Source organism: Juglans microcarpa x Juglans regia, chromosome 4D, assembly GCF_004785595.1.
Source record: "Juglans microcarpa x Juglans regia isolate MS1-56 chromosome 4D, Jm3101_v1.0, whole genome shotgun sequence".
In the NCBI taxonomy this organism is placed as follows: Eukaryota; Viridiplantae; Streptophyta; class Magnoliopsida; order Fagales; family Juglandaceae; genus Juglans; species Juglans microcarpa x Juglans regia.
The window spans coordinates 22,284,497-22,356,585 of record NC_054600.1 but is presented as its reverse complement, the minus strand read 5'-3'; the positions used below and the strand labels follow the sequence as shown (position 1 = coordinate 22,356,585).

At 35.3% G+C, this 72,089-nt stretch overlaps 3 protein-coding genes and 2 long non-coding RNA genes across 8 annotated transcripts in view; 3 read left to right on the top strand and 2 right to left on the bottom strand.

The window, feature by feature from the left end:
• LOC121259293 (OVARIAN TUMOR DOMAIN-containing deubiquitinating enzyme 5) overlaps nt 1-16,103 on the bottom strand; it is a 17,712-nt gene extending 1,609 nt beyond the window's left edge. The window contains exons 1-4 of one of the 3 annotated variants that reach the window (XM_041160829.1): nt 15,943-16,103; nt 15,167-15,344; nt 14,931-15,045; nt 1-74 (exon numbers count right to left, since the gene is read on the bottom strand). The exon at nt 1-74 is cut by the window's left edge and continues 41 nt beyond it. In XM_041160829.1, the coding sequence (XP_041016763.1) occupies nt 1-63 (63 nt within the window). In that variant the 5' untranslated portion in view covers nt 64-74; nt 14,931-15,045; nt 15,167-15,344; nt 15,943-16,103. Of the gene's footprint in view, nt 75-12,676; nt 13,042-14,930; nt 15,046-15,166; nt 15,517-15,942 lie in introns of those variants that run through there. The other 2 variants (XM_041160828.1, XM_041160827.1) reach the window with 2 other exon arrangements.
• A 35,201-nt stretch (nt 16,104-51,304) lies between these two features.
• LOC121259292 (glutaredoxin-C11-like) lies at nt 51,305-51,898 on the top strand. Its single transcript, XM_041160826.1, is given in 2 exon segments — nt 51,305-51,684; nt 51,687-51,898. Coding segments are annotated over 2 exon segments (306 nt in total). The 5' UTR covers nt 51,305-51,476; the 3' UTR covers nt 51,785-51,898.
• Nucleotides 51,899-52,353: 455 nt separating this feature from the next.
• LOC121259291 lies at nt 52,354-57,261 on the bottom strand. 2 transcript variants are annotated; one of them, XR_005939555.1, is made up of 5 exons: nt 57,122-57,261; nt 56,807-56,908; nt 54,269-54,400; nt 53,438-53,889; nt 52,354-53,227 (listed from the first exon to the last, which is right to left on the bottom strand). It is a non-coding gene; the product is annotated as an uncharacterized LOC121259291 (long non-coding RNA). The 2 variants fall into 2 exon arrangements; XR_005939554.1 differs by lacking the exon at nt 54,269-54,400 and having other exon boundaries at nt 52,357-53,227; nt 53,438-53,777; nt 53,854-53,889.
• On the top strand, nt 54,749-55,475 carry LOC121259290 (monothiol glutaredoxin-S9-like). Its single transcript, XM_041160825.1, has one exon. The coding sequence runs from the start codon at nt 55,003-55,005 to the stop codon at nt 55,303-55,305; it is 303 nt and encodes a 100-aa protein (XP_041016759.1). The 5' UTR covers nt 54,749-55,002; the 3' UTR covers nt 55,306-55,475.
• Nucleotides 57,262-58,446: 1,185 nt separating the features above from the next.
• Nucleotides 58,447-65,341, top strand: LOC121259289. The gene is made up of 3 exons (XR_005939553.1): nt 58,447-58,459; nt 64,799-64,804; nt 64,847-65,341. It is a non-coding gene; the product is annotated as an uncharacterized LOC121259289 (long non-coding RNA).
• The last annotated feature ends 6,748 nt before the right edge of the window (nt 65,342-72,089 follow it).

The following is a 72,089-nucleotide window of genomic DNA, read 5'->3' as shown; positions in this document are numbered from 1 at the left end:
TTGTGATGCATTATAAGAAATTGTTTCTGATGTTTTGTCTCCTATTTCTTGATAATCATCCATTTGAGCAAACCCTGCAATCAAGGTAGACAATAATTCAGTCACGGGGAAACCTTTCAAAGTAACCAGTGAAATGTTCAACTTGAACAGATGATTTTCATTTCCGAAATTGTTTTTTTTTTAGAAGTGAAAATAAAATAACATCTTAGCTTGTTCTGGTTATAACAGCTCAAGAAAAACCAAAGCCACAACTGGGTTTATTATTTTATTTTTGATAAGTAGCCACATCTGTGTTTATGCTCCAAAAGAACTAATCAATATTGCATTTGGAGCTTCTTTGTGTCCCTATTCACCACCCTCCCACAGATGTGGGGAATCAAACTGATATCAGAATTGTACAAATAATTTCTAGTATCACTAGATCATCATGCATAGGTGATGCTATATGTACTGTGTACTTTGGGCACTTCTCTATTCTTATTGTCAATAAAATTTTTTCTTTTTTCAAAAAAAAAAAAAAAAAAAAACAATTGTACGAATTTTACAAATGAAAAAATTCACCCAGCAGTTGTTATGCTCAAACATTGTTGCAAACACATGATGATTTTAAGCTACATATCTCTAGTAGCATGGGCAGGAACATCTAGAAGACTACTGCCTATGGTCAAACAGATGTGAGTAACAATTAAAAAAAAAATCAATAATTCAGAAGGTAGATTAGATCATTCCATCATCCATCATCCATGGAACAAAATTTTACAGTAACAGCGAACCTGGTAAATTAGCAAGCTGCTTCATAAGCATATTGCATTATAAACCATTTGTTTTCACTCCGTACTGCTTCCATGAAGGGCTCTCGAAGATCATCATCTCCTTGATTTGCTGTGTCTAGATGGGTCACTCGAAACTGGTCCTAATTGAAACTAAAATTTTTGAGCTTTCTACGGAAGGAAGTCAATCAGTGGGCATTGTAGAGCGAGGTAGAAAGGTGATGAAAGAGTTGGTTTTGGGATCCTAAGCTGTGACATGGCTGGTGCAGACATTGGAGGAGTGTGCTTGTTCAAATGGAAAAAAGGAATTTTATAAAACCTCCCTTGCAAGCAGCAGCGCTTTCATTGCACAAAGAGGTTCAAATGCTTATGGGAGATTCCTGACTCTAGTGGAATATAGAGGAGGTGGAAGAAGAAGCATCATTATAATCCCTGAAGAAGTGGAAGGGAATGGCTGGAGCTTCGTGAGGTGCATGAAAGCGTGGGAAAATCTGGGAAGAATTCCTTAAGAGGGGCTGGAACCCTCCAACAAAAAGACTCGGATAAGGGCCTTGTGAAGTCATACACAGAGGCTGTCTTGACTCCATGTGATGATTCTGCCATTGAGGGAGATGGTTAACAGTTTCATCTAGAGGGTAAACCAACGATACGGGTTTGGCTTAGAGGTAGTTGTGGGCTGTGTAAGGGAAATGGAAGAGTTAGAGGGCTTGCTCCCTGTGGGCCGCAAAAGGGCCCAGCACATATGGCCTCAAGGCCTGTAGCTTAACACTGGCGGGCTAACTCCAGGAAAGGGCCCAACCCTTCAGTCAACACAGCATCCAGACCGTTGGAGCCATTGACCTTTCGGCCAGGGACATCACAAAACGGGCCCCGGACAAGGGCGATCCAGTGGTCGACAACCCCACAGCCGTTGTGGTGGCAACAGTGCCAGTTGCAACGGAGCCGCTGATCTGTCGTTTGGGGACCTCATAGAACAGGTCGCCGGACGTGGGCGATCCTATGGTCGACCAACCCTGCGGCTGTTGTGGCAGCACCGACGACACCCAAGGAAGTCAGATCTATCTCAAAGATACAAAATGTCGCCGAAATTGCAGAGTTGGAGGGCGCAGCCCCACCTTTGTCGTCGAAGAGTGGGCCGAAACTCTCATTGGAGGTGGCCTCTAGCTCCAGTAAGGCACCTGAGTCTGAAGGGGTGTCGATGACATTAGAGGAATTCATACCTACTTTGGAGGTAGAAATCGTTTCCGAAATCGCAGAGTTTGAAGGTGCGGCCTCACTTGAGTCCTTACACGGGTTCAAAACTCCCATTAGAGGGGGCCTCTAGCTTCGGTAAGGCACTTGAGTTTGCAGGGGCTGAATCTTCCAAGGTGGCTATAGCTTTGTATGAGCCTGATGGGAACGAGAGAGAGCACTGGATGGGGTTGTGTTCTGAGCTAGCGAAGGAAGTTCCTTTGGGTAGTAATGGAGAGTTCTGGGAGGCACCTACCCCATTGAACTCTGTACATCCGAGTAATACACAGGCTTTAGAATGGGTCATCCATAAAGTTAAGGAGATCCAACACTGCATGGGGATTGTTTGAAATGGCTTCGAAGACCAATTTATTGCTTTACTTGCAGCTGTTGAGGCTGGACAAAGATAGGCTAGCCCAGAAGGCAACTCAGCTAAGAAGAAAGCTAGGGAGCTCAAACAACTTACCTGGACAGTTAATGATGAGACGAGAGAAAGGAGCTAGAATTGTGGGAGACCGAACGGAAAGGGCAAAGGAGGTCGTACAATGAAGCCAAAAATAATTTTTTGGAATGTGAGGGGGCTGAACAAGAAGAAGAAGCACCTCACAATCAGAAATCAACTACGAATGTGGCGAGGCGACATTATATGTTTACAAGAAACGAAATTAGAGTTTATCTCTTTAAGCATCATCAGGATTTTGTGGGCATGTAATCAGGTGGGTTGGCACTATCTACCCTCCAATGGAGCATCGGGGGGCATTCTAGTGATGTGGAAAAGATGGAGGATCGTATGGAGGATTTTACGATGGCTTGCTCGTTCAAGAACGTTGAGGATGGATTCCAATGGACCTTCACAGGAGTTTATGGTCCTAATCTAGATCAAGGTAGAAGTTTATTATAGGAAGAGTTGGCCGGCTACATAGCATTTGGGATAATGCCTTGGTGCATTGGGGGTGATTTTAATGTCACTAGGTTCCCGAGTAAAAGATCAGGTGGTTCCAAGTTCCAAGTTCCAACTACAACTCATCAATGGTAGACTTTTCTAACTTCATTTTTGACCAAGATCTATTAAATATCCCTCTTGCAAGTGGTTCCTTCACTTGGTCGAGCAACCGTGAATGTCCTTCTTGGTCGAGGATCGATTGATTCTTGGTTTCCTCAGATTAGGAAACCCATTTTCCAAAACTCATCCAAAAGCGTCTTCCTCGACTATGTTCAAACCACTTTCTCATCCTTCTTAACTGCAGCAAAATACATGGAGGTCCAAGGTACTTCAAATTTGAGAACATATGGCTAAAATCTGAGGGCTTTATTGACCGCATTAAACATTAGTGGACTTCCTATCATTTCCATTGAACCCTAAGTTACATTTTGGCAAGTAAATTGAAGGCATTGAAAAAAGACTTGAAAAGCTGGAATGAACAGGTGTTTGTTAATGTGGAAAGCCAGAAGAAGACACGCTTGGAGGAACTTAAAGGTTTGGAGAATATATTGGAGGTAAGGGAAACGTTAGAAGTCGAAAGGGCTCGCAAAACTGAAGTTACTTTCGGAGGGGGATAATTGTGCAAAATTCTTCCATCGGGTGGCTAACTCCCATAGGAGAAACAACACCATTGATACATTGTTGGAGGGGTGACTATTTCTAGACCAACTGAAGTCAGAGATCACATTGTCGACTACTATTGAGAAGTTACTTTCAGAACAATTCTCTTGAAGATCGAGAATAGACAAACTTACCTTTGATACTATCGATGCACAAGTAAAAAGAATGGCGGGTGACAAAGCTCCAGGCCCAGATGGCTTCACTATGCATTCTTTCAATTCTATTGGGAAGTGATAAAGGGTGATATCATGGAGATCTTTCAAGAATTTCACCAAAATGAAAAATCTGAAAAAAACTTTAATGTCACTTTCATTGCTCTTATTCCCAAAAAACCACAGGTGGTTGAGGTGAAAGATTATCGTCCCATAAGTTTGGTGAGTGGGATGTACAAAATCATCTCTAAAGTCTTAGCGAACAGATTAAGCATGCTGATGGAGAAAGTAATATCAAAACCCCAAAATGCCTTTGTGAAGGGGAGGCGAATTCTTGATGCAATGCTTGTTGCCAACGAATGTTTGGATAGTCGACTCAAGTCGAGAAGCCAGAGCTTCTTTGCAAACTAGATATGTAAAAGGCCTACGATCAAGTCAATTGGAGCTTCTTACTCTATTTGCTAGAGCAATGTGGGTTTGGGGTGAAGTGGTGCTCATGTATCAAACATTGCATCTTTACTGCACGCTTCTCTATTTTGATTAATGGCACAAGCAGTTTCTTTCAAAGTTCGTGAGGATTGAGACAAGGGGATCCCTTATCTCCATTGCTTTTTGTCTTCGTAATGGAAGCACTTAGTAAAATGATCGACGGTGTGGTGGAGGGTGGCTTTATATCTGACTTTTTAGTGGAAGAAGCCCATACTGGCTCTCTCAATATTTCTCACCTCTTATTTGCTGATTATACCCTGGTATTTTGCGAGGCCAGCCATGATCATATCCATGCACTGAGGGCTCTTCTATGCTTTGAAGTCGTTTCTAGGTTGAAGGTGAACTTGAACAAATCAGATGTAATTCCAATGGGGCAAGTGCAAAATGTGGATGGCATGGCTTCTAATCTTGGGATGTAAGATATCTCATTTACCAATGAAATATCTTGGCCTCCCGTTGGGTGCTAACTACAAATCGTTATCCATCTAGAATAATGTCCTAGAAAAGATGGAGCGGAAACTCGCTAGTTGGAAGTGGATGTACTTATCCAAAGATGGAAGAGTCACACTCATTAAAAGTACTCTATCCAACCTACCGACTTGCTTCCTCTTTATTTCCACTTCCGTCACAGGTAGCTTACTGCGTGGAGAAAATACAGCAGGATTTCCTATGAGGAGGGATGAATGACGAGTTCAAATTTCATTTGATGAAATGGGCTACCGTTTGTTCCCCAACTAATCAAGGAGGCTTGGGTATCCGAAATTGGCAGCTTTTTAACAAGGCGTTGTTGGGTAAATGGCTATGGCGATATCCCTTAAAACATCAAGCTTTGTGGAGCTCAGTTTTAGACTCAAAGTATGGCAGTGGCTGGTGCTCAAATGAGGTGAATCGACCCTATGGGGTGGGGCTTTGGAAGCACATAAGACTTGGATGGAATATCTCTTCTAGTTTTATCCGTTTTGAGGCAGGTGACAGGTGCCGTATCAAATTCAGGCATGACAGATGGTATGGTGACAGGACACTTAAGGAAGCCTATCTAGACTTCTTTGGTATAGCAAACATGAAAGAAGCCTCGATCGCGGACCTCCTTCACTATTCTAACAGCACCCCCCTAGTAGAGTGTCACATTCCTTAGAGCTGTCCATGATTGGGAATTGACGCAATCTCTAAATTCTACACCCTAGTCTATTCAGTCCCTATGAGGGGAGGAGGAGAAGAAAAACTCTTTTGACGCCCCTCGGTGAAAGGGAAGTTCACAATACGTTCCTTCTATCAATCCATCTCTAAGCATAATGCAAATCTATTTCCGTGGAAGAGCATTTGGAAGACAAAGGCCCTCCTAAAAGCATCATTTTTTGTTTGGACAGTTTCTTTGGGAAAGTCCTCACTATTGACAACCTAAAAAAACGCCGTATCATAGTATTGGATTGGTGTTGTATGTGTAAAAAGAGCAGAGAATCCGTCGATCATCTCCTAATGCATTGCGAAATTGCCACGACTTTGTGGAACGACTTTTTTACTAGGGTGGGTGTAGCGTAGCTTAGGTGATGCCAAGAATGGGTGATTGACCTCTTAGCTTCATGGCGAGGTCTTCAAGGCACTTCTTAGATTGCTGCAACTTGAAAGATTGTTTCTATATGTCTATGGTGGTGTCTTTGGAGGGAGAGGAACCAGTGAAACTTCAAAGATCGTGAGCAGTCATTGGATGAACTTAGAACTTTCTTTTTTAACACCTTGTTCCAATGGTCAAATCTAATCGATTTTAATGGCATGACCAATTCATGAATTTCTTGTATCACTAGAGCATCACTCCTAGGCATTGCTCTTGTATATGACCCGTGTACTTGGGATTTGCCTACTCTTATGATCAATAAAATTTTATTTACCGATCAAAAAAACTAAATCAGCTCAAAGGTTGAACCCAAAGAGCGGACCAGAGAGAAAAATAAAAGAAATATGCATGGCTAGAGGCAGATAGAAACGATTATTTATTTACCCAAATAACCTAAAGTCAACGACACCATATTTAAGAACATTTAGCATGGGACACGACCAATAAAAAAGTGGGTTGCAGTTCATTTCAACCAAAGGTCCATACTTTCAGTAAAAAAACAAACTACATAGAATTAACCAAAACAAAATCACAACACTCAAAGTCACCACAGAAAATAGTCCCACAATTGTTCTAATGGAGTGAGTATGCCGAAAAGCATCCATTGTAGACCAAACAAATTAAGAAGTAAAATAATACAAGCCTCTTGTCGTATGACTCATTCTAAAATCTACATGTAAAGAGAGAGAAAATTGTGTGCATGTGCCCCATGTCACAGGTTCGATTCTCCATAGGATCAAATTGCGATTTAAGTGGGAGGCCATGGCGGTGGATTGTTGTTTTACTTTCCCCGAGGGTTTAGGTTCCATGGGTGAGTCCTAAGGGCTCTACCGTGGGGCAGTTCCCCCCTCATCCAAAAAAAACAAAAAACAAAAAGAAAAGAGAGAGACAATTGAATTAAAATACTCTCACAAAAAGGTAACCGCAAATTAAAACAGCCTAAGACATGCATAAGAGATACAGTACAAGCACTAGATTACTGTTATGTATAGGAAATTACGGGACTCGCACTTAAATGAAGATTACCCTAGTACGCTTATGTGGCTTCAATTTTACACCATGGAGTAAGAGAACAAAAAACTAGTGTTTGCAACTTTGTGAACTTTTCTCCCATTTGCCGTGAGACAATTGAACCTCACGCAATAATGACGAGAGAGATAGAGAGAGCCACATAATATCTCTAGAGGTTAGGGTTTACACATAATGTCACGCCCTGTACCTGGGGGTGAACCCTTTAAACATAAAATCCACAAAATATAAAACTTAGATACAATAATCCTCAAAAATCAAATACCTCAAAAAATCTTCCAAAGAAAGTAAACTCGACGCTACTACATGCTCTCTAAAATCTCACCAATCTGGCAATCCACTTATGTCACATTTCTCTTATTCTATCACGTGCCATCTATTCCAAATGGTGGATAAACGGGAGAGTCCACCAACTCAATAAGCAGTGAACCTATTATAGTATGTAAACATGAGTCAGTTACGGAATCCAAAAACAGATAGTTCTCAAAAAATGGCAATGGTATTTTCATAAGCATTCCATTACAATAATAACATAGACAAGAGACCTTATGCACAAGTGTACTAAAACAACATCCGACAGAAGCCATGTTTACACTCGTGGCAGGGTTGTGCGAATCTACGGCTAGCCAAGCAAAACATAAATCATTTTGTCACCAAAGTGAGTGCACTGAAGACAAAGGTCATGTGTACCCACATGGCAGGGTTGTGCATATCTGCGGATAGCCAAGCAAAATGTAATTCACTTTGTCACCAAAGTGAGTAAATGAACTCAAAACAGAGGTCATCTTTACCACAGCGGCAGGATTGTGCATTCTATGGATAGCCAAGTACAACATAAATCATTATGTCACCAAAGTAATTGCACTCAAAGCGAAAGCCATGTTTACTCCCATGGCAGGGTTGTGCATTCCGGGAATAACCAAGCAAAACATAAATCACCAAAGTGATTGCACTCAAAACAAAGGCAAACCATTTTACACTTGTGGCGTGGTCAAAACAGATGCCGCCATTTTACACTTGTGACAAGGTCAGAACAAAGGCCACATTATATACCCGTGGCAAGGCCAAAACAAAGGCCACCATTTTACACCCATGACAAGGCCTGTAACTAGGATTGTTCCTTTGGACCAGGAAAAAATCTCAGCTTGGTCCAAAACCTGGGTAACCAAATTTTGGATGCGGTTTTCGGCCCGAGTTTTACCCGATCCAATAACTGGATATCTATTCCTAGGTATACCCGATTACGAAGTACTTGGGTTCTAGATTTAAACCTGGTTTTGTTTTAAGATACAAAACAATGCAACCCGGTTTTTCTACTCTCTTTTGAGAAAAGAAAGAATTGGGAGAAACACCTGATTGGACTTTTCACTCTTGGTGTTGTCGTTGCGTCTATTCTAGGGAAAAGCTAGCATCCTCTTCTCCCGATTTCCCTCATCAAAGCTTCTTTCCTTTGAATAGCTTGCAGGTGCTTTCCCTTCTATACTTATTTGCCTTGATTTACCTATCGGTTTTTCTAAATTTTCATCCCAAATCAAGTCATGGTGCATGGGTTTTCTCTTGTTGCTCGGTTCTTCACAAATTTTCTAATTTTCCCTTTGGGGTCTTCATTGTGTTTTGCCCAAATCAGGTCCATTTATGGTTAGCTTGCCTAGCTTCGATTTCGTGCTTGGCTAGGTTGACTTGATTGGTCTCAAAGGCTCCACCCATCCCATATGCAAGCCGATTGATCTTATAGGTTCAGAGTCCCAATCCGGTGCATTTGCACACTAGGCCAGCTCAAAAGAGACTTCCTATTTACTCTTTTTTTTAAAATACCTGACACCTATAATGTTGTTGCCTCAAGATAGTCGAACCCTCATCCTACTTGCTATTTCTTGCGATTCTCTTTTCCAGATACAGTGGGTAACTGGGTGGCCTTTGGAGTCCTATATTTACTGCTTGGTGCGTTAGGCCTCCCATTCGTTCTGCTGAGGGTTTATTCCTGGCCTCAGATGGCTGGTGTTGTGGTCTCTCACGCTCCTCCGTTCTTGCAAGGTATGGCTCTTGGTACCTTGATGTTATGCCCCCTTTTTTGTTCTCCCTTGGGTTTTGGGTGCTGGTTTGCCCTTTTGATTTGTTTGGTTGTGTGTGTTTCGTCCTCCATTTTCTAGCCCATTGCACTGCTTCAGTTTGGGGATTGGTTTCTGTTTAATTTTGACTTATTTGATGAATATTTATAATTTTTTCTTTGATACACACTGGTTTGTTATTTATTAAAGTGGGAATATATGCGGCTGCTGAGGAAATTGGGACATATATGAGGATGTACTAATTTAGTGTCGAACGGAAGTTTTCCAGCCCAGAGTTAGCAGATTTTTAAGCAATTTAAAAATTGGGTTAAAGGAAAGCACGAGATTGTTTTATATTCGCAAAAAAAGACTATTCATGTTTGGAACTCTAAAATTATGAAGTCTTTTGCTTTTGAATTTGATATGCTTATGGCCATCCAAACTTTCACTAGATAGGTGTAGGGCTCATGCTGCGCAGGCATTCTAAGCTCTCTTCGGTTCTAAATGGTTGCTTTATTTTTAATAGTAGTCAAAATAACAACAGTAAGTTCTTTGTTTATTTCTAAGCTATAAAAGTATTATCAAGTTGGTTTCCTGCTGAGACCCTGCTGAGATATGATTTATTGAATGTGAAGATATCTTTTGCTCTGTACTGCAGTGTAGGCTGTACTATATTTATGTTGAAGAGAAATTGATTACTTTTATATTTCAGTTGTACTGCACAGAGTATCCAATGTTGTAGGAGATAAAATTTAATTGGTCATTCAATTGATAGATTGGTGAAAGGGTAGTTAGCATAGATGTTTCAATCAAGGAGGCACCACCCTTTTTTCTTTTTTTTTTTTTTGAACAACTTTATGGTGAAATTATATCAAATATATAAAAAGATTAAATAGGAGCCAAAATCTGCTGTCTACCCCTGCACGAGTCCTTATGAGTTTACTTATATCCCAAGGAGGTTGCTAGCAGGCAAATAAACACAGGGAGGATATCGGGGTCAATAAAGAAGTGGTTTAAGAAGGGAAGAGAGAAAGGGACTCTTCTGTCGCAAACCACAAGAATCATTCCTTTTCCTTTTGGGGTTTTGCTTTGCTTTTTATCTTCAATTATTTTCTCTTATGAGTAGAACAATCTCATGAAACAATAATCTGCTAATATTCTATCATTTTGTGTGATAACCATAAAATCTATACAGCAGCAATGTCGTTGTACTTGGATTTGTCTGTGTTTATTTAATATTCCCCAGCCTATCTTTAATCTCAGCAATCTTCATGAACTGTTGGTTTGAAGTTATCTTGTTGCAGAAACAGCAGAACATAGACTAGAGTTTGAATGGTCTTAATTATTTATGTGCCTCTTCTCCAGTAATTTTAAGAATATCAGAGGGAAAAACAAGCAGTAAATTGGCTTATTTGATTTTCATGATTTATTGACTTTTTTCATACAATTTATGAAAAGGTAATGTTCTTGCTCAACTCATTGGCTTAATGGAAGTAGGAATAGTTTTCAGATCATTACATTTTTCATTAACTACATCACCTTGCTCGTTGATTCAGGTGGAAAATATGCATTGTGACTGAAGCTTGAGTATTTGGTGATTGTAAAGGGAAGTTTCACCAACAAAGGATGTCATTGAAGCTGCCATTTGGTGTCAAATTGCATCTATAATCCTCTAGAACCCAACATCACTTATGTAATCCCTCGTTGTTGGTTTTATAACTTGCATCTTGTAATTTTGTGTTTTATTTTGTAATGTATAAATAGCAAACAATGTAATATGTAGTGGATTGCATTGTGTGTGTTGCATTCATTTTACATATTGGATTTCTTTTTTTTTTTAAATGCATTTAGTCAAAAAGGTAATTAGTTGCTTATAGGTTTATAGCTTTAGTTATTCTTTTGACATAAAATTTAGTTATCCATTTTGATATGTTTTTATTATTATGGACAATGGACAATGTTCAATGTTTTGAGATTTATTTCATTCCCTTTATTGTTTTTTCAACTTTATTTTTTCTTGAAAAGATTTTAATAAAATAGAGGCTTTTAAAAATTAAAAAAAAAATGATTTTGCAAAAAACTTTGGGTAAAACCCGGATTTCCGGGTTTCAAAAACCCGTATTCATCCAAGTACAAGCCTAGGTTGGCAAGGTTTGAAACCCGTTTTCGGGTATATCCAGGTACCCAAACCCGGGTGCACACTCCTACCCATAACCAAAGCAGAACAAAATCTTTTTTTTTATTGGCACCAAGTGTCTGAGAACAACGTCCAAACTAATCTCGGGGGGTGCACAAGCCCTTGGCAAGAAGTTTCCTGCAAATGCACCTCGAGTAATTCAAAAGAAAAATCTGCAAGTCCAATAGCCCCCCTTAGAAATTGTTTGCACCCAAAAGGATTCAAACCTTAAACTTGGAGGGAGCATACCACCACAAGACCAAGGCCTTTACCGCTTGAGCCAAACACTAGGAGTTCAAAACATAACAGAATCTTATGTCTCAGGGTTTTTAGATACAATGCAATAACAAAATAGTATACTGAACAAATAATATCATATAATCAGATAAATATTTCAGACTTCATATTCACATTTTTATGATAAAATATCACATTTAAAATTTCAGATACATAGACTAGTGCAATAAATAACCGAGACTGTCTCTATAACAAAATATGCAAGTTTTCACAAAAGCAACCTTAGTCAACTTTTGGCAAAGCCTAACGTAGGAGCACCATTTACTTAGCTTTTAGAGAGTGTTATCTAAGGCTTGAACCCAAACAATAGCAATATCACAACCTAATCCAAAAAAAATATCACTCCATATTAATAACTCATACCAGTACGAAACTACCTATCTAACAAAATTATATAACGCGAACCATAGCTCAAAAAGAGCCAAAATACTCCTTTAACCAATTACATATAGGCCTCTTTTTTTTTTTTTTTTTCTTTTTTATAAGTAAAAGGTAAATTTCATTGATATGAATGAAATAGGCATAGCCCGTGTACACAGGAGGAATACAAAAGAACACCTAAATACATTCTAAAAACGATAGATTAGACTTCGTTTAAATGTTGAACTGAGTTAAGTTGAGTTGAGTTAAGATAATAAAATATTATTATAATATTATTTTTTAATATTATTATTATTATTTTGAAAAAGTTGAATTGTTTATTATATTTTGTATTAAAATTTAAAAAAGTTGTAAAGATGAATTGAGATAAGTTTAGGAACCAAACGAAGCCTAAAGACAGGAAGTCATGAGCATTGTTCCCATTAAGCACAATGGCTGAAGACCAAAGCAATAATTGTGTGCACAAAAAAATCTAAAGCTTCACCATTGTGCGCTCCCTATCTTCAAAGCACCGCTCATTCCTTTCCGACCAAGTACACTACATAATACACAACAGAATCATCTTTCACACTGCTGCCACTTGAAGACAGCCTTGAATCTCCTTCCAACAAGCCAGTAAATCAACCACCCTCAATGGCATTACCCAAGCAACATCAACTCTTCTAAAGATCTCATTCCACTGCACCCTTGTTACCTCACAATGCAATAATAAGTGATCGACTGATTCTCCATTTTTTTACAGAAATAGCACCAATCCATCACAATGAGCCCCATCTTCCTCAAGTTGTCCATGGTCAAAATATTCCCAAGAGCAGCAGTCCATACGAAGAAAGCTACTTTAAAAGCCACACGAGACCTCCAAATATTCTTCCAAGGGAAGGAACATTACCTTGTGATGCCAATATTTTGTAATATTCCCTGACTGTACACTTCTTGCTGCCATTGGACCTCCACTGCATCCTATCCACCCTGTGCCGTAGTGTTTCCCGTGGAGTATATCAACCTGAAAAATTCTGAAACGGTATGCAATTCTCAATCATGAATATCCCTATTAAATAGGACATTACACTGGTGAGAACCATGAGAAAATACCCGCAGATCCGACACAGAAGTATCCCGTTAGCTGCAATATGATAGAGAGCTAGAAAGACCCTATCATGAGTGCAATCTCCATACCAAATATCATGTCAAAACCTGATTCTAGTACCCTCCAGCCACAAAACGGATATGATTTTTGAAACTCTGTCATTCCCTTCTAATAAATTTCCATAAGCCCACACCATACCCCCCCTCACTTCGTTTGAGCACTAGCCCCCCAAACATTTTCGTGTCTAAAGTCAATAATTTCCTTCTACAGCGAATCTCCCTCCAAGTGGTACCTCCGTAACCATTTCCCCAACAAAGTTTTATTGAAAGTCCTCAAGTTGCACACTTCCAAGCCACCATTCAAAATTGGAGAACAAACTTTCTTCCACTTAACAAGATGAAATTTCGTTTCCTCCCCCATTCCCCCCCCCCCCCTCCCCTCTCCCCACACATAAGCCCAAAATAATTTCTCAATCCTATTCGCCACCCCTGCAGCAAAGGAAATAGAGATAAAAAGAAAAATAGATTGGGAGATTAGTTAAAGTGCTCTTAATTAAACTGAGTCGACTCCCTTTCGATAAATATAACTGCTTTCAACCAGTCGACCTTTTCTCTACTTTCTCCACAACCCCATCCCAAATAGCTCGTCTTAAAAGTCGCCCCCAACGGGAGGCCCAAATATTTCATAGGCAAAGAAGACACTTTACAATCTAAAAGGCTCACCAGGTTATTGATACTAGGCACCACACCTACCATAAGCATCTCGGACTTACCAAGGTTCACCTTGAGCCCCGACACGGCTTCAAAACATAACAAAAGTACTCATAAAGTTTAAATCTGACCATGATCCGCTTCACAAAAAAAGAGAGTATCATCTACAAATAAGAGATGTGAGATTATGATAGAGCCACTAGTACCATTATCCACCAAAGCCACACCTCCCGAGCAAGTATAAAAGAAATTCTCAATTCACATGATCACATGTCTTTTCCATGTCAAGCTTGCATAGAATACCTGGAATTCCCTCCCGCAACCTATGATCCAAGCACTCATTATTAATAAGGACCAAATCAATGATTTTTCTCCCTCGAACAAATGCAACTTGGGGCTTAGAAATAATTTGTTCCAATACCAGGCTTAACCGATTAGCAAGAACCATCGAAATAATCTTGTATACTCTACTTACAAGACTTATGGGGCGGAAATCCTCAACTGTCGTAGCCCTATGCTTCTTCGGTATGAGAGCAATGAACATCGCATTGAGACATTTCTCAAACTTCTTGAAAGAGTGGAATTCAAGGAAAACCTGCATAACCTCACATTTCACAATATCGCAACAAGCTTGAAAGAACCCCATCGAAAAGCCATCTAGCCCTTGCACTTTGTCCTTGGCCATACCACAAATGACCTTATAAATCTCATCTCTGTCAAAACTACAATGATGAAAAGTGAGAATCTCATCTCGTTTGTTTTCACTACCATTCACATATCATCTCATCTAATTATTACAATTTTCTCAAATTCTCATACAAAATAAAATAAATAATTCAACTTTTTCAAATCTCAAAATAAAAATAATATTAAAAAAATATATTCTAACAATATTTTATTCAACTTTTAACTTTTATCTCAACTCATCTGTGAAAACAAACAAGGCTATAATCTTGGCACTGCAAACATCAACCCTAAATTTCCGTCTACCAAAGACAACGTCCAAAATTCCCTTTTCAATACCAGCACACCCAAAGTGAATAACTCGACAAAACTGTCTCATTTGTTTTTACAATTCATCTCATCTCATCTCATCTCATCTAATCATTAACTTTCCCAAATTTCTACACAAACAAGGCCTTATTCTACCTCTTTCTCCTAATACGCTCAACACATACTTCACTCAAACCAAAACTGATCTCCAATACGTCAATTCACCCTTGCCCAAACACCACCATGAACCCAACAGCAGCACAATAAACTCCACAAAATCTCAAAACCGTCCAATTTAACAATTCGTATTAGCCGTTTAAACAACATGAACACTGGTAAAAAGAGTATCTTACCGCTGGTGACGATGGGGCTAGGTGGTGGTGCTGCGTGCAGCAGGCGATACAAGCAAGCAGCTTGGTGGCGTGAGGCGGCACGGCTGGCCCCTTTTTCCTCTACTGCTCACGGCCGCTGTGAACAACAGGGAGATGAGAGAGTAAACAGAGAGAGATAGAGAGAGAGAGACGGATGAAGAGAGAGAAGAGTGAAGCAGACAGAGAGAGAGAATGGAGGAAGGGAGATAAAAGCTTACAACTTCATGAAGCAGGGCGGAGTGGCGAGCGGCAGTACGGCGGCACGGACGGGGAGCCGAGAGAGAGAGAGAGGGAAAGACCGAGAGGCCGAGGGAGAGCGAGAGAAAAAACTTACCAACGACAAACTGAGGCACGGACGGCGAGGTGGAACGACGGGACTCCGTGCGACGGAAGAGCCTGCCCGACGGCACAACAAGAGAGAGTGAATCGAAGGGAGAGAACGACGAACAGAGAGAGGCAGAGATAGACGGTCAGAGCCCGAGTGCTTACCGGCGTGCAACAGACCGATGGAAACAGGGGCAGATGGCGTGGATGGCAACGGAAAGAAAATTTACAAAGAAGAGAGACGGAAGAGCCTGCCCGACGGCACAACAAGAGAGAGTGAATCGAAGGGAGAGAACGACGAACAGAGAGAGGCAGAGATAGACGGTCAGAGCCCGAGTGCTTACCGGCGTGCAACAGACCGATGGAAACAGGGGCAGATGGCGTGGATGGCAACGGAAAGAAAATTTACAAAGAAGAGAGACGGAAGAGCCTGCCCGACGGCACAACAAGAGAGAGTGAATCGAAGGGAGAGAACGACGAACAGAGAGAGGCAGAGATAGACGGTCAGAGCCCGAGTGCTTACCGGCGTGCAACAGACCGATGGAAACAGGGGCAGATGGCGTGGATGGCAACGGAAAGAAAATTTACAAAGAAGAGAGAGAGAGAGAGAGAGAGGGTGTCGGTGGCTGGGAGAGAGAACGACTGAGATAGAGGGACGGAAGATGCTTACCGGCAGCGAACACGTTGACGGATGACGAGGACGTAGCGGAGGTAGACGGTGCGTAGGGGCGGCCGAGAGACGGATAGAGGAAGTGAAACAGAGAGTGACGAAAGTGAGATGAGCGAGAGACGTCGGGCTGTGGGAAGAAGGAGAAGAAAAATAAACCCTCGGGTCAAAACGTTTTTTTTGTTCGGTGGACTGGGTTTTGGTTTTAGAAAAGGATCTTGGGCCTGAGCCCTACGGGCTAATTCATATACAATTAAATATGTGAATTATGATTGAGAAATGCTACTCTCACCGTCCTCCCTCCCGCCTAATGTAAAATGCCCACGTGGCTTATTTTTAAATAATAAAAATACAAAATTAGTATTCTTTTATCCTCTCATCAATGTTTCTTCTTCTCACCCAAACTCATTGTCCGCAAGCCAAACTCATTGATTTTTCTTCGAATCCCATCATCCGCAAGCCAAACTACATGTATTTATTTGAAACTTGTTATTTTCCTGAAAAACTATTATTGGAACTGTTTGTTTGTTAACATGAAGCTAACTTAAAAAATTCAATATTTTTTTATTCTGTCTCTTGGCCGCTAAAGAGATTTCTTTTTTCTTTATTAATTGAAGTGTTTGGGATTGAGTGAGTCTTACTGTTCATACATTCTCGTCAATACGCGTTGTGCCTCCGTGTTAACTTTCTTGTAAATATATAAAGTTCTTGAATTTGCTTCTTCCTCTGGTTGTTGCTTCGTGTTGATGTCGAATCTGTGTTTGCCTTTGGTAGTAAACTCATTTTGACATTTTCGCTAGTAATTCTTTCACATTCTCTTATCTGCTAAAATCCATATTTTCTGTTTGGCTGCGAGAAAACTGATATGAGCGTAACAAAAGAAAAAGAAGAGAATGTTTGTATTGTTTTCTCAGAAAATCCAGGATTCTTACTTAGTCTTGGAATTTAAGAGTGGAAGTTTCCTTTCTTCAAAGACATTTTATTGGATAGAGTTTTTTGTGATTTTTTTTTTTTCCTTGAATTGGGAACTTCATTTACGATGATACTGGAGGCCGATGTCGCTAAGGAACTCACGTGAGAAAAATACAATTAAAAGTGACTTTTTGTTGAGGCTGATCGTTGGAAACTCACCCATAAATGAGATATGAAAAGTCTCATTTACGTTTTTGTTCCCTTTCTATTTTTTTTTAATATAATGACACGTGGCATGACACGTCAAGCGAAGGGACAAACAGGATAGCAATGATGGTAGAAGGACTCATTATGATTTGCATCATTGGATGTTCACCCACTTCTATATAAATTTTTTGAAAAATATTAAATGTATTTAAAAAAATTCATAAAAAAATTAATTATACACATGTCAACCTTTTTTTTTTTTTTTTTTTTTTGTTATAACTAACTGCATCTTCATTCAATATATAAACATCCAATACAAAATACAAGAGTAAAGACTCCTATCCACATGTTAACTATTAATATGCTAAATATTATTAAATTTAAAATTTAAATTTAATAAAAATTAATAAAATGAATCTTATAAATAAAATTATAAGTAGCAGCTGCTACTAGCACCGAGAAATAGGATCGATAAAACAGATTGATTGAGCTAGCTTTCACCTGGAACGTGACCATTTAATAAAAAAAAAGATAACGAAATTGATATGAACCTGATACCTATTCTTTAGTCCCTCTCCCCATTGTTTTTATGGAAAATGTTTATGTGCTCCTGAGTTTATTCTTTCAATTTGATCACTTATATATATATATTTTTTTTATTTAGTTATTAACGAAGTAACTATTAATGTATTGATATTTTTTCAAACAAATATTTAAAAATATTTAAAAGAAAAAAAATACAATTTGTACAGGGTATAGTATCTCATGCTTGTTTTATACATTGGAGAACACTACCTTTCGTTTTGAAAGTTTTAAAACATAGATATGTGTTTGTTTCTATAGAAAATGTAACACACCTGATAATAGGTGTTTGGCTAACTAGAAAATATACGAGAAAATTACTAGAAAATTACTCACTTCAAGGGGAGCACTCCATTAAAGAAAAGAAGAAAATGATAAGAGAATGAAAAATAACATTTTCATTAACTTTTATGCATACCCAACCCTAGAGCCCTTGGTTCTTATATAAAGAAGATGACCCCTTCATGGGCACAGGCTGACACAACTAAAGGCATATAAGAAAATAAAACTAAGGCTCAATGCTCAATAGCTAATTGTAGTCCAGATAACAGATAGCATCAAAGTAAATGAAGTTGTAAATTAATTTAAATTGGCTCAAGGCCCATGGACCATGTATTCGATTCATGGGCTTGTGACAAACCATCCCCCATAGAAGCACCTTGTCCACAAAGTGCGTTATTCTTGCCCACAATTTTGCCACCACCAGGGTCAAAAATGTGAATTTTATTTTTACTAGCAGCCACTCAAAGTTTCATAATAACAATACCATCAAAAAGTTTCGCTTCCTTGATATACTGTAAGCGAGTGATAATTCCAAAGGCAGAGAAGCAATACCAACTCCACCAAATATAGCAAAAAATACAGATCCTACAATGGTAGCAAGAGCGACAACAGATTCTGGAAATGTAGTGCGCATAGTCCATGTTTTCTGTGAAGAAGCATTTGTAGAATATGTAGAGCACTGGTGTGTACCTACAATACAATGTTGACTACGAGAAGAGTTCCACGTACTAGGGAAGGAAGTAGAGGTTGAATGAAGGTGCATAACAGTGAAGTCCACCTTTCCACTCAGTCTGTATAAAATGCCAAGCACTAGACCGCAAACTATTGCCGTCGTCTAGCAAACAGCAGCTGAATGTCTCTGCATTTTTCTCTTGAACTCCACACCAGATTTTCCCATTATGTATTTTATCAACCTTAGAGCCTTCAATGCCCCGTACAAGCCCAATCTTATGCCATTACCATTCATTCCCACATGAACTCGTAGCACGAGAATATCCCTATCTATATTTCTAAATTTGTCCCATTCTCCAACATTAGTCAAGCAAAATGCTGACAACGGTACCTCATCACAAGAAGTAAGGCCTTTTCCATTATACACAGGAAGTGATTCTCCTATAATCATAGATTCATCAACAACACTTCTACCGGAAAGAACTCTTCATCTATGTGCATCCTCACATGATTTCTTTCTCTTCCTCTATCAAAGGGCCAATGAGGTGGCATTATACCAATAAGCAAATCAAGTAAACATATTGTGCTCAAGGAGGGGCTGAATTTATTTCTCAAAGAAATCCTTTGCATAACAGTCCAAATAATTCCAGACCACTCAAGAACAGCTCCATGTAACAATTTATCGCGCAACTGTGGAGTAAATTTCTTATCTACTAAAACTTGTGAAACCATGACCATGAGATTTTTCCTAAGCTTATTTCTCACCTTCCCTATATTTGCATCTCCATTTTTTACCTAACCATTTTGTGCCGCCACATGGAAATACGGCCTCAAGTCAGAGATATGCTCCCTCCCTATATCAAAGGGCTCAAAATCACCTCTCAGCAGCAATATATCAAGTACATGAGGAGCGAAAGACTTCTTATCTCTCACTTCCCATGCAACTTGTTTCTTTGCTCGCCTTTTTCTTTGGTTGTAGTCGATTGCAATATGCCGAACAAATTTAAGCTAATCACCATCCTTGATGCCATAATTTGTGATAGAGTCAGTTTTTGTGACTAGCTTTTGACTATTATAACACAAGCTGAAATGTCCCCAGAGATGCGACCATGAAATTTTTCATGTTCCCTTCTGTGGCATGTGACCGAAGACTGCCTCCTCCACAGCCTACTTGAGTTCAACAAGAGTGGTTGTCTTTTCGACTTCAATATCTCTCAGATAAATATCTTTTTTTAGCTTCCTGTTGTGTGGTGCGACCATCTCCTTTTTCAGCTGGGTCAATATATCCTCCATGGTGTACTCTCCATTTGCAAGAAGTCCAGACTTCTTTGGTTTCACCACCCTTTTTTTCCGCAACGTTCTTCTGCAGATAGTGGAAATGAGAGAGACAGAGACTAGACGGTGGAGGAGAATGAAGACCGGGATATCGACAAGGAGGATCCTACTTTCCCCGCGGGCGAGGACCGAAAGACCAGGAGGTAGTGATCGGATTGTGCCTACGAAATCTGGGACCTAAAAGCTACTAGTTCTGGGATCGACCAAGCGATTCCTATTGACATAAATCAAGTGGGAGAGTTTCCTTGGAAGAAATGGATAATGATCGTAGAGGAAATACGGATCTAGCTGGTTGTGGAGGCGATAATTTCCACCTAATCGAGTTTGAAAATCGGCTCCTCTAGGGTTAAAATCCCAAATCTGAGAATCTGAGCTTGAAACTTGGGGTTGAAGCAATAGCAGTGGAGCTCGGTTCCATCTCTGAGAAATCTCCAAATAAGAACTCATTTTTGCCTCTAGTCCTTCTCTTGCTCTATCCACTTCTCTTTGGGCTCTATCCCTATGTTTGGAAATGCCGGTGTTGAGACTGTTCTTGGAATTTCACAGTTACCTTTGATAGTTTCCCCCTTAGGAATCTCAATCTGGATCTGAGATGAAGAGAAAAAATAATTTCTAAGATGAAGGGAAGAACACGAGATTCTTAGGGAAGGATCAGAGAATGGTAGAAATGGTTCCGGATTTTTGGGAACATAAGAAAGAATAAGTTGAACAGGTTTGATTTCATCTTTTTCTTCCACAACAACTGCATCTTCCTCTTGTATGTCACAGATTTGATCTTCGAATTGGTTGAAACTTTACTGAAAGTTGCTAGCAAACTCGTCAAGGGACTGTTGAAATACTTGGTGCATTTTGTTGTGACTCTCCCGAAAATCCTTCAAATGTTGTTGAACAACATCGAAGAGTTGAAGATTGTCTTCCATTAACTCTTTGATATTTAGTAAGGATGAGATGATGTTTTCCATTCTCATAGATTGATAAAGCCAATGTCAAGGAAAGACTATCTCTAGATACCACTTGTAACACACCTGATAATAGGTGTTTGGCTAACTAGAAAATATACTAGAAAATTACTCACTTCGAGCAGAGCACCTCCATTAAAGAAAATAAGAAAATGATAAGAGAATGAGAAATAATATTTTCATTAACTTTTCTGCATATCCAACCCTAGAGCCGAAGATGAACCCTTCATGGGCCTAGGCTAACACAACTAAAGGCATATAAGAAAGTAAACTAAGGCCCAATAGCTAATTGTAGTCCAAATAATAGATAGCGTCAAAGTAAATGAAGTTGTAAATGAATTTAAATTGACCCAAGGCCCATGGACCATGTATTCGATTCGTGGGCTTGTGATAGAAAACAATCAAAGACACGTAGAGATGAATCTGCCGCTCAATTTTTGCAGGAAATGGAAGTGGTGCCCTGAGATTACTTCAATTTTATGGTTTCAAATGGGAGGGAGGGGAGGGAAGGAGGGAGGCTGGCATTAGGTTTTTTAAATGAAAGAGTTCCCGAAGGTCAAGTGGGAGGAGAGCCAGAGGTTCGATTTTTGGAAAACAAAAACCAAGAAGCAAATCGATTCTCCGTCGTGCTTGCTCTTACACAGTGAAAGACCGTCGAAGTGTTCAATTCAGCTGGAAATTGTCCCAGTTCAAACCTTAGTCAACTCCAAGAGATCAGTCCAAACGAACGAGAAAAAATAATTTTGAATTATAAAGTAACAAAGAACGTGAAGTAGTTAATATAACTTTTCGTCAGTTTTAGTAACAAACAACGGTAAGAATAGAAATGAAAAAAAAAAAAGTGAGAAAGATCAAAAACAGGCTAGGTGGGTGAGATTGACCATGGAGGTGGACTTCCACACACGCAAACAATATGGATTAAAAGCCCAATCGTGGGGTTTTCTTTCCCCCCTTTTGTTTGTTTGTAAACTACAACTAGGTTTGTGCAAAACTTTCGTCGCCTCTGACTCTAACCAACGCCCACTCCAACTCCGACTCCAGAGTCGAGATTTAGAGTCAGAGTCAAAGTCAAAGTAACTCTGAAGTTCTATGTTAGAGTCGGAGCCCATATGGACTACGAACTCCGACAAATTTCTTTTTAAATCATATGTAAAACGGTGTTGATAATATCTGATATTTTGAAACTAACTAACTTAAACAACTTTGTTCCAGTTCAAGTGAAACAACATTGTTTTGTTCAAATCGGGGCCCAAAACTCAGGACCCATCTTCTCCCCCTCACTCTTTCTCGAATCGTTTCTTTCCTCACTGTTTCACTCTGCCTGTCAGCCATGCTGCTTCTTGTTCCCATTGTCGTGACACTGTCACAAACCTAGTACCACCGCAGACTACTTCTCGTCGTCGCGACACTGTAAGTTGGCCTCTTGAATTGATTTGTTTTTTTTGTTTGATTTATATTGATTTCGATTGTTAGAATTTTAAAATTTTGGCGATTTTTTTATTATTGTTGTCGTTGACTTCATTGAGTTGATTTAATTATATATTAATTTCATTTCGTTGTTTGAGAGTTGCCGAATTTTGGTGCCCAATTGTGGAATTTAGATTTTTGGGTTTGAAGATTTTTAGAGTTTCTCCAAATTGGGGGTTTTGAATTGGGGGATTTCATTCTATATTGAAATCATTTTGTTGTTTGAGGGCTACATAATTTTGTTGCCCTATTGTGGAATTTCTTTTCGTAGCATGTCTTTATTGGTTTTTTTTTTTAATTTTTTTTAGCTCAATTGAAATAAATATGAATGATGTACCTACTCAGGATGATCGTCCACAAAGGGATGTCACAATTCCTACACCGACAAGTACTTTCATCCCTAGACCCACATCTGGAGCAGGTACTTCCTGTACAAGTAGTCAAGTACCTATAGATATAGAAGATGAATGTATTCTTAATGAGGATGAGGAGTTGGATTGTAACGACCCGATCCAATGATTTTAAGGTTGGAATATTGATAATTTTTATTGGGCTTAAATTATATTTAATGGGTCCTATTGGATAAATTCACGAACAATAAATTATTGATGTTGATTAGGAGTTTTAATTAGACTCAATAATTATATTAAATTCCATTTATTATTATTGAACGAGTTAGACTCCTTTTAAAATTTAAAGTTTGGCTATTATAAATTTACTTCAATTTAAAATCATCACTGGTTGAAGTCTCATATACAGTCTCAATCCTACATTAAATGAACTATTATATCGGGTTTTTAAATTCAAACTCTTTTCATGAATGATCTTGATCGAGTCCAACTCGAACTTGTCGACACCCTCTCCCAAATCTCTCTATAAATATCTCTCTTCCATGTGTTATTTGGAAAAAACCATAAACCTTCGTAAGTGTAGCGGTTAAACCCAAGATACCCAGTCTAGCACTGTCTGTGTTCCATGTTCACCACACCAATAGCCAACTACCTCGTTCGTCTCACAACATCCTTCACATTTTCTTTCTCATTCTAGTTCACGTGATCGATTTTATACCGAAAATATTGGATTAATGCTGCGATATAAGTAGTTTGATCATAAATTAAGATTTGCATACGTTAGATAATTATATATATTATTATTAACGTCAGTTCTTTGGAAGCCAGTGTTTACATACCACACATGTCATGATATTTGCAAGCATGTCATTTATCATGTTTCATCCTGCATATTATAGTTATATATGTATTATGCATCTCATGCATTTTACATTGAATAAGACATGTAAGTTTTCATAAGATCAAGATAAGCGTAGAATAGTTATCCAAATAGTTATTTAGATGCATGGTACCAATGCGATTTATGGGTGGACGTGCAAGCCACGAACCTAAGCGTGGTACACCATAGTATGTTAGAATACTATTAACGACTCCTCTTGTAACCATGAGACATAGGGCTGGTGCACAACTTTATATACAGGGTTAAGTGTGTGAGCCAATATGATAAGCCAAGATAAGTCATGCATGATGTCATAGCATACGTATGAACAGTCTTGATTTTAAGTTCTCAGCATGAAATATTTTATGAAAAACTTTATGTTAAGTATGTTTACATTATGATCAGTTCTTACTGAGTCATCGACTCATTTTAGTTGTTTTATGTTCTTAAACTACCCCAGGTCAAAATATTTATGAAGGTAGAGCTGCAGGACGAGATTTGATCCAGGAAAATGTGACACTGGCCTAGATCTTGTACAGAGATTTTAAGTTATATTTTTATGACACAAATTTTGAGAAATTTTAAAAATACTTTCGCGCACTCTCATTTACGATTTCATTATTTTAATTCAAAACAACTCTATTTATTATATGGAATCTTTGTACCTGGCACTTCCTTTAAAATAAAAGAAAATATTTTTAAGTCAAGTTTAGTAGTAGCACTCCAGCTTTCTCGAGAATTTCTAAAAGTGATTTTATTCTTAAACTTGGGGAGCATGGTGTTACATGGATATTGATGTTGGTCAACCACCACGACCTAATAAAAAAAGGTCGTGGACATAGAAACATTTCACCCAAATCCTTAGTGATCATGAGAACCTGCAAGTAATGTGACACTAGTGTAGGTAAATTTATGGTTGTTAGTTGAAGAAGTAAGACACTTCTATATTAATAGCATATCTTATAGGTTGCCAGCGGTATAAGATATACAGGGAGTTAGTGGCCAATAATTAGACGAAGTTAAGTTACAAAACTTTTACAACCATTGATGGTACGTAGAATAAGAAACTTCTACAACATCTACAGTGAGAAGATGCTGAGAGATTTGCTTGCAAAAATAATCATTATGGATGAGATGCATTTTCTCACCATTGAGGGAAAAGGCTTCAGTAGATTTGTGCAGTGTCTTAAGCCCCAATTTCCCATGCCTTCACAATATACAGTAATGCGAGAGCATTTGAAGATGCATGCTAAGGAGAAGGCCTAGATGAAAGATATGTTTATTACCATTGGCCAGAGAGTGTCATTTATAACTAATACATAGACACCCATACAGAATCTTAGCTATATGTGTATCACAGTCCATTTTATTGACAGTGAGTAGATATTGCATAAGCGGATTATTGGGTTCAAACAATTTGAAGATCACAAGATTTTATCTATTGGAAAGGAGATGAATGACTGTATAAAGGATTTAGGGATTAGAAAAGTACTTTGTATTACAGTTAACAATGTCAGTGCCAATAACACCGCAATAGAATGTTGCTCTTCATTTGCTCGATGAATTGCTACTTAGGGCTATTTTTGGGTGCTATGGGATAAATATTGAAATGGGACGAGATTCCTAGAATCTTATAGTGCCTATTTTTTCCCTCAAGGTTTTTATAATAACTAGGAGTGTAAATTTGAACCAGAAAATCGGACCGGACCGGTTTTGAACCGGTCCGGTCCGGGACCGGTTCTTGCAACCGTAAAACCGACCGGTTCTAGTCCGGTTCTGGTTCCATGATTTCCAAGACCGGACCAGACCGGTTGGAAAAAAATAAAAAAATAAAAATTTTAGATATAGATAAGTTTTATACAAATTATTAAACAAAATATATTTAATATATAATATATAATTATATATGAAATAATTTCATATTATAATTTATAAATTATAACATAAAATGTAAATCTTAAATATGAAAATTTAATTATCATATACTTTAAGCATAAAATATATATTTAAATTATTAATAACATTTTATTTATAGCTATACTAATATATAACTAATTATACTGATATATTATATATAGCTAAATAATCACATATAAAATAATGATATAGTAATTAGTTAATACTAATTACTAATACTAAATTACTATACTAATACTATCACTATAATACTATCAATAATATAGTTATAATAAATTAAACTCACTATAACAATTAACAAATACTAATATAACAATTAACAAACTCACTATAGCTATAGTTATACTTATAGTCTAATATAGACTATAGTTATACTTGTATTATATAGCTATACTAATATATAGCTATAGTAATAGTATAATATTAATACTATTATATAGTCTAACTAATACTAATAATCTAATATAGACTATAGTTATACTTATACTAATATAGTTATACTTATACTAATATAGTTATTCTAAATCACTATAACTAATATTGATATATTAATATAACTATACTAGTAGGCTAATATTAATACTATTAGACTAGTCTAATATATTATATATAATATAGCTATACTAATATATAAGTCTATAACTATTTAACCAATACTAATAGTTAAATATAGACTATAGTCATACTTATACTAATATAGTTATACTAAATCACTATAACTAATACTAATATATTAATATAACTATACTAATAGGCTAATATTAATACTATTAGACTATAGTATATTAAATGTATCACAAATATATATATATATATATTATATAGTCTAATATATACTACAATATATTAAATGTATTACAAATATATATAAATTTTAATTATCATTTAAAAAAAAACACACTGAAAAATGAAAATAATCAAATATTTTATAAATATGCCAAACGGCGCTGTTTTCCCCACAACTAAACCCTAAAATCGTCTTTCTCATAAGTGGATAGCCTCTACCTCTCACTTCTCAAACTCTCAGTCTCAGACTCAATATTTGGTCTTGCGCCTCTCACTCTCTCGTTCGCTTGCTCTCTCGTCTCTGACTCTGCCTCGGGCCCTCGGCGTCTCTCGTCTCTCACTCAGTCTCGTCTCTCAATCTTAGACTCTCAATATTTGGTCTCGCGGCTCGCCTCTCACTCTCTCGTCCGCTCACTCTCTCGTCTCTGACTCTGCCTCGGCGTCTCTCGTCTCTCAACTCTCCTGTCTTTGACTCTGTCTCGGCGTCTCCTGTCTCTCTCTCTTGTATCTCACTCTCTCTTCTCTCAACTCTCTCGGCCCCTGTCTGTCTATCGAGTCTGCCCCGAACGGTAAGTTTTTTTTTTTTTTTTAAATTACATACTACTATACTAGGATTTTTGTGATATTAGGGTTTTTGTGATTGAGTTTTGTGATATTGAGATTTTTGTGATTGGATTTTCAGTTTTGTGATATTAGGGTTTTTGAATCCAAAATTTAGGATTTTTTGTGATTGTATTTATTATTGTGTTTGTGATATTTGGGTTTTGTGACTGGGTTTGTGAAATTAATTTGAAATTATGATAGATGACATTTGTGATATTAGGGTTTTTTGAATCCGAATTTTACTTTGATTGGGTTTGTGAAATTGTGTTTTGTGATTGGATAACTAAAATTACATTAATAGGGTTTTTGTGATTGGGTTTTCAGTTTTGTGATATTAGGGTTTTTGAATCTGAAATTTATGATTTTTTGTGATTGTGTTTATTATTTAGTTTGTGATATTAGGGTTTTGTGATTGGGTTTGTGAAATTACTTTGAAATTATGATAGATGATATTTGTGATATTAGGGCTTTTTGAATCCAAATTTTACTTTGATTGGATTTTGTGATTGGGTAACTGAAATTAAATTAATAGGGTTTTGTAATTTTTCTACTTGAATAATATATGTGTAGTGTGTCCTGTTTAATGTTTATCAATTGGGATTGAGGATTTAAGTGTTTGGACTTGTAATTTGCTGGACTTTTGGATTTTTAATTTAGACTTTTGAACTTATTTTATTCCATAAGCTCATAGGCTTGTTGATGTCCATTATTGAGTTTCTTGTGATTGCTTTAAAAGATGTGTAATTAATAAGCTTGTAGTAGTTATATTTATAAGCTTGTAGTAGTTATATTTATGAGCTTTTTCCAGTTTTTGTACTAGTTATATTTATAACCTTGTAGTAGATTTTTTTTAGTAAAACAGTTTTTTGGAAAGCAGATTTTAATTAATCAGATTTTTTATAGTAAAACAGATTTTTTTATTTAAGTAGTTTCTAGTAAAGCAGGTTTTTTTAATAAAAGTTAAAACATATTTTTTTAATAAAAGTATAAAACAGATTTTTTAAATCAGTTTTTTTTTTTTTTTTTTTTTTTTTTTTTTTTTTTTTTTTTTATAAACAAACTTTTAATGACAAACTGTCAAACTTACATTTTAAAAAAATCGAAAAACCGGACTGGATCGGACCGGAAACGGGTAAAACTGGAAGTACCGATTTAAGAGGGTAACCGGTGCGTAATCGGTTTTGAAAAATACAAAACCGGTACATACCGGTTCGGTCCTAGATTTTGTTTAAACTGGACCGGACCAGACCGGTTACACCCCTTATTAATAACAACTCATTGGCCCTTTGATAGAGGTAGGGGAAAAGAACTTGAGGAAAATCATTAATTTGGTGAACAAAACTTGATTTTGATTTTGGTTTTTCATGAAGATGCCGAGGAGACCATTTATCTCCTAAATCCAATGACTAAATTTGGTAAACTGGGTGAACCATGCCAAAAAAAATTATAGAACATGCCCAGAGGTAGTTGTTGGGCAGTACTTGAAGATTTGGAAAGAAGTAGGAATGGATCAACTATAAGTGATAGCACTTGCAAGAGAGTATACAACATTTTATAAGAGCCTTTCTAATGTTTGGGAAGGGTTGAAGCATAACCGCACAATGGATAGGGTAATAAAGTCATTGTGGGCTTTGGTTTGGGGTAATGAAGATTTAGAGGTTTGGGCTCAGATGGCTAATATTTTTTACTTAGTTTTACTGTATTTCTCTATATGGTCTAGGGTCATGTTAATTAAGCCCATATGCTTATATCTCCACTTATGTTTATTTGTTGTTAATTTGGACTTAAAAGGCCGCTGGCCTCTACTTTGCTCCCCATAGGGTCTCCATGGGAGTATATGTACTGAGACGACGGATAGGGTAAGACATTCTGGAATGATATAGAACTTTCTTTGTCTCTTTCTATCATTTTTTCTCTCATTTTCCTGGAGGAACTCCCATCGAAGAAGCATATCTGTGTTATTTTTATCAAGTACCTAAGGTGTGTTACAGGGAAATACCTGCCATAGTCGTAGCAAACCAGGGCCAATAGCGGTGGTGCGGTGGAATTGAGCATAGGGTCTGTTTCATTACGATAGTAAGGTATTTCAATTTGATTTTTTTCCAAAACGGTGGCTAATTTGGTAAACATAGAATTCAATGCACGAACATATTTTTTTAAATATAAATCAATTTAAAAAAGAGAAATAATATTTACAGTGTTAGGATGCGAAAGCCTCACGCACTCTATTTAAAAAAAATGAATAAATTTAGAATACAAATAAAAAATTATTTTTTTAATAATAGACTCTATTTTTTTCAAAAGAAGTGCGCGGGGTTGCATACCCTATAACTGTATCTAAAATTACTCTTTAAAAAAAAAAAACGAATTGACCTTGAATGTCCAGAATTTTTTACATAATTTTGTATAAAAAAATATAAATTATTTACATATCATATTTTAAAAAGAATGTATTTTATAAAATAATAATTTTATAAAAATATTTCATCAATTATTTTATAAACAATATCATTTATTTTAAATATAATATATAAATTATTGCAAAACATTAGGCGTTTATTATTATTATTTTTTTTTTTTTGGGTTATCAAGAACATCAAAACTCTTTGTTTTTTTCGCGTGTAACGAGAGTAATGCATGAATAATTACAATAATATTTTGCTCCATTTTCATTTATATTTTCAACTAATTTACAAAACTTTAGCTCACCTAATTGGAACGCATATAAACGCTAATGAATATGGTTGTACACAGGGCAGGCGCAATAGATTTTGAGGCCGGGCATTTTTCTTATATCAAATTAATTAGGTTATATTTAAATATATTTTTATTTAAAAATTATTTTTCTTGCTTTTTGAGATGCAAAATTGCTAATTAAATTTTTATATTTAAGTTCTTCTAATATCTTCTTCTCAATTGATAATATGGCTAGTCCATTTAAGATTTTATACTTTTTCCAATTTCTCTAGTAATAATTGTAGCAGTACATACTTGAGTACTATCATCAGATCTCTTTTTTTAAGTTTATTGTGTCGTTTCATTATCTTCATATCCCTTTTGTTGTATTTCTTGATTTATTTTATTATCTTATGGTCCTATTTTGTGTGTTTCTTGATTATCTACAAATATTTCACCTAAATTTTCTATTATATTTTGTTTATTGGTAGTAACAATTTTATTTAAAGATCTTTTTTGGGATTAAATCAATTTTTCTATTCTTCTCTTTTTTTTTTAAGTTTCTCATATCCAGATGCATATTTTCTATTAAATAGATTTTCTAGTAGAAAATAACAATATCCATTATATAAAATCTTACTATGCTTATGAATATTTTAAAATAAAATAAATATTAACACAAAACAATAGAACCTGATTTAGAAAATGAGATTCACTTTTATATAACAAATGGCCTTCACTTTTATATAAAATTGTTAATCTACATAATAAAATAAAATATCTTAATGTTAATATCTAAAATCAATAAATAAATTATAGACTAGAAAAATTGAAAGAGAAATAAACAAAATTTGAAAAATAGTCAATAGGTGCCCATGGCCCATGGGCATGTGAATTGTGAAAGCTATGAGCCTATGGTCGATTAAGTCTTAAAGATTAAGACAAAAATAACCAAGGGACAAAGATATTCTAAACAAGTCATTCATGGAATCACGTAGCTCTTTTATTGCCCCAAACCTTTAGTGCTTCATTGTATATATATAAAACAAAAATCTTCACTTTATATAGAAAGTAGAAACTACAGCTCAGAGCCTCAGATTAATCAGCGTTTAGCTTTACTTACCTTCGTCACCAAAATACAGTAGAGTTGCAGTAGCTGCTCAACTTATGTCGTCTGGTGATGCATGCAATTGGAGACAATGAAGAGGTTGCTAGTGCAAATACAAGCAAGATGGATGCACAAGAGAGTGATTAGAGAATGGAGAGTGGAGTAAAAAAGTGATGAAATAAGATTTGTCGATTTTAGGTATAAAGTGAGAGTTTTTTATATGCTCCGTTGGATTTTTTTAAACTTTGTAGAGATAGATTGGAATCATTAAATTTACAGTCATTATTGTGACTTTTGACTTTCCTAATGAAAGTTGTAGAGTCTATGTAATTAAATAAAAATTTACATATATATATATATTTATAATTGTTAGTGTTTGTTTTTTAAGGTGGAGTTGAGAATTGATTTTTTAAATTTTCAATGTTAACGTCTCTTAGTTTAGATAATTTATTTTTTTTAAAATGATTTTTTTTACTTAATTATTTTTTTAATATTTTCTAAGTCTTCTTCCACTGTAGAGCCTTAGGCAACCGCCTGACTCATCCTGTGGGAGAGCCGGCTCAGACCTTGTACAAGTGCCAATCTGCTACTTGAATTTCAACCTCCCTTTGGTTGGTCCGTGTTGTAGTTCTGAATGTGATTCAACAGAGAAAGTGAAAAGGGATGGTTTTTTAATTAGGGAAAGAATAAAATTTAAAAAATCAGTAAAACAATACAAGTAATTAAGTTGAGGTGACTTGATGCGAGTAAAGTACTTCATAAATTATATAGGTAATAATTATTCTATCATATATTAATGAAAAATTATAATTACAGTAACGAGTGTATAAGTACTTTATAATCACTTTAAAAAAAATAAATAAATATGAGATTTATATAAAAAAATTAATTTTTTAATAATAGACTTCACTCTTTTTTAAAATGACTACACAATACTTACACACTCTACGACTGTATGTAGCATTACTCTTATTTTTAATTTTTTATTTCAGATAATGCTAGAGTATAGTTATTAAATTCAAACTCTTAACTCTATACTCTATCTCTATTTAATTAAACATCCTGCATATTTAAAATTGTTCATTCGATCCGACCCGACCTTAAAAGGCCTCATTTCTAACATGACCCGAAGCTGGTCAGTTTCGATTTGAAAGTTCCGAATAGTAATCGATTAACTGATTTTTGACCGTATTTATTTGTGAAAAAATTAGTTTTTTCCGTCCCCATTTTTTTTCAATGACATAAAACTCTGCATGGCTTCCATCTTGTTGCTTAAGTATTAATTTCTGAAAATTTGTATTTCCAATCTCTATGACCCTAGAGTTTAGCATCTTAGTGCTTGCATTCTTAGCACACATCAATTTTATATTAACGAGCCTATAATCTGCGCAATGTGCAGACTATTATTTATACTAGATTTTATAGATCTATATTTAGATATACACTATACATAATCACTACCACAACTATTCAAAATAAGAAGTAATAACAATTGATCAATATATAAATACATTAAAATGGATATAAAAATGTATGTCAGATATATATAAAAAATAAAACATGCATATAAAAGAGTCTACTTTACCAATATATATTTCACAGTCAATATACAATATTGAAAATGTAATATATATATATATATATATATAATTATTTAATTTAATTTACATATATAAAAATTCTATTTGAAAATATTACATCAATCTACACACTTTTTTTCTAGATTTTTCTCCTCCTAGATGGAGCCTTTTTTTTTTATAAGAAATATCACAAACTTCTCATTTAAAAAAGCAAACATTACGACTGTTTATCAACCCAAATAGGCCGTTTAATAGAAATAGGAATATCATCACACCAAACATTGACATCCTGGACATTCAAAGCTAGCCTAGCTAACTTGTGAGCCACCACATTGGCATTTTGAAATACATGCTAGATAGAACACTTAGACACTCTTTGTATTAATTGTTTAACATCCTGAAGTATATCCCCCATCAAAGATGAAGAACCAGTTGGAGCTTGGATATCTTGAACCACCAATAGTGAGTCACATTCAATGTAATTCATGAATACTCATAGGAAGACAAAATTGTATACCTCTCAGGACTGCAAGCAATTCTACTTCATATGAATGTCACAACCAATTCTTTCTTTGAAATTGCCATAAGAACCTCTCTCTTCCTATCTCTTAGTACTAAACCCACACATATTACACCTCCTTCATGAAAAATTGCTTCATCTACATTGAATTTGAGAACATCATTTGCAGGAGGTGATCACTTTCTAATTCTATTTTTCCTAGTTCTTGCATCTGATTTGATAATCTTGCACATCTGTTTCATTGAGACAGCTTGAGAAACCACCCATTCAGCTTGTAGCAATTTGTCCTAAAAAAATTTCTGGTTTCTCCTATACCAGTAGTTCCAAGACAATAACAGCATAAGTTCCACCTTTTCTTCACTGACCAGATTCCTTGCCATGCATAAGAGTTGTTTAAGCCCATTTTTTATTCCATGTAAGTTTTATTAGGGAAATATCTAGCCTTGAATACTTTGTGTAACAAACTATCCTCACTTTGCATTAGCCTCCAACCCAATGAATCCTCTTGGATGGAGCCTTAGATTTATGATTATCTTCTTTTGTATTTGAGTAGATATCTATAACGACCCGGCCCAATAATTCAAAGGTGGAGATAATAATAATTTTTATTAAACCTAAATTATATTTAATGAGTCATATTGGATAAGCCCACGAGCGATACATTATTGAGGTTGATTAGGAGTTTTAATTAGGTTCAATAATTAGGTTAAATCTCATTTATTATTTATTGAATGATGCAAACTCCTTTTAGAATTTAAAGATCAGCCATTAGAAATTTATTTCAATTTAAAATCATCACTGCTTGAAACCTCCTATGCAGTCTCAGTCACTTTCAATCATATATTAAATGAACCACTAGATCATATTTTTAAATTCAAACTCTTTTCTTGAATGATCATGATCGAGTCTAACTCGAACTCTTTGGCATCTTATTTCAATAGGGATACAACTCTACAAGTCATTTTTACGTTAAAACTCTTTAAACCGAGTCCAACTCAAACCGGTCATCACCCTCTCCCAAATCTCTCTATAAATATCTTTATTCCGCATGTTATTTGTAAAAAAAAAAAAAACCATAAACCTCCTAGTCCAGCACCGTGATCGATTTTGTATCGAAAATTTTAGAAAACAACGCTACAAGGTAAGTAGTTTGATCATAAATTATAATTAGCATATGATAGCTAGTTATATATATTATTATTAAAGCCAGTTCTTTCAAAGCCAGTGTTTACGTACCACGCATGTCATGATATTTGCAAGCACGTCATTCATCATGTTTTATTCTGCATATTATAGTTATGTATGTGTTATGCATCTCAAGTTGCATAAGATATATAAATTCTCATAAGATCAAGTGTAAGATAAACTCATAACAGTTAATCAGATGGTCATTCAGATGCTTGGTACCAATGCAGTTTCAGGGTAGGCGTGCAAGCCACAGACTCAAGCGTAGTCCACCGTAGTACGCCAGAGTACTGCACAGTCAGCTTCCTTTGCTGCAGCAAGGGAAGTTAGTGTACAACCTTGCACACATGGTTAAGTGTGTTGTCTAGTCAAATCAGTCAGATCAGTCAGTTAATTCAGATAAATCAATCATGCATAATATAAGTATCAGTATGATCAGTCATGATTTTAAGTTCTCAGCATGAAATGTTTTATGAAAAATCTTATGTTAAGTATGTTTAAGTTATGATGGGTTTCTTACTAAGTTATCGACTCATTTTAATTTATTTTTATATTTTTAAACCACCTAAGGTGAGGATAATTATGACGATAGAGCTGCAGGATGAGACTTAGTCTATGGAGGCATGACATTGACCTAGATCATGTACAAAGATTTTAAGTTATGATTTTTGTGGCACGGACTTTGATAAATTTTAATAAGTGCTTCCGCGCACTCTCTTTTATGATCTCAGTATTTTAATAAAAAATTATTTTATTTATAGAATTTTTGTACATGGCGCTTCCTTTGGAATAAAAGAAAATATGTTTATGTTAAGGTTCAGTAGTAGCACTTCGGTTCCCCAAAAATTTCTAAAAGTGACTTTTTTTGTAACCATGGGGAGCGAGGTGTTACAGTTGGTATTAGAGCCTAGGTCGAATTTTCCGTAGACTTTTTTTAAAAAAAGCTTTTTTACAATAAAAAAGGAATTTTGAAAGTTGAATGTGAAAAAAGAATCTAGGCCAAGGTCTCCTCAAGGCATGTCCTGCTCTGTAGGAAATATTTTTAACTTTTACTATTTTATTGTTTTAATGAAAATCATGAATGAAAATCTTTTAGATACATGCATGTCAAAATGCACCTACTACGTGAAAGGGTTTTAGCGCATAAGGTGAGGAAGTTTCTAAATATGAGGTTAGGAACCTTTGGTTTTAAAATTGATGAAGCATCTTGTTAATGAGAAAATAGTCTTATATTTTGTGGAGTTTGATTCGAGGAAATTAGCAATGAATTTAGTGAACTTTGGAGTTATGATGAGTGTATGAAAGTACACTCTAAATACTCTATTATTTGACTAGAATGTTAAAATGTGAACATAAATAATAGGAATTAACTGTATTCTTGAATTTAGTTTTTATTTATTTTGAGATATTAATAAGCACATTTTTTTATATTTAATTTCAGAGTCCATAAAAGATAAGGCCAAAGCCCAGTTAGATGAGAGTTAAAGACCATTAAAAGAAAGATGCAAGCCCATTATGTTTATTCTCTCCCGGTGAGCACCTCTAACAACTTTAGGTATTAGGACTCATATTTTATTAATTTGAAGAATGAGCTGGAACTACTACTCAAATGATGCACTTTTCGAATTCAAAAGGGAGTTGAATAAGCGCCAAAATGTGAGGGTCCAAGATTTGCTTACAGATCTGATCTCCAATGGAAATTTAAAAGGAAAAGAATCACTTGGCAGTTGGTTAATTTGACTAAGTCAAGATGAGGATAGTTTTCGGCACAGAGAAGATAAGATTTGGCTGATCTGCGAAATTTGAGAGATTTGGCTATTTTGCAAAATTTAAGGAATTTGGCTGATCTGCGAAATTTAAGGGATTTGGCTGATCTATGAAATTCAAAGGAATTTTTGAATTGGGATAATTCCCAATTGTTTCAATGAGCAGGACTTTCGAATGCGTGGAAGACTTTTCAAAGATAGAGATATTTAGGAGGGGGTTAGTGACAATACGGTACAATTCGGGAAGACTTTAAAAAAGACTTTTTTAGGTGTTCCCATGGATAACCAAAGCTTGAGTAAAGGCGATGGCATAAATTGATTGGAGAAAATATTTTGACTATATTTCAATTCAGAGATTAAGCTTTATTGTTTAAGATTTTAGAATTGAATTCTCTATTTGATTTGAATACAATAAATTTAAGACAATTATATTAATTGTTGGATTTTGCTTAGCTATATGATTGTGACTTAAACAGTTTTTTCATGTTATTGATGTGATTTTTTGTTACACTATTGTTCGTGAATATATTGTCATCTTTAGATCTGATATTAATTACGTGTTTTAGGTATATTTCAAAATACTTTTCAGGTTCCTATCATCTTGCCATTGTTCTTTTCCTTTAAGTTTGCTTTCTTGTAGTGTTTCTTTCAACTCATTGTAGATAGAAATCCTAAACTATATTATAACATCGCGTAATAGTTGAGGCATAATCAAATTTTGGCGTTGTTACCGGGGAGTATGTTGCAAGAATCGATAGAAGGCATAATTTATTTCAGCAACTTGTAAAGACAGTAACTTCATTCCCTCTTTTAGCTTACTGCATTATTTTTTTCTTTTTCTTTTCGTTGTATTTTTTTAGTTTTTAGTTTTTTTTTTTTTTACTTTGCATGCACAAATATAGAGACGCATTGGGTAGGTTTGCCTTTAGGCTTGTGCTAGAGTTAGAATCAATTTTTTTAATCATTTATTTGACAATACATCTAGTCCCAAAAAATGAGTGAACACGAAGATCAACTCACTAGAACTCTTTAGAATTATCTCCACCCTACACGCACAGCCACACTATCATGCATCATATTTCCAGTCAACATTTGCCAACTTGATTTTAAACCGGGAATGATACAGTTACTTCTCACATTTCATGGTTTAGAGAATGAAAATACTTATGTACACATCAGGGAGTTTGAGGAAATAGTTGTGACTTTCCATAGTTATAATGCTACAGATGATATTGTGAGACTTAAGTTATTTTCTTTCTCTTTGAGGGATAAAGCAAAGAATTGGTTGTACTCACTGAGATCACGATCAATAGGATCATGGAATGAGATGACACAAGCTTTCTTTAACAAATACTTTCCCCAACATAAGATCAGTGCTTTGAAGAGGCAAATCTTCACCTTTGCACAAAATGATAGTGATATTTTGTATCAGGCTTAGGAGAGGTTTAACGAGCTGTTGAATATGTGTCCTCACCATGAGTATGAGAACTGGCGCTTAGTTAGTTATTTTTACGAGGGACTTACACCTAAAGAGCACCAATTCATAGAGATGATGTGTAATGGTGAATTTTTGCAGAAAAATCCAGATGAGACCATAGAATATCTTAATGAGCTTATTGAAAAAACTCACACTTGGACTGGACCTAGTGTTACTGAGAGTACAAATAGGTCATGTCCTGCTAGAAATCCTAATGGTGGTGGAATTTACCATCTTAGGGAAGAGGATAACCTAAAAGCTAAGGTGGAGATGCTTACTAGGGAGTTATAGGTGTTAAAAATTGATGATTTAAAGCCAACATAGATGGCTACTCGTGTAGAGTCATTTGGACCGTGTTTTGTGTGTGGTGGGGTAGATTACCTAACTCAAGAGTGTCCCACATTTCTTGAAATGATGGAAATGTACGAGGAACAATATAATGCCTTAAGTATGTACAAGAAACCTTTTACATCTTTCTTCGATACCTACAATCCGGAGTGGTGTAATCACCCCAATTTTTGCTTGAAATCTGAAAACCAAAAACCTGCACAACCACTTAGAGCTTACCATATGACTCCATTAGCCCACACCTTCTAGGCCTTTAGAGGACACCTTACATGCATTTATTGAGGCTCAAGGTAAAACAAACCAGAAATTTGAGTCAATAATCACCCAAGTGGTAGAAGAGAATAAAGAGATGAGGAACCATGTTTCTAAGTTGATTTGTGCTTTGACCATAAGTGAGTGTGGGAAGTTTCCATCCCAAGTTCAACCCAATTCTAGTGGGTAACATATGGCACAAACCTCGAACCCTAAAAATAGAAACACTCAAGGAAGTTCGAGTCCTGTGGAATTAGACAACTCAAAGGATAGTGAGGCAATGATAATTCCAACTAGGGTGCCCTTTCCCAAGCTCTTAAGTCTATCTTGAAAGCTACTGACCATAGTGCTAAAATTTTAGAAAACCTTAGGCAAGTAAATATTAACCTTCCCCTATTGCATGTCATAACTCAGGTTTCTGCATATGCTAAGGTTCTAAAAGATTTATGCATGGTAAAAAAAGCACCACATTCGAAAAATACCATTCTTGACTGAGCAAATAAGTGTTATAATTGAACAAAGAATCCCACTAAAATACAAAGATCCAAGTTGCCCTACCATTTAATGCATCATAGGTAGTCATGAGTTTGCAGAAGCCTTGCTTGACTTAGGAGCTAGTGTAAATCTCATGCCATATTCGATTTACTTGGTGCTTGGTTTAGGTGAAATTAAACCTACTTATATTGTGCTTCAATTGACTGATCGTTCAGTTAAGAAACCAATATGGATAGTTGATGATGTTTTGGTCCAAATTGACAAGTTTTACCACTGTTGATTTCTTAATTTTAGACACTCAGTCGATTGTTGATTCTGATTCTAAGATTCCTCTTATATTAGGTAAACATTTCATTACTACGAGCAATGTACTTATAAATTGAAGGAATGGATTGATGAAGCTCTCTTTTGGGAACATAATATTTCAAGTCAACATTTTTCATATTAGTAAGCAACCAAAGGAAGAAATTGAGTGCCAACAAACCTACTTGATATATGCGCTTATTCAAGAGAAAGAAGTCTTGACAACTAACTCGAATCCCTTTGAATACTTTCTTATTAATTCTGAATTTTCACTTACCATTGATTCTAATATGTTTGCTGAAATTTGTGCTATTTTTGATAAATTGCAGGACTATGGAGGATCACCGTGGCAGCCAAAGTATGAAGAATTGCCAACTAGGAGCGAAAAACAGCAACCATCAAGTGTGGAAACACCTAAACTTGAGCTTAAGCCGCTTCCCAAGGGTCTTAAGCACGCCTTCCTGGGTCCAGGTGATACTTTTATTGTTATTATTTCTTCATAATTAAGTGATGTCCAAGGTGAGAAAGTTCTTAAAATGTTGAATGAGCATAAATATGCACTTGGTTGGACCATAGCTGATATAAAGGGTATTAGTCATTTGATTTGCTCACATAAGATTCACTTAGAAGAGGGAGCCAACCCTCGTAGAGACCCCCAACGTAGGCTTAACCCCACCATGAAAGAAGTTATAAAAAATGAGGTAATAAAATTGTTGGATGGGGTTATTATTTACCCAATTGCCAACAGTAAGTGGGTTAGTCCTACTCAAGTGATTCCTAAAAAATCGAGTATCACTGTAGTAGAGAATGAGGTAGGTAAATTAGTCCCTACTAAGACAGTGACTAGGTGGCGAATGTACATTGATTATAGGAAATTGAACGCTGCCACCCGAAAGACCATTTTCCGTTGCTATTCATTGACCAAATCTTAAAGTGAGTGGCTGGCCATCCTTTCTACTGTTTTTTAGATGTTTATTCAGGTTATTATCAAATTGAAATTGCTTTAAAAGACCAGGATAAAACTACATTTACATGCCCTTTTGGGACTTATGCATTCCAGCGTATGCCATTTGGTTAGTGTAACACCCTAGCCACCTTCCAACATTGCATGATGAGCATTTTTAATGATATGATTGAAAATTACATGGAAATTCTTATGGATGATTTAACTGTCTTTGGTGATTCATTTGATTCTTGTTTGCTGGATTTGAAAAGAGTCTTGGCCCAGTGTAAACAAAAAAGCCTTGTTTTAAATTGGGAGAAGTGTCATTTGATGGTATCTTCAAGAATTGTCCTAGGTCATATTGTCTCTCCTCAGGGAATAGAGGTAGACCAATCAAAGATTGAACTAATCTCTAAGCTTCCCGTGCCTAAAATTGTTCAGAATTTTAGATCTTTCCTTGGCCATGCCCGTTTCTATAGGAGATTTATACATAAATTTTCTACTTTGTCTAGACCGTTGTGTAACCTCCTAGCTAAGTATATCAATTTTGAGTGGACCAAAGCTTGCCAAGAGGCCTTTGAAACGCTAATTGGTAAGCTTACATCTGCTCCCATAATGCAACGACCAGACTGGACCCTTCATTTTGAGATAATGTGTGATACAAGTGATTATGTTATACGTGCTATCCTTGGAAAGCAAAGAAAAGGGAAATGTTTTGTCATTTACTATGCTAGTAAGATCTTGAATAGTGCACAAATGAATTACTCCATTACTAAAAGTGAAATATTAGCCGTAGTCTTTGCTTTGGACAAATTCCGTGCTTACTTGATTGGGTCACCCATTACTATTTTCACTGAACATGGCGCTCTTAAGTACCTTCTTACAAAGAAGGATGCTAAGACGTGACTAGTTAGGTGGACTTTGCTTTTGCAGGAACTTGATATAAGAATTAAGGATAAAAAAGGCTTGGAGAATGTAATGGACAACCACCTCTCAAGACTAACTTTTATGGACAACACCAATGACGTGCCAATCCAAGATGATTTCCTAGATGAACATTTATTCTCCATTACTTCTTTACCATAGTTTGCCCATATTGTGAATTATTTGGATGCAAACAAGATACTGGCAGATTGGAGTGTACAAGACAAGAGGAAATTCTTCCATGAGATATGCAATTTCTATTGAGATGAACCTTTTCTTTTCAAATATTATTCTGACCAAATTATAAGGCGTTGCATCCCTGATGAGGAGATTGCTAGTGCTTTAGAATTTTCTCTCTCTCAAGCTTGTGGGGGCCATTTTTCTATGAAAAAAAATTGCTGCAAGAATTATGCAGTGTGAGTTTTATTGGCCTACCTTATTCTGTGACACTAATGCTTATTGTCGTTCTTGTGAAATGTGTCAAAAGTTAGGAGTTTTATCTCGTCGTAATATGATGCATTTAAAATCGATCTTAATGATAGAAATTTTTATGGTTGGGGTATTGATTTCATGGGACCGTTCCCTACTTCTTTTGGATATCAATACATTATTGTGATAATAGATTATATGTCCAAATGGATAGAGGTAGCGGCTTGTAGGACTAATGACAACAAGACAATGATAAAATTTCTTAAAAAAATGTGTTATCTACATTTGGTACACCTCGCGCTATCATTAACGATTGAGGTTCCCAATTTTATAATCATTATTTTGAGGCTGTTATAAAAAAATATTTCAATTCACATATTAAGCTTTAATATTTAAGATTCTAGGATTGAATTCTTTATTTGATTTGGATACAATAATTTTGAGACAATTATATTAAATCTTGCTATAATTTGATTTTATTGAGCTATAGGATTATGAATATATGATTGTGACTTAAATAGATTTTTCATGCCATTGATTGATTTTTTGCTACACTATTGTTTGTGAACATAGAGTCAGCTTTAGATATGATATTCATTTTTATCAATGAAAACTGTGGTTTGTAAAGGGGGAATAGATTCTATAATTAAATTTGTGAAATTAGGTGAGCATATTGTCATATCTTCCAATTAGAAATTTGGTGTTATAATTCCTAATCGTGTGTATAATTTGGATTGGAAAAATCAAAGTGTTGGATCCGGTTGGTGTTACTTTCATTTTTATCTGTCATAATCTCATTTTAATTATGTGTTTTAGGTAGATTTCAAAATACTTTTAAGATTCATATCATCTTGCCATTGATCTTTTCCTTTAAGTTTGCGTTTTTGTAGTGTTTCTTTCGACTCCCTGTAAATCGACACCTTGAACTATACTATAACACCACTTAATAGTTTTGGTGTTATCAAGTTATGACATAGATCTATGTATGGTGTATGGTATTTCATGATGATTGGTGGAAAATATCTTATGTTCCATAAGTCACACGATTTTATCACCAAGAACGAGGTGTAAGCTTTAGAATCCAAACTTTAGAGAGTTTTAGGTTATGATTTATTGAAGTTATTATTTTAGATGGAGAATTTTATTATTATTTCATGTGGAGAGTTTTATCTATGTGGAGATCGTTAGTTATTATTGTATGTAGAATTAAGATAATTTTTGGGTGGATTTATTATTAGGCTTTTAATCAATCCCATTGTTAAGACATATACTTGTTTAGGTTTGAGTTGAATTTGGAGTGTATGATGGTTGACACGTAGTGTGCTAATGTGTACGCTTAAAGATTTAGTAAAGTATCGGTCCAAAATAGGGAACGATTATAATTGTTGGAATATTAAGTTCGACTAAACTAATGAGGAGTAAAAGAGACATAAAAAGAATGTAAGTTGTTGGAGGTCTAGCAAATTCCGAGGATAAAATTTTTATAAGGAGGGGAGTTTTTAATGACCCGGCCCAATAATTTTAAGTTCGAGATAATAATGATTTTTATTGAGTCTAAATTATATTTAATGGGCCATATTGGATAAGCCCACGAGCGATAAATTATTGAGGTTGATTATAAATTTTAATTAGACTCAATAACTAGGTTAATTCCATTTATTATTTATTGAATGAGTTAGACTATTTTTAGAATTTAAAGATCGGCTATTAGAAATTTATTTCAATTTAAAATCATCACTCATTGAAGCCTCCTATGCAGTCTCAGTCACTGCCAATCGTATATTAAATGAACTACTAGATCATGTTTTTAAATTCAAACTCTCTTCTTGAATGATTGTGAACGAGTCTAACTCGAACTCTTCGGCATCCTATTCCAATAGGTATACAACTCTACAAGTAATCTTTACGTTAAAACTCTTTAAACCGAGTCTAACTCCAACTGGTTGTCACCCTCTCCCAAATCTCTGTATAAATATCTCAATTCCGCATGTTATTTGGGGAAAAAAAAAAAAAAAAAAACCAAAAACCTCTCAGTCCAGCATCGTGATCGATTTTCTGTCGAAAATTTTAGGAAGCAACACTATAAGGTAACTAGATTGATCATAAATTAGGATTAACATAGATAGCTAGTTATATATATTATTATTAAAGCCAGTTCTTTCAAAGCCAATGTTTACGTATGTCATGATATTTGCAAGTATGTCATTCATCATGTTTCATTCTGCATATTATAATTATGTATGTAATATGCATCTCATACATTTCATGTTGTATAAGACACATAAGCTTTCATAAGATCAAGTGTAAGGTAAGCTCATAACAATTAATCAAATGGTCATTCAAATGCATGGTACCAATGAATCTGAATGGCCCACCGTAGTACGTCAGAGTACTGCACAATCGGCTTCCTTTGCTGCAGTAGGAGAAGTTAGTGTACAGCCTTGCACACATGGTTAAGTGTGTTGGCCAACTAAATCGGATTGGAAGTTAGTGTACAACCTTGTACACAAAGTTAAGTCGGATCAGTCAGATAAATCAGATCAGTCAGTTAATTCAGATAAATTAGTTATGCATAGCATAAACATTAGTATGATCAGTCATAATTTTAAGTTCTCAATATGAAATATTTTATGAAAAATCTTATGTTAAGTATGTTTACGTTATGATGGTTTTTTACTGATTCATTGACTCAATTTAATTTATTTTTATATTTTTAAATCACCCAAGGTCAGGATAATTATGATGATTGAGCTGCAGGACGAGACTTAGTCTAAAGAGGTGTGACAATGGCCTAGATCATTTATAGAGATTTTAAGTTATGATTTTTATGGCACGAATTTTGAGAAATTTTAATAAAGGTGTCCGCACACTCTCTTTTATAATCTCAGTATTTTAATAAAAAAATATTTTATTTATAAAATCTTTGTATATGGTGCTTATTTCAGAATAAAAAAAAATATTTTTAATTCAAAATTCAGTAATAACACTTTAGTTCTCCGAAAATTTCTAAAAGTAACTTTGTTTTTAACCCTAGGGAGTGGGGTGTTACAATGTCGATACATTTTGCACTTTTTTCTGTTTTTGTTGTCCTTTTTCTGTGCCATCTTAACCGCCAATTAGAATAAACGGTTTGGTCGTTTCCAATGTGTTCTGATTGGTTATTTATTCCTAATTTTATTTTCCCTTTTCGGTTCATCTCAAGTGTAAATCAATTGTTTGTTTTGCCAATTTTTGTGGAAGGAATGCCAAGGAGCCAAGTTTGAACTTGGCTTTTGGTTATTCGATTTTCTTTTACACCTCTTGGTTCCTTTTGCACCGATTGTGCTCTGCTTTTTTTTTTTCCGAGTTTCTTGAAAGTTAAGAACTATATATTATATAAATATAAATAAATTAATATTGATGGAATATATCAAATCTAAATTCACAGATCATAATAACATAAAATCTATTTTTTCCACTAATGGTTTCTTCATTTCATTTTTTTTCTTACTTCTTTTGGAAAACATTTTTAACCTTTTGCGTTTCACGTATACACACTACTCTTGATTTCTTAACAACTGTTAAAATATTTTTCAACAAATTTAAATGGTGTTTTGTAATTTTTATTATGTTTTAACCCATTTTAAACATTTTTTTTTCTTTTCACGTGGAGAGCAATTTTTCAAAGCTCTTAAATTATTTTTCTTTACATTTTTGCGACCATCTTGAACAATATTTTGAAATTTGTACTATGTTTTAAACCATCGTAAACATTTTTTCATTTAATTTCTCGATTTTTGTAAGAAATAAGAACAGTGGATAAAGTGTTGTACGTACCTATCTCTCAAGTTAGAAGGGTCTAAAGAAGCGTATAAATCTATGAATCTAATCCAATAAAACATACACTAATTGTAGACGTTTTTCACTTTAGTTTTATAGATAAAAAAAGAAAAAAAAGAGAGAGAAATTGTGTACCAATTGAAAAGAATTCGCTCTGAACGAACGTCTAAGAACCTTCATATGTGGTACAGATTTACTTTAACAAACTGACACTACAAGAAAAAGGGACTTTTGTGACCAAGCCCGTTAGAGTGATTAAGAACACCGTCTTTATTGGAGAGTGAACAAAAAAAAAAGGATTGAAAATGAAATAAGTGAATATAAAGAGTACGTGTTTTAAACATGAATAAGTCATTCAAACAGTCTTTAGGAATCCGTTGTTATATATTTCCTTTTGCACCACTTGACGTTTGGTTCTGCAATTTCATTTTGCACTACTTGACATTTTGTACTTTTACCTGATCTTGTCCTTTTTTCGATGCTATCTCAACTGCAAATGAAAATAAACAGCTTGCTATCTCAAACGTGTTATGGTAGTTTTTCAGAAAATATGTCGATTATTTTTTCATTATTTGCTTGCACCTTTTTCAGCGCCATGTCAAACATGGCAAGCGGATAGTTTTTCCTTTTCTAGGTGTCATTCAAGTGCAAATAAAAGGTGTGATTTAAAATTCTTTCATTTTTTTGTGCATTTATTTCAGAAAAAATGTCAGTTATTTTTTCTTCCTATTTTTTTGCACCTTTTTCGGTGTCATATCAAATGCAAATAAACATGGCATGTAGCTATTTTTTCGGTGTCATTCAAGTGCAAACAGAAGGTGTCATTTAAAATGCATTACATGTATTGCAATATCGAGTTTTGCGGTAGGAATGCCATGCAAGCAATTTAGAACTATGCTTTTATAGAGTTAAATAGATTCTTTTGGCCAGCTTCTTTCTCAAGATTTCCTAACGTACTATAGGATATTTGACTGTCTTTAATAATGTCAATTGTTCATACAGTATTGAATAAAATAAACTCTGTCGTTTCCCACTAATTGAATAGAAGGGCATGGATAAGAAAGCTATCGTTCCTTGTATCTCGTCTCCACTTCCTCCAAGCTCTGAATCTCCTTGTGATACTTGACATTTAAAAGGCATTTAAAACTATTGACAACATAGGTCCAAGGTATATGAAACGCTGTAGAAGTACAAATTACTCGTACTTGAACTAGTTTATGTCATAGGAAACCTGGGAATGGAGATGGATTTTGCCTCACATATGCAATCATCTTAGAACTTACTCTATTCTATTTACATATGCTTATTCAATCACACGTTTTGAACCCTTGTCAATCATTGTGTATCCTATAAAAAGAATCAATTTCCATTTGGTTCAATTTTTGCATGGCAATGGTAAGATCTTAGTTTTTCCAGGCATAAGACTCAAGCGATTGTTTCTTAATTTTACCAGGCAATTAACTAGTTAGTGATACATACATTTTAGCAATTCACAGTGAGAATCCCAAAAAAGCAACCTGCTAGAAACAAAGCAGTTTCAATCTTTTTTGTTTGCTTCAACAAAATCACATTAACAGGATAATATAATTATGGATTTTCTATTTGACGCCTCCATATTTCGCTTGAGATTGAATGAACTCTGAAACGTTGGAACATGTAATACAAGGTTACATGTCCCTGTTTATGACAATTAAAGATGCAATGCACCTAACATGCATAAAAAAAAATATGCAGTATTTGCAGCATATACTTTTTTTTTTTCTTTAAGCAATACTATGCACCAGACGTGTTATGTCCCAAACATAAAACATATTCGAAAAATTGAAGATAATAAGCTTTCAGTTTACAATGTCAGTCCAAAATATCTGTAAAAATAATAGTATTGGAGGCAGAGCTCCTTAAGTATATCCAGATACTAAGGTAACTACTAGGCTAATCTATCAAGTAGCTCGCGCAACTTGGTTAAGGACGTTATAATACTATCAATAAAATGGAGCATTGAAGCGATAGGCTCTGTGTCGTGCCGTCTTGTCTAATTGACCATCTTCAGTCGGTCATCCTCCGTTGCGCCTCTTGATCTTGACACATGATTGGAATGGTAGATCAAGGATGCTATAATACTATCAATAAAATGGAGCATCGAAGCGATAGGCTTTGTGTCATGCCATCTTGTCTAATAGACCATCTCCAGTCCATTATCCTCTGTTGCGCCTCTTGATCTTGACACATGATCTACCATTCCAGTTGGAATGGTAGTTGAGACTACCAAATGATATTTGATTACAAATCCAAAAAAGTTAACAAATAATTTAAATTGATAGTTAAAGATACATGTATAACAGTAAAAATATGAATGCAAAGCGTGAACATGAGTAATTTGACATGACTTGAAAATAGCATGACATGTATTGACATGACTTGAATTGAATTGACGTGAACTTGAAATTGAACATGACATAACATGTCTTGAACTTGAACATGAAATAACCTGATTTGAGACTGACATGAAGTTGAACTTGAAACTGAACATGAAATTAATACTGAACATGAACTTAGAATCTTGGTCACTAATAACTTAATTAATAAATGTGAACTATGGGTGCTACAACGGTCCCCTAAAGCCGTGTGCCCTTGCCGATACCGCATCACATCACAGGTATTTGCACCATCTATGAGTGCATTAATATATGTATCAGTTCACATGTATCTGCACCTGCTATGAGAAACGCAATGTATGTATCTCGTGACTGGTATTTGCACCCTCACCAATACGTATAACATGAAATTGAAATGTAGGTAGCACCATCGGCGTTGGTGCCTGGTTTAGTTCCAGTGACTAGTTAATTAGGTTTTATTTGAAATCTGTTGACAATATTTTGTCGATCCAGAAAATTTCACACCAATTTAACACTCTAGCGTGAACAATAGAGTTTCACTAGGATATTAGCTCATCCTAACACTTAGGGTTGTGACAAAAGTAAAAGACTTGACTGATGTGAAAAATACTGTTTCGAGACACTCTGTACTTGAGATATGACGTGACATGAAATTGAATGACTGATAACATGACATGTAATAACTCACTGGAAATTCAATGGTAGAATTTCCTTAAGCTTTAGGAATCTCGTGAAAATTATGGAGTTTTCACGAATTGACTAATCGCGTAGGTTTTAGTCTGTCAGCATAGTCAGTGTTGCCACTCACTGTGATGCCAGAAGAGCATTTTTTTTATTTGAGATAGTTAGAAGTGTCAAAATGCGATATGGTCTGTGTCATTAGACTCATTTGATTATTTAGTATTTTATGGCGCAATAATCTCATTTTTAATTTTCGGACGAAACGCTTGTTCGAAAACACGTTTTGTTTATTTCGAGGCACTTCGGGGTTGAATTTCGATAAACGAATTACACAATTAGTTTAGTATGTATATTTAGGGTTTTTCCGTGCAAATTTTATTATTCACTTTCTCGAAGTGAATGGTAATCTCAATAGTAGTACCTAGTACAATATTTTCAAAATCATAGTGTAGAATATCCAAATTAGGTTAAATAAGTTTTATTTGGATACTTAGCAAGATTTTAGCCACACTTGATGAATAGTATTAGACACTTAGTACCAAGAGGAACCATTAGATAGATTATGAAAGAAATCAATATATGACATCATGCCAAAACCCTATACATATTAGACCCATTTATGGAGAGACTCTGACTCGTATGAAAGGGAGTGTTAAGCCAAAATATAAATAATTTAAAAATGGCAAGAATTTGAAAATGCAAAATGAAATTCCCGACCTAAAGGATTACCTTTTCCATCCTAATGGATAGTCCATCAGCCCAATAAAATAAGTCTATCCCAAAATAAAAACAAATAATGTTGAGTGTAAGGCTGCTGTTTAATTTGGCGCCCTATGTATTTATATTATTGTTACACTAATGAGTCTTCTGTAATAGAATTTTGTGTTGGGCACCCACCGGCCCGTACGTTCTCTTCAATTCTTTATTTATAAAATAAATAATAAAATTTATCGACTTAATCTTTTGAAATAAACGATGATTTTACATCATAATATCAGAGTCAAGATCCTGAATTTGAATCTTAACTCTACTTTTTACTCTATTTAATTAATTAAATATTTCACGTGTTGAGTCATACTTATTGAGCAAGAGTTTGACCCACATGCGAAAGAGATTCAATTTCAAAATCAATGGAGTCCATGTCGATCATCTCCTCTCCACTCTCTCAAAAGTTGACATTCCTCCCTCTCCAGTGTCCACGGCCCACGTATCCTCCTAACTGTAACAGGTAAGATTCTTGTACATCTAATGCGACATTTTGCTATGGACCAAATGACGCTAGATGATCATCATGCATGACATATCATCAAAATGCATGTATATATGCTATTGGCCATATATGATCTATAGCTAAATTTCGATCATACAAGATGTATATATAATGGCCATGCATGTCACTCATGCTTCTGGGTATAGTAATATTATTATATATTGACGTGAATAAATAAATGTGATGAGGGCGTGGCAGATTCTCAACTTTAGTTACAAGGATTCTTGCATATCAAAGATCATGCAGAACAAAAAGGAAGATGCATAGATTTGTCTGGTGAAAGAGCCAAGCAAAAGCTCTATATGATTCTGCATGCTTTTATTTTATCTTCTTCTTTATTGTTGTTGGAGTTTATATATTATGTGTTGCCGTTTAGTCAAAATATGGCTAACGGATATTTAGGCTGCGTTTGAATCTTAAGATGAGTTGAGTTGACTTGTGAAAGTAGTATTTTGTGGCTCACATTGAGATATGTTTAACTTTTTAAGTTGAAATGTATGAAGTAGGTTGAGATGAGTTCAAATTTTTTATGAGAAATTAAAAAAGTAGTAGATCTCATCAATGATTAGTGTGAGATGAGTTTAGTTGGGTTTAACAGATAACAACCAAACACACTCTTAAAGTTCTTCTACCTATAAAAAAACTGATATTCATGAGTATATATTAGGGGTGGCAATATGTGATACGATCCGTTAACTTAACACGAACACGACACAATAAAAGAGAGTTAGGGTTTAGCCTTAACGGATTCAGGTCAAAACGGATCGTGTCTTAACGGGTTGATAACGGGTCAACCCGTTATGACCCGTTAAGAAAGTTAAAGTTACAATTATACCCTTATACCTAAAAAATAAAATTTTTGAGATTTTAATTTCGATATTTTTATTGTTTAGATTGTAATTTTGGACTTGTAGTTAGTTTTATATTTTTTATAGATATTGTGATTTTAACATTTATATAAAATTATGCTAAACTTAACTAGATCAATGGAGTTAATTTTGGGTCTATTCAATCTATTTACATAAACGGGTCAAAACGGGTTGACACGACACGACCCGTTATGTTAATGAGTTATGTTAGGGTTTGAGATCTTGACACGATAAGCTTAACGAGTCAAGTTGGGATTGACCTATATAGTATAATATACATGTTTTGACACGACACAAATACGATCAGGTAACACGATTTGACACTCCTAGTATATATGCATGATTCTTGAAGGACCCAGAAATATAATTAAAAAACAAATATCGAAATAAAATAGAACAAGGATTAGAGTTAAATAAATGATGTTCGTGATTGCGTGATCCTGAGAAAGTATTGGTATTACATTCTAATCGATCATGTTCTTCTGCTACCTGCCTGCCAATTTCCTGATCTTCTTATCCAGTTACATGATATCCAATTCCATTGAAGTTGATGCGGGGACCAATATTGCACAGAAAGTGGTAATGGAATTTGGATAAACTAAATTCTTATCTGTCTCCACATCAGCTGAATGATTCTACCTTGACAGATAATAAAAAATATTACATCCCAACCTAAAATTATGGGTTCCAAAATACAACATTAATGGAAAAGCTAGGAAATGAATTAATTTCACAGACTTCATGATGATCATGCCATGAAAATAAGTCAAATTCTCTGGTTTTTGAACTTGAAAATGATCTGGGAAAGTCTCAAAAGGTAGTGAAATTTCAATGACCAAGGCACCTAGTACTGTTATGGTTGTGATGCCATGATGCGATATGATTTATCTATTTGCATATAATAAAAAAAAATGAATGTGATAGCTTTTAGATCCATGAATTTCCCCAATAACCATTGCTAAGTATTCAATTCCCTTCCATTTTGGAGGATAATAATGGTGTCTTCTATCAAAAGAATTCTTCTTGTCACCCTTTTTCCATTTTAATAATAATAATTTCATAAATGATGCTGCCAAGCAGGGCCGAAAGCTGTTGTGTAACAGTCTATAGATCATTTATTCCAAAACTTTTCGATCCTACAGACATTCCAGGAGATTTCAATTATCATTACAGTGTGATACTACATGCGACTTGTTTATAGCACATAAGGTCTCTATCAACCAAATCATAGTTGGTCTTATCTAAACAAATATCTGAAAGAACTTCCTCTTTTTTATATATGTAAATTGTCTTAAGCTGGTTTTCAGTTTTTTGGATTAAACAATGCAATCCATTTGGCCTCAGGAGCCTATATAAATAAGGGTCGTGAAATCTCAGTATCCATAACTAAGCCTCAGTACACAAAATAAGCTCTCACTTGCATAGCTTTTCCCAAAACCTTTAGCTTTCAATTTGAGGTCCCTCAGCTGCATTGCAACTTATTTTTCTACTTTTCATATAGCAGTTTTTCGATATCTTTGTCAAAGCAAGCGAAGCTTATTGAGATGGATAGAGTAAAAGATTTGGCATCAAAGAAAGCTGCTGTGATATTCACCAAGAGCTCATGTTGCATGTGCCATAGCATCAAACAACTCTTCTATGAGCTTGGAGCCAGCCCTGCAATTCATGAGCTTGACCAAGTTGCCAATGGGAAGGATATGGAGTATGCTCTACGAGGGCTAGGATGTAATCCCTCAGTCCCAGCTGTGTTTATAGGGGAAAGTATGTAGGCTCAGCGAAGGATATCATATCCCTTCATGTTGATGGGTCTCTCAAACAAATGCTCATGGATGCCAAGGCCATCTGGTTCTAGCAACTACAAAAAAAAAAGTCTCATACCATGCTTTTTGAATACAACGTTTTATAAGGGCTTTGCTTTTTCTTAAGTTTCCTTGTAAACTGTGAAAAAAGTTGCACTATATGGAAATAGCCTTCGGGCATTTGTTCTTCAAAACTTACATTATCAACATACATACATGTTCATATTAAGGCATAGTTTACCTCAACAACAGGGTTACCTAACTCCTAGTCTTACATTTATAAGGGAGATAGATTTCATATCACCTTTACAGAGAATTAGGAGGTCTTCAGCAAAACAGATGAGAAATCTTCCATTTTTTGACACCTTTAGTGAAATTTGAATTGCCCCTTGATTACCATACCCTCCATTAACACTGAAAAGATATATATATATATATATATATGTGTGTACATATGTATGTTTGTATGTATGTTTCTTGAGATCTCAAGTGTGAAGTTTTAAGTTTCTGGGATTTTTTCCTATCCGACTATAGCAAAGCCAAGACCTGCATCAAATTAAATTCTCAAAATTGTGTCATGATCAGACAACATTCAAGAGAATTATTTTTTATAATTAATAAAGTTTATTGATCTTCAAAATTAGGCATAGCCCAAGTACACAGGTGGTATACAAGAGAGAAATACCTAATTACAGTCTACAAACAAAAAAAGACGCACACAAGTCACTAAAATTATCCCCATCTAATACAATAGTCTTAGCCCAAAGTAACAAAGTTTGGAAAAATGAGTCTCTAATCCCCTCCAAAGAGCGTTCACTATTTTCAAAACATCTTTCATTCCTCTCATTCCACATACACCACATAAGACATAAGGACACCATCTTCCAACATCCGCTACTTGACAATTTCCCCGTGTTCAGCTCCAACAAGCCAATAGGTCCACCACCTTCTTGGGCATTACCCAAGCAATGTTCAGCCTTAAGAAGACTTATCCCATAGAGCCTTTGCCACATCACAATGGAGAAGAAGATGGTCTGTCGATTCGCCATTCCTTTTGCACATGAAGCACCAATCCATTATGAAAAAACCATACTTCCTCAACTTGTCTATGGTCAGAATTTTGCTGTGAGAGGCCAGCCAACTGAAGAAAGCAACTTTTGGGGGTGCTTTGCTCTTCCAAATGCGCTTCCAAGGGAAATTCTGAGAAGAGTGGGTACACATAGCATTATATAAAGATTTAACCGAGAATTTCTTGTTCCCGGGGTGTGTCCACAGCAGTTTGTCCTCCACGCCACGCTTAGTGCATACAAGGTGCTGTAGAAATCAGAAATGTCTCCCACTTCCCAATCTTGAACTGCTCTGGTAAATGACACATTCCACTGCAGCACTACCACACTTATGCAAGCAAAACTGTAATGAATGAAGATGTGTAATGTTTTTTGGTGAGTAATCAAACATGTTCCAACAAATACTTATCCACTTGCTAAAAGCAATCCCTGCTCCATGAAGAGACCATAGCATTAGTCATAGAATCATGTACTTAAAGTTGTGCATTGGGACATTTACATTCACAGGGTAAATACCAAATTTGTGTATGTATACATGGAAGCATGTACATACACACACACACACACACATATATATACTACTAGACACATACATTCTATATACTTGCGTGAATAATTAGGCTGAAGCGTAATTCTTACATTTGAGAATCAAATGGTTGGTTCCAAACTTCAACCTCTGTCACCACTTAATTTGAACCTGGTGCAAGGGATAAAGATTGATACCATCTAGCAGGTTAAATCAACCGCAACTTAGAGAACTTTATGGTGACTGCACGTGCATGACTCCTTGGCCTAAGGAAGGGGACAAGATGTTGATGCTACAAGTTGTCATGCCTCCCTAGGATTCCTCCACATCCAGAAAGCCAAAAACTTTTCCTTGTTGGCTGATTTGCTCTTACAAACCAAGAATAGATTCATAAATGCAAACATGTAAGCACTACATGAAGATGCCAACTGTTTTAATTTTTAAGTTTCTTGACTGCAAAAATAGAAGTCTAGATTAAATCCCACCTTTACCAAGAAACTATTCAGGAATTAATCATGGTTATCCTTACTTTGGAGCTTATAGGCTGCATTAGCTTCCAACGGACCTAAAAAATAAAAATGCAAACAATCATGCATACATCACGAGTACAAACATTTATCATGTTGCTCAATATATATACTCTATTATATATGCATGTGTCTTAACATAGCCTAGAACCCAAGAAGTGACAAATATATATGTGCAAATGTTATAGGCTACATGTGTTGCCAGATATCCTATGGCTGAACATGAGTGCCATGCAATTATGGTAAAGCAGATGACTCATGAACTTTGTGATTCATTAGCTCGTCCAAAGTTTGTCCTATATTGCTCAAAGGGAAAAGTTCACATCAGTAGGCACTCATCGCCTGCTCATTTTTACATGTGAGAGCATTGTATGGAGAGGAGAACAGTACAACATTTGTGAACAGGGAATGACATACTGGAGTGTGAAAAAGAATCAAGCAAATTGGTGGGCACAACAGGAAGAATCACAGCCACCGAAAGCCCATCTCATTCACAGTCTTTATGCATAAGAGCTCCAAGGTGATTGTGAGAATTTGGTAAAAATTGACCTGCCCCATCGAATTTTCAACTTTTGTTGTGTCCTGATGGATTTTTCTTGATTACAGAAAATATACAAAATTTTATGAACATGGTTGATAATATGAAAAGAGTAACAAAAGTCTACGTATCAGATGGTTATATACTCGCAGCTACTCTAATAAATTGAGTTATATGCATGTAGAATATATGTCTGCCAACCTTTTATGCCTGTTAGAAACACAGTATCCTCATACCAATGAAACATAAATATCGTAGTCTTCATCTTAGAGAGTTTCTTTATTACTTTGGGAATCTAAATAAAGCACTCTAGCTTTTGAAATGTTCTCGTTCAAAGAAAGCAGCCCACCCTAACATGTCCCTATAAATAGTCTAGCATTAGAGCTCAAAATTCAAACAACCTTAAGCTTCAAACACTTTTCCCTATAACCCAATATAACTACTGGGTCGAATTCAGTTTGGATTCGATCCATGGTTTTAATGTTTTAAGAAACTCAAGGTCACCCACCCAAAAACTTCTGAAGATTAGACACAGTTTTTCCTGTATTACTTATTATCTTTACACAAGATTTCCATCCCTAATAAGAAGACATTCTTGATCAGGATCGCCAAGATGGAAAAGGTGACAAGATTGGTTTCAGAGAAGGGGATAGTGATATTCAGCAAAAGTTCCTGCTGCATGTGTTATACGGTCAACATTCTATTTAAGGAACTCGGGGTGAAACCGTTGGTTCATGAGATCGACGAAGACCCTGAAGGCAGGGAAATAGAGAAAGCTCTCGTGAGGTTGGGTTGTAATGCGCCTGTACCAGCTGTGTTCATTGGAGGAAAACTGGTAGGATCCACCAACGAAGTCATGTCCCTCCATCTAAAAGGCTCGCTGACTCCACTGCTGCAGCCTTATAAATCTCCTTGAATATATTACTCCAACAGCTCGTCGGAAGAATAAACTTGGCTAAAATTAGTAATGCAACAAGCTCGAATAGTCTTTGTAGTGTGTTATGTGTGAAGTAATCTTTAGCATTTAATTAGCTATATATAGTGTGTACTATGTTTCCTATTCTTAATGAAGTTGGCTTTTAAATACACTGTTTCATGAGTTGTATGCAATCTAACTAAATTGGTGAATGTAATCGTCAAAGCTTGGGAGTTGTAGGGAACTTTGATATTTACAATCTCTGGAAAACTACAGCTCTCGAGAGTTGGACAGGTCCTGAATCAGATATTTTCACATCCTAACATATTTGATAATATTCAATCCTATTATAGGAATTTTTAGCAGATGTCTCACATCCTATATATTATGGCCACCAGAAGGGAATATGGAGTCTTGGTCTTAGTAGACGGAGCTTTGATATTTACAAATGATGGAAAACTACAGCTCTTGAGAGTTGGACATGTCCTAAAGAATAAACCATTATCATACTCAGAATGCATGATTTCCACAAGTATTTCAATCATAATCACCTTAACATATAACAAAAATATCCATTAGCATAGAAACCATAGGGATTTTGTCACTTTATCATGATTTATCAGAAAACTACCAAGTTATAGTGGCTTGATTATGTTTGCAGAGTGCATATGTAGAAAAACAATTAAATGGGTTTTTTAATAGCAGCAAAAATTGAAGAGAAAGGGGTACTTCTGCAAGTAAAAGAAAATTAGTGCAACTTTAACAATTTCCGAAAACAAAAACTATTTCTGGGAGGGAGAGAATCCAACTTTTGGTATCCCTATTGCATTCCTCCATATGCAAAAGTTAAAAAAGGAAAATTCTTAACTTTGTAGAACGTGCACCATTGATTCCTCTACTTTTGGGTAAAGAACGGTATTGCATTCCTTGGCTAATCCCCTTTAAATTGTTTTGCTATTGTTCGCTATGTCATCATGTAACATTAGTCGTAGTAGTGAAACTTCAAGCCGCAAGCCTGAATCCAGCTCGGTGGTTTGCCCTTGCGATTGATTATAAGTCCTTAAACTCTAATTTGTAACACTTTGCTCCTGGTGCTTTCAATTTTGATTAAATTAATCATTCCATTAATAATGTATATATTAAAATATCACCTCGTTATCAATCACTAAGGTACTATTTGGATAGTGAATTGAGATGAGATGAGTTGAGATAAAAGTTGAAAGTTGAATAAAATATTGTTAAAATATTATTTTTTTTAATATTATTATTGTTTTGAGATTTGAAAAAGTTGTATTATTTATTATATTTTGTGTGAAAATTTGAAAAAATTGTAATGATTAGATAAGATGAAACACTTTCACTATACAAACAGGGCCTAAGTGTCGCGTGTCATTTAAAAAAAATTAAATATAAATAATAATAAAAAAGTCATCGAGAAAGAAAGGAAGACAAATGCAATATCAATATCAGCAGCCATTAACATTAACATGTGAGGTATTACATTATCTTAGCAATGCCAAAGGTGAAAGAAGTCTGTTCACAGATGTGAGCAGCAGACAGCAGATTCCTCACTGATAAATGGAAACAAGCATATAAAGTGAGGCTGCGCAACGAAAGAAAAGAGAATATCATCATCTGGGTGCCTTCTTGACCCAAGGAATCGCATAAAAATAAGATCTTCCTGGCTTTTTCCGTTCAATCAGCCTCAATCTCAATCAAGAAACTTCAATGAACGTGATATTGAAGAAAACAAAAGAAGTTGGTATATGTCCTTTGCTCTGTTACAGATATTGAGAAGAAAGGAGGAACAACTCACCGGTTTGTATCTTCCTGTACCTCTGATAAACCCACCAATCCCTGCAATGCACTGACCCAATGGTTGAACATTGTTTCTCTTACAAACCGTAGATGTTGGGGTTCTATAAATGAGTTTTAAAAAAGTGTAATTTTACGTATAATCGTAAAGTGTATAAATGTCGCATAATCATTTTAAAAAAGAATAGAATTTACTGTTAAAATTTTAATTTTTTCATATAAATCTTATAGGTTATTCATTTTTTTCGATTATGTGACAGTTGTACAGTTAGAAATATCTTTTCTCTTTTAAAAAAGCGATGAAAAAAGAGAGAAGCTAGTGACGGTGGCCAGATGTAATACATCCATCTTGTGTTGTCATGTATTTGGAATAAATCATTCTTGAATGTGATTTGAAGAATCTAACATTTTCTGAGATTTATATTTTGAGGAATATAATGTTTGAGAATTTGGATTTATACATACATACATACATATATATATATATATATATAACTAAACTAACATTTGAAAATGACTAGAAATCCGATATGATTCCCGACAATACGAGATTATCATGGTGTATACGTGTTTGGTTAATTATAGACAAGAATCCTATAGGTATTATTCTTTTCAAAATTATTTATCATCCTGTTAGTTAGTATTTATCTCACCATTTTCTGATGTGATATCAAGTAATTAAAAAATAAATAATATTTATTTTCTAATTACTTAATACCATATATATATATATATAAGGATAATGATCAGATTATGAGAGGATAATACATCAAATCAAATAGAAAAAACAAGCACAATAAATTATGAGACTAATAACAACGCACTTCTATACACCAAGGGCAAGGTTACATTTGAGAGTTTGGTGCATCTCTCTCTCTCTCTCTCTCTCTCTGTGCCTTTTATATAGATTTAAAACCCTTATGTAAAATGGTCCAGTTTGTAAAAAGGATATGCATTTGTCATATTTGTGGCTCATAACTTGGGATTTGAATTGAGTTTGTATGAAGAATGTGTTTTTTCTGCCTTGGATCCTTTGCTGTGAATTTTAGTTCAGAGCAAATGGTTATATATATATATATATATATTGGATTTTTTACTGTTAGCGACAAATAAAACTTGCCGCAGAAACTATTTTTGTTGCAAATACTTATTTGCGGCAAAAATTATTCTCCAGAAATACTTAAGTGTGACCAAGAATATCGTCACAAATAAGCATTTGTGAAAAGGTACTTTTTTGTTACTAGATTTTTACTATTTTTGGCGACAATTTACCTTCGCAAAAGTTAAGGTTATCCGACAAAAATACTTGTTGCAAAGATGAAAGACCTGTTGGCAAAAAGTCCTTTTGCGGCGAGAATTTGACTTTTGATGTCAAAATTAGTAGCCGCGAAAAGTGATATATGTTTTATTGTATACACAAATATGTATAATCTAAACATTTTCTTAGCTTAGAGTATGATGTTAGAGTATGTTATGTGTTCTCTTTACACTCTCCCTTGCAGTTTAGGTACGATGTGGTTAATCTTCTCGGGAAGTTCTAACTAATCATAGACCTTCTATATAAATGGAAATAACATTCTATAGCAAGCAACAAGAGAAAATTCCTATTAATTCTATTAATTTAGTGAAAATGTAAAGCATGAACTATGAACCCGTGCCTTGCAGGACATTTTAAGAAGAATGATGGTTCTGAATTATCACCATTTATAATATCTACTAACAATTGTATATTTCACATTCTTATAATATTATTTGTAAATAATAGCATTTACAAGCCCTCTCAAGCTAAATTAATAATGATTTAGTGAGAATCCATTGCAAGGCATATGTGGAAGCATGTCCTCTTTTAAAGAGTCTTAATGTAAAGAATCATATCTACCACCATATCTACCATCTTAATGGAATGAAGAATTCTATACATTAGTCAGTATTCAATTTCATACCTCACACTTATAGTTTTTTTTTTTTTAGGATGTGAGGGTGTTTTTCATAAAGTGTGAGGCGGTTTTTTATTAAGTGTAGAGTGTAGAGTATGAGATAGCGAATAGTTACCGATAAGAAAGAACTTTTCTAATGGGAATACATATACCATGACTTCTACAACAAGTTCCAATAGTTCTCTGCCTAATGATAAGAACCTTGATTCTTTTTTTTTATTATTATTACTATTTATTCTTTTGAAATAGTGTAATACTATTTATAAGTTCTAGACGTACAAGCTATTTGAAAAAGACTTTCACGCCCAAAATTTAGAATTATTTAGAATTTATTATTACAATGATTAAATTATGTAACTACACTTATTTAGAATAAAAAAAACAAACAAATGGATTAAAAAATAAAAATTGGAAAACAAACATAGTAAATTAGTAACGCTTTCCGTTAAGAGAAAAATTTTAAAACGGTCCATTTATTCTTCTCCAAATAACAGTTCTCCAATGAAAAAATGCCATGTATGGGTTCCATTTTACCAACATTGTAATCGCACCATAGACTAATCTTCACGGGAACAAAATGAAATCCCACCAGAAATCCTTCTCCCCTCCTTCACTAGGCAATATCCCTCACCCGCAAACCCTCCCCCCAGGCGAACCTCCTGCAGCCCTTCTCCCCCCACCCCCTCTCGCAACCACCTCGCACCGGCGTCGAGCCCTACCCCTACCCCCTCTCGAGCTAAACCCCACATGAGGACCCTCCCCCTAGGCGAACCCCCAGCGGCCCTCCTCCCTCTACCCCCTCTCACAACCACCTCGCACTGACATCGAGCCTTGCCCCCACCCCTTCTCGAGCCGAACCCCTCACCTTTGGACCCCCCAGGTGAACCCCCCGCGACCCTCCTCCCCCACCTCTCATGACCAAGCCCTCCCCTTGCCATTGGCATCGTCCGATTCTTACCCTTACACTGGCATTGGCCCTCTACCTCTCTTGACAGAAACCCACAACCTCTCACCCGAGACGCGATAGGACTCTTCACCCTCTCAGTCGACAATCGACCACTAGTTATGAAGGCCAATGGTGATGTTATTTCTTATGAATTGAATTTGTAATAATGGATTTTCTTATGCTATGGTTTTTTGTTCAAAACAAATGGTGATCTGAATTGGATTTGTGATTATTTGATGCATGTTTGGGTTTGTGAACTGAGTTGGTTTGTGATTTGTGATTCTATGAAATGAGATGTTTGATATGGGTTTGTGATTACTATGATGCATGTTTGGGTATGACGGTGATGGACACTGCTGAGAGGACGGTGGTGACGAACACTGCTAAGGTAAACGCACTGCTATGGACGATGGTGAAACTTGATTGATGTGGACGACGGTGAATGTGAATATTGGGTGACAAATGATGAAGAAAGACAATGTAATTATCGGATGCTTTGATTTTATGTTCTTTAGTGTAGAGTTTCTGACGTGGCACCCTTTGATTAGGGGCTGTTTAATGCCCAAAATCAGCCAGACCGTTCTATAGAGGAACTCTTCTTTTAATTTCCCTGTTGACTTTTAGAAAAATGACAAGCTTCCTTCAACTTCTCCAGGCCAATAAGAAGTATCGGGAAGCCCATTATAGTCATTTGATGGAGCAGCTGCAGACGTGGCATCGTATTATTCGAGATGGAGCATCATATCCTCTGGCTGCGCCTGAACAAATTCCATAAACACAAAGTTTCAGAATATATGATCGACCTCTGCATCCGTTTCTTTGATCTCAGAGAGATTTCACGGTACAAAAGAATAAACAGATAGAGATACAAAGAACAACTCTTCTCTCTCTCTCTCTCTCTCTCTCTCTCTGAGCTCTGACAGATCATCAATTCATGGCTTCTTGACCAGGTATCATCTCCAAATGGCCTCCATTACTCTCTGTTTTGTTCCCTAGTAAATGAAGGAAAATAACAAGGTATCATTTCAATTTTTGTTTCAAAAAATTAAGAGTATGCCTACGTGTCATCTACTACCAACTCTATTTGTGTCACTGGAGTCTTTTCTTTATCTCTTCAAATTGTCTCGGTTTAGACAATGAAAATTGCAGTTTCTCTGCGCATTATATGTTGCCTTTTAGCTACCCAATCTAGCCCTAGCGTTTTCTATCTTGTTCACTCGTATAACAAGCTATATTTAGTCGAGATTTCTTTGGTATCAATTGTCTTTTTTCATCTTTTCGATCGTTCTGAACTTTATTTGGAGGTTGTAATCCAGCTGTTGTATTAGAGAGAACGTTCAGTCTAGCTGGTGTTCTTGAATCCGATTCTGATAGTGTAACACCCCGTTTCCTACTGTTAATAATAAAATCACTTTTAAAAATTCTCGGAAGCCAGAGTGTTATTAGTGAATTTTGACTTAAAAATATTTTCTTTTATTTTAAAGGAAGCGTTTGGTACAAATATTCTATAAAAAAATAATTTTTTATTAAAATACTGAGATCATAAAAGGGAGTGCACATAAGTATTTATTAAAATTTTTCAAAACTCGTGCCATAAAATCAACTTAAAATCTATGTACATGATTTAGGCAACTGTCACACCTCCCTGGACTAAGTCTCATTTTGCAGCTCTATCGTCATAATGATCCTGACCTGGGGTGGTTTAAAAACATAAAAATAAACTAAAATGAGTCGATGACTCAGTAAGAAATCCATCATAACGTAAATATATTTAACATAAGATTTTTTGTAAAATATTTAATGCTAAAAACTTAAAATCATGACTGATCATATTCATGTTTATGATATGCATGATTGATTTATCTGAATTAATTGACTGATCTGATTTATAAGACTTATCTGATTGGCCAACACACTTAACCCTGTATGCAAGGTTGTGCACTACTTCTCCTTCTGCAGCAAAGGAAGCCAACTGTGCAGTCCTCTAGCGTACTACGGTGGATTAGCTTGAGTCCGTGGTTTGCACGCCCACCCTGAAATTGCATTGGTACTATGCATCTGAATGGCTATATGATTAACTGTTATGAACTTATCTTACACTTGATCTTATGAAAGTTTACGTATCTTATGAAAAGTGAGATGTATAATACATACATAACCATAATATGCAGAATGAAATATGATGAATGACGTGCTTACAAATATCATGACATGCGTGGTACGGAAACACTAGCTAGTTCAAAAGAACTAGTTTTAATAATAATATATATAACTAGCTAACGTATGTTAATCCTAATTTATGACACAAAATTTTTGACACAAAATTGGTCATGGTGCTAGACTGGGAGGTTTATGGTTCTTTTCCAAATAACACGTGGAATGGAAATATTTATAGAGAGATTTGGGAGAGAGACGACCAGTTTAAGTTGGACTTGATTAAAGAGTTTTAACGTGAGGATGACTTGTAGAATTGTATCCCTAGTGGAATAGGATGCCAACGAGTTCGAGTTCGAGTTTGAGTTGGACTCAATCACCATCATTCAAGAAGAGAGTTTAAATTTAAAAACAAGATCGAGTAGTTCATTTAATGTAGGATTGACAGTGACTAAGATTGTATAGGCAACTTCAATTAGTGATGATTTTAAATTGAAATAAATTTCTAATGATCGATATTTAAATTCTAAAATGAGTTGACTCGTTCAATAAATAATAAATAACAATTAACTTAGTATTGAACTTAATTAAAACTCCTAATCAACCTTAATAATTTATCGTTCGTGTGCTTATTAAATATGGTCCATTAAATATAATTTAGGCTCAATAAAAATTATTAATATCTCAACTTTAAAATTGTTAGATCGGGTCGATATAGATAGTGGTATCAATCTATCATTTTAGAGACATTTTTTGGGGGACTGTTGGCCGTGGAAGCTATTCGATCATATGAAGTGCTTACTTGGCTGGATTGGTTCGATAGCCATCGAGTCAGATGTACTTTTGTTTCATACTTCCGCGCAGAAAGGATAGTTTCTCTAAATTTCCAGAGGTTAGTATAATTTTTTTTTTTGGGTACTCTGCAGTTTTGTTGCATTGATATTTGGATTTCCTTTGTTTGGATGCTGAGAAAAAGTGAGAAGTGTCCTGGACTTCTTCTTCCCCCTGATTCCTCTGAAGCCAAAAGGAGTTGTATGCTAACATAACATGAAGTTGGAGTTTTTGGGATTCATTTTCAGTTGGGTAGGGCGAGACTATATTTTTTTAGTGGAAGCACTGTTTTGGTGTTACATAGTGTTTTCAAGCTTGGCATGGGAAGACAAGGGCTATATAATGGGTGAAGGAGAGGAGTGAATCGATCTTAATATTCGCATTTATGATGGTACAGATATGGCCCATGGAAGCTGTGATTTTCTCAATAAATGAAGCTTTAGCTGAAGTCCCGAGTATTTATTTAAACTACTATTGGTGAAGAGCATGTGTTGCAATTTTTTGGAACTACTTGATGTTTATAACATTTGTTTAATTCCAAAAGGAAAAATGAACAATGAGAGTCACATCTCTGTAGTACATGAGTACTACTTTCTCTTGTTTTCTTCAATAATTTTTTTTTTTTTTTTCATATCCAATAAAAGGATAATGTGAAGTGCTATTGACGAATTGACATGGTAGGACAAAATACTTTTTCCCGACGGTATGTGGACCATTGCACATGCACTTGCCTGTATTTTCCTGGGATGACTTCTTATGTACACTCTGGTGCTATAACTTTATTTCCAGGCAAAACAATCACTCCAAAGTCAATACATGATGTAAAATTCATGAGTAATACTATATACAATCGTAAAATATGTAATTACCATGCAGTCGTTTTAAAAAAGAATAGAGTCTATTATTAAAAAAAAAAATTTTTTCATATAGGTCTTGTATTTATTCATTTTTTTTTAAAATAACTGCATAATATTTACACATTCACAACTACAACTATCCTTTCTCAAAACTCATAAATGCAGGTAAAATTTTGGATGATAACAAGACACTTGCTGATTGCAGGATAACCTTTGGTGACCTTCCTGTGGTGTACATGTTATTACCATCATGTGGGTAGTACAGCCTCTTGTCGCCAAAAAAAGGAAAGGTAAATACATTTTCTGTGTCTTTATACAGGTGGATTAGGATTTGTAATTCAGCTATTTCTTGGGATTCAAACTTGACCCAAAAAGCAGATTTTCTAATCCCTTTTCCTTGGAGACATTCTCTAAAGTTCCGACTTTTTAACCCAAAACCCTGTCAATTTTTCATTCTTCACAAGAAGTAATGTCTGTTTCAATAATCTTTGTTAAAGTTCAAATTTGCATGTCACTTTTTATTTTTTTTTGTTCACTGATTCTGAATTGATGGTCTTAGGCTTGTTTCATAGATGTAAAATGCAGATTTATTTCCAGTCTCTGACAGAATGCGTTTCAAGACTTTCTTTTTTAAAGATTCCCTCAAAGAACTAATCAGCCCCTAAAATAAAGACTAGAGAGGGAGGATGATCTATTGCTCCACATGAAGCTGGCTAAAAATTAACACGGTAGACTATTTGTTTTCATACCCAACACGGCAAATAGTTGTATGTAGGACTCTACTCAGTAAAAGTATCTAGGAGTGTTCATCCAGGTACCCGAGTATACTCGGCCTGGAACCCGAATTTCAAACCCGGGTTATGACCTGGGCTGAAACCCAGAAGTCTGGGTTCTGGGCTGTATCCAGATTTTTTTTTTCCAAAAGCGGAAAGCCTATATTATTAATTTTCCAGAAAAAGGTAATGCTGATAAGCATAATTTTTTTTTTTTGTATCTAAAAGCCTTCCTTCATTTCCCTTGATTCTTTTCATTCCAAAGAATAGAACATGGCCGAGGTGGGTGTGGTATTTCTCTCTGTCATCCTTGGAGGGGCCTTTGATAAAATGGCTTCTCCAGGGGACATTGATTTCATTCGCGGATGAAAACCAACCGACGCACTCTTAAAGAAATTGGAGATAGCATTGCTGTCAATAAATGTGGTGTTTGAAGATGCAGAAGAAAAGCAAGTTACGAATCCTAATGTAAAAAGGTGGATTGATGAGCTAAAAGATGTTGCCTACGATGCATAAGACATATTGGATTAGATTGCTACTAAGCCCTCCGACGCAAGTTGGATGCTGAATTCCAACCAGTTGCGAGAAAGGTACGAAACTTTATCCCTAGAACTTTCCATAATCCTTTTGCCCATCGAGTAGAGCCAAAGATAAAGAGGTACTTGTTAAACTGGAACATCTAGCAACACAAAAGGATGTTATGGGTCTACGAGAAGGATTTGAAGGTAATCATATTCAAAAGGTTGGCCACTTCTTATGTCATAGAGTCCGACACTTTTGGTAGGGATGAGAACAAGAAAAAAGTATATGACTTATTGCTCTCGTCCAATGTGGGGGGCAATGAAATGTGTGTGATTGCCATCGTTGGCATGGGGGGGATTGGCAAGACTACCCTTGCTCAATTGGTATACAACAACAGTATGGTGAAACAACATTTCAACCTTAAAATATGGTTGTGTTTCAGAAGAATTTGTTGTGTCCAAGGTAAAGAAATCAACTATAGCGGCAGCAACTTCTTCCACTTGTAAGATTGAGGATCCAAAGCAGCTTCAAGATACACTAAAGAACAATTTGAATAGGAAGAAATTTCTCCTAATTTTGGATGATGTTTGGAGTGAGAAACCCATTTATCGAGAGTTCCTAGGCCAACTATTGCAATATGGAGGTCGAGAAAGTAAGATCGTTGTCACCACAAGGAATGAAAGCATTGCATTGGCCATGCACGCTACTTCACCCAACATAAAGTTCAACCGCTCAAACTGTTGTTGCATAGCTTGCAACACAAAAGATAAGTTATCTTTCATCCCCTTGGTGATGAGCCACTCCGGTGAGACATTGTAATGTGCTGCACAAAAGAATGTTAGTGGTAAAAAAAAAAAAAAAAAAAAAAAACCTCACACATGACTCCCTTATGTGTTTACACTCAAATAATGGTATTTCATTTGTGTTTCACTCTTAATTGGTTTTTTCTCGATAATAGGCTCACACTCTCTTGCCTTTTACCTCAAGAGTTTTCTCACTCAAGTTCCTTAAGAATTAATTAAACTCAGTCAAGACAATACAACCTTAATTTATCCCAACTAATAACTAAGTCCAAGAAACAAGAATAAGAGAAACACGAAAGAAATAAAATAACATGAGAATCAAGAAAATTATACGAATGAAACAAGATACTAACTATAATGAAGTATGCAACCCCTTTGATGATAAGGCTCAAGAAAAAAAAAATTGATGATTTTTTTTCTTTTCTTTTCACAAACTGATTTGATCACAATCAAAAAAATAAACAATTGAAAAAATCCTAACAATAACTCAAAACCCTAGAATAAGTGATATACGACAACCCCTCTCTCTCTCTCTCTCTCTCTCTCTTGCAACCCTAATCAAAGAACAAGGTAACCCTAATCAAACAATAAAGAAAACCTAGAAAACAATGAGAATTCGACAGCCCTAGGATGAAGGAAATTTCTAAATTTTTTTTTATAAGTAATGCAAGAATTAAAAGATAGAATCAGACCTAATTGGAAACCAAGTTCTGAATACCAAATGATATGAACATGTGGGAATGAAATCCCTTGAACTCATAATTAATTTAAAAACTCACCTAAGAAAGCCAAACTCAAGTCAATGGATGGAGAATCTAGACCCGTTGAGAACTCGTTTCAAGAATCTAGATTATATTAAAATCTAGACTCGTTGAAGAACCTGTCTCAAGAACCCAAATTACAATGAGGAATGCCATAAAGATTGTGATTTACCTTTGATAAATTCAAAAGTTCAATCAAGAACAATAGGAGTAAACTCAACTCACAATGAAAATTCAATATTGTCTAAGCCTTGTGTTGGACGGATAAAAGTATTTAAATACCTAAATACAATTAACCCTAAGCCAAAACAAGGCCCCTTTTACCCAAAATGCCCCTAGATGAACAGTGTCGCGTCTACAGTAACTTCTTGAAACCTTAGTTTCTAAAAAATAACTTTTCAAATAAGTCATTGGCCAAAATACAAGGCCTTCCCAAAAACCATAGTTCATAAGAAATAAGACATATGTGGGTCAAGCATCCTCAATCTCACTTATTCTAAACTAATAAAATAAATCATTTAACAAATTGAAAGCCTTCAATAACAATAGGCCCAAACAATAACTCTAAGTCATGTCTTCCACAGTTTGTATCAAGTGGATCAAAACCGGTTCTCCTTCTTTCAAGTTCATCTTGGGTGTTGGGCTCTTGCTAGCTTCATCTCAAGCGGATTGCACCAATTCTTGCATTACTTCCTTGATTTTCTTGGCACTTGATCTTGTGATTGGTCTATCCGAAACTTGCAAAAGATCTTTAAGAGTAGGCTCACTTTGATTCCCATTATTCGAAGTTGATTTAGTGATATCAAATATAGGAATACGGAGATGTCCTAATTTTGTATCTTTTTCGAAAGGAATGCGGAGATGTCCTATATATTCGATGAAATACGTTATATCTAGTGAGAGTTGGGTTTAGATAACTTTTTTTATTTTTTATTTAATGATTGAGGAAATGTTTTTTTAATGATATTGTAATTTTTTTGAGTAATTCTACATACAACTTTGAAGTGCGTAACATTGCGTAATTGCTTTGAAAAAAAGTGTGATTCACTATTAAAAAATTAATTTTTTTCATGTGGGTCTCATTTTTTATTCACTTTTTCAAAAATTTTACGCGACAATTGTACAAATTGCAAATTTCTTTTTTTTTTTTTTTTAAATACTTATGATGATGAAAAAAATATATGAAGAAAAATAAAAATAAAAATAAATAAATGAAATGCGCTTCTCGGACATTTCATCGGGACACTTTTTCAATAGCTGTAGTGCTGCTCATATTCGATTCCTTCCCAAAACAACTCTATCACTACCCCTGGTCTTCTCTAACAAACTTCCAGGTTAGATAACCTGACACGCAAAATAAAAGCTACCTCACTCCCACTAACATAAAACCTCACAGACACAAAACACACAGTTTTGGTGTTTTTAAGTCCCAAAATGCTGTGCTTTACAAACACTACGAATTATTTCTATAATTGAAAAATGCTGCGTATTGAATGACAACAGACTACAGTTTCTTAATTCAGCTAAACTGCGCGTTTCACTTTTCTTCTCATACGGTGCGCTTCATCATGACCCTCCACGGCGTCGTTTCTTGTTCAAGCCCTTCAATTAGTTCACTTATTCGAACTCAACTCAGATAACTTCCCTTCTTCTACGTCTGCACTGCTTTGTTCTTCTAGGTTTCCCTTGCTGCCGTTGGATCTCTATCACCATCTCTCTCTCGCACGCACACAAACCCTAACTCAAATTCTAAAAGGACAACAAGAGACAATTCTATAAAGGACCTTCAGTATGTACATTTACGCATTGAAGAATAAAAATTCAAATTGGATACCCTCTCATTCTAATTCTCTCTTCTCTCTATTTCTCTCTCTTCTTCTTGGTTTCTTCTTGGGTTTGTGACAAATTTTGCATTGCAATAGTAAGCATTTTATTTAGAAATTTAGTAAATCAAAATGAAAAGCGGGGGCATGAAAATGATCATGCTTAAGGCCTGTTTAGATACTTAGAATATATCAGTATATAATTAAAGTGAAAAATTTTGAGTTAAGATATTTTATTGAGTTTTGAGAAATGAGAGAAAAAGTTGAAAAAAAATATTATAAAGTTAAAAAATTGTTTGAATATTATTTTTTGTTTTGAAATTTAAAAAAGTAGTATTTTTTATGTATTTTGTTCGGGTGTTTGGGAAATTTGTAATGATTATATACGTAATGATTAGATGAAAAAAATTTAAAAATTGAAATGAAAGTGTAACACCCGGGCACAGCACCAAGCCCGCGTTCTAAAGTTTTTTTTTTTGGGTTTATACGTATGAAAAACCTACTTGAGATTAATGATTAATTTTGGGATAGGCTATGGGTTTAAAAATTTTATTTTTGTAGGATGTGTATTCTTATTGTACCTAATAATTAGGTTAAAATCATTTGGTATTTTATGGATTAGGTGGATTTGTTTATTTAGTTATGGGCTGAGAAATTTATGGGACAGGTTGTATTAGTTTTAGAATTTGAGTTGAGACCCATTAGTATCGATAAAATACTCAACCCATGAGGAAAATTGTAGACAAGCCAAAGAGACTTTTTCAAATTGCTCTAACCGCCTAACCTAGCCCATTTGTTAATTCCATACACAACATGTGGGCCCAAATACTTTGAAATGAACCCTACCCGATCCACCCCTAGGCCCACACCCGTTTGCTCTAGATTGGGAGACCAACGTGTAGTTATTTTTAAAACTCCCCGCCATGCACGACTCCATTCTCATGCACATGCACATTTCTCCTCCCCTCAACTCTACGGTTTTTTCCAATCACCTATATATATATATATATATATATATATATATATATATATATATACACACATGTTATCTCATGCATGGAGAAACTACTCAAGTCCTTGTTACTGCTGCTAGCCACGTTCCAAAGCTAAACCTCTTCTTGTCGTTGTCCCTGCACCACCACTACCGAAAGGTAGCCCACTGCCCAGCTCCACGCAAAAACTGGAACCACCAAGTTGTTCCATTAACACTCACTGCTTAGCCTCGATGCAACATTGCAACTCCTCTTCCACGTAGCTGCCGTCTCCTTCCCCCAGTTTCCGTTGCATGGAATAGTAGCCTCACAAGGGACAAGCAGCTGCCTCGCAAGGCAACTCCACATGACAAGCCCCCTTTCCCCCTACATGATAGAACCTCCATGCCATGGTAAGCCTCTACTGCACCAGAGAATTGCTGCCCTTTTCCCCCATGGAACCGCAACGTCAAGCGGTTGTTGTTGAAGTCGTTGCAAGCAACGGAGACCAACGTCGAAAGCCAACCTACTCCACCAAAGCCCACAGTTAGCCATGACAAGGCCCCACCATCACTGCATCCTTCCTCTTATTGACAGGCACCATGAGCCACCAGTTGCACCTTTGTAGCCAACTTTTCCTCCACGTTTTCAACCAACACAGCAAGCTCTGTTTCTATACAAAAAAAAAAAAAAAAAAAACAGAGCACGACTCTTCTATTAGGCACAACTCCTCCGCAAGTTGCCTATCCACTTGCTGCCTGTGCACCATAGCCTAGCCGTGAGACATTGCCCTAGGTTGATCACTATCACACCTACACTACTGTCGCTTCAGCCACCTCGCCGCCACTTCGTAGCTGCTCTCTTGGTGACAATTAATATTTGCTCGGTACGGTTGTGAGAAAATTCTGCAAAACTAAAAAGTCTAGGTAAGCGGGGTTCCTATACTAAATTTTGCATAAAAGAAATGAACTGAGGTCGATTTTGGAAAATATGCATGCTTTGTTATGAAAATAAATTTGAAACAAATTTGTTTTGAATTACTCATAAAACTTTGTATAAAAAGAAAGTATTTTCTGTCATGATTGGTGTAGACATGAGCTTATTTTTGACATTTTGTTTCTAAACTGTGCAAAAAGAGCGAATATGAACATTTGTACATAATAATATTTATAATGTTGATCTGATTCTGTTGTGTTCTGAATTTGTTTTGTACTCTGATTTGAAATGATGTGATCTTTAAAAACCTTTGGCATGACATTTTGTTTCTGTTCTATTCTAACCTTACCATAAGTGTAAAAATATGGCCTCTGTTTCTCGTTGATACCAACTTTTCTGTTTCCGGTGCACCCACTTTGGAAGTAAAGTGGTTTTCTGCATGGTCTTTCATGTGTGCACACTTGGAGTTTCGAGAATAATAAGGAGAATATTTCACATTCTGTTTCTCCTCGGTTGGCCGTCGGAGTTTGCACAATCCTACCACGAGGGTTAAACATGGAATTCTGTTCTGATGTGATGTTTCAGTTATGCTATGCCAAAAGAATTTTTAATAAAAATATTTTTTGAATCTTCTCTCTAATATTTTTGATAACATGTTCTGATTCTACATTCTGAAAATAAAAATATTTTATTCTGCATTTTAAACTTAGTAAATACTCATGTTTACATATTATTATATGTTATTTACTTACTGAGTTGTTGATAACTCACCCATTTATCTCCACAGTATTTTTCAGATAATTTTGATGCCTCAGCTGGAAGTCAAGAGTAGGAAGTATTAGCAATAATGTTTGATGGTCGTAGAGGAATAAGTATCAAAGTGTACAAGTATTTATTGGAGTCTTATTTAGTAGATTTATTATTTTAAGTTATTTTGGTATTTTGAGTCATGGATATTTCCGAGTCTTTGGGGATATTTTAATTTATTTCATTGAGTTATTTCTTTGGTGTCTTAGTGGAGGAACATATATTTTTGGTTTTGAATAAATAAATTTATATTTTATAGAGAATTTGGAGTATATAAATATGTTATGGGAGATGGTTTTAGGTTACAAGAGCTAATTCTCCTTACCTTCAGGACCGGGACATTACAAAAAATGTTTTATGTTTGAGTGATATTTGTGAAAGAAATATTTGAGAATACTCGATGATAATAGTTGTATTGCACAAAGTAGTACTATACATGTGTGAAAATGCTTTCATTATATATCTACGCTACACCATCCTATATCTCCTAAATTTTTGTGCAAAATCTTGAAATATAGTACCGATAATTCTCTTTTCATTCTTTTCTGAAAAAAAAAATGTAGAAATTTTGTATAAGAGACGTTGAAAATTATACCAAATAAGATCACCAAATGAGAGCACATGCAGATTATAAGGAATTAATCTTTTATGCTAATGATCAGATGATGGGACCTATATATATGCCGCCAGAATCGATTGTCTAGCTGATAATATTACAAAGATAATTACTCTTCTCGTTGGTGGGTAGAAGTAGATCATAATTTGAATGCCGGCCGTAGAGATGTATATATAAATATATATATATATATATATATATATATATATTATATATATATAAGCCTAAGGAG

Coding starts and splice junctions, on each gene's coding strand:
- LOC121259290 (XM_041160825.1), top strand. CDS start 55,003: ATGGAAAAGGTGACAAGATTGGTTTCAGAGAAGGGGATAGTGATATTC.